This window comes from Drosophila busckii, chromosome 2R (genome assembly GCF_011750605.1).
Source record: "Drosophila busckii strain San Diego stock center, stock number 13000-0081.31 chromosome 2R, ASM1175060v1, whole genome shotgun sequence".
In the NCBI taxonomy this organism is placed as follows: domain Eukaryota; kingdom Metazoa; phylum Arthropoda; class Insecta; order Diptera; family Drosophilidae; genus Drosophila; species Drosophila busckii.
The window spans coordinates 21,853,378-21,923,045 of record NC_046605.1 but is presented as its reverse complement, the minus strand read 5'-3'; the positions used below and the strand labels follow the sequence as shown (position 1 = coordinate 21,923,045).

General features: G+C 35.0%; 11 protein-coding genes and 1 long non-coding RNA gene across 24 annotated transcripts; 5 read left to right on the top strand and 7 right to left on the bottom strand.

Moving 5' to 3' along the window:
- Positions 1-121: 121 nt before the first annotated feature.
- LOC108602469 (protein distal antenna-related) lies at positions 122-1,611 on the bottom strand. Its single transcript, XM_017990592.1, has one exon. The coding sequence runs from the start codon at positions 1,609-1,611 to the stop codon at positions 403-405; it is 1,209 nt and encodes a 402-aa protein (XP_017846081.1). The 3' UTR covers positions 122-402.
- Positions 1,612-3,121: 1,510 nt separating this feature from the next.
- Positions 3,122-7,761, bottom strand: LOC108601901 (FERM domain-containing protein 8). The gene is made up of 11 exons (XM_017989878.1): positions 7,534-7,761; positions 5,727-6,106; positions 5,003-5,667; positions 4,780-4,934; positions 4,361-4,707; positions 4,138-4,299; positions 3,884-4,072; positions 3,677-3,806; positions 3,522-3,620; positions 3,312-3,462; positions 3,122-3,249 (listed from the first exon to the last, which is right to left on the bottom strand). Exons 2-11 carry the CDS (start codon positions 6,089-6,091, stop codon positions 3,122-3,124), a joined length of 2,391 nt encoding a protein of 796 aa, XP_017845367.1. The 5' UTR covers positions 6,092-6,106; positions 7,534-7,761.
- Positions 7,762-8,046: 285 nt separating this feature from the next.
- On the bottom strand, positions 8,047-11,334 carry LOC108604382 (nuclear export mediator factor NEMF homolog). Its single transcript, XM_017993837.1, has 5 exons — positions 11,225-11,334; positions 10,427-11,168; positions 9,472-10,370; positions 8,307-9,416; positions 8,047-8,254 (listed from the first exon to the last, which is right to left on the bottom strand). The coding sequence occupies exons 1-5, from the start codon at positions 11,278-11,280 to the stop codon at positions 8,056-8,058; spliced, it is 3,006 nt and encodes a 1,001-aa protein (XP_017849326.1). The 5' UTR covers positions 11,281-11,334; the 3' UTR covers positions 8,047-8,055.
- A 7,441-nt stretch (positions 11,335-18,775) lies between these two features.
- Positions 18,776-20,063, bottom strand: LOC117134669. Its single transcript, XM_033293077.1, has 2 exons — positions 19,410-20,063; positions 18,776-19,358 (listed from the first exon to the last, which is right to left on the bottom strand). Exon 1 carries the CDS (start codon positions 19,947-19,949, stop codon positions 19,530-19,532), a length of 420 nt encoding a protein of 139 aa, XP_033148968.1. The 5' UTR covers positions 19,950-20,063; the 3' UTR covers positions 18,776-19,358; positions 19,410-19,529.
- Positions 20,064-25,321: 5,258 nt separating this feature from the next.
- Positions 25,322-26,084, bottom strand: LOC117134679. Its single transcript, XR_004458790.1, has 2 exons — positions 26,025-26,084; positions 25,322-25,973 (listed from the first exon to the last, which is right to left on the bottom strand). It is a non-coding gene; the product is annotated as an uncharacterized LOC117134679 (long non-coding RNA).
- Positions 26,085-28,119: 2,035 nt separating this feature from the next.
- On the top strand, positions 28,120-28,534 carry LOC108604339 (molybdopterin synthase sulfur carrier subunit). Its single transcript, XM_017993763.1, has one exon. The coding sequence runs from the start codon at positions 28,231-28,233 to the stop codon at positions 28,507-28,509; it is 279 nt and encodes a 92-aa protein (XP_017849252.1). The 5' UTR covers positions 28,120-28,230; the 3' UTR covers positions 28,510-28,534.
- Positions 28,505-30,157, top strand: LOC108604338 (molybdopterin synthase catalytic subunit). The gene is made up of 5 exons (XM_017993762.1): positions 28,505-28,654; positions 28,752-29,055; positions 29,203-29,490; positions 29,555-29,814; positions 29,886-30,157. The coding sequence occupies exons 1-5, from the start codon at positions 28,526-28,528 to the stop codon at positions 29,994-29,996; spliced, it is 1,092 nt and encodes a 363-aa protein (XP_017849251.1). The 5' UTR covers positions 28,505-28,525; the 3' UTR covers positions 29,997-30,157.
- A 2,849-nt stretch (positions 30,158-33,006) lies between these two features.
- On the bottom strand, positions 33,007-34,569 carry LOC108601934 (plasminogen activator inhibitor 1 RNA-binding protein). The gene is made up of 2 exons (XM_017989912.2): positions 34,046-34,569; positions 33,007-33,933 (listed from the first exon to the last, which is right to left on the bottom strand). Exons 1-2 carry the CDS (start codon positions 34,488-34,490, stop codon positions 33,353-33,355), a joined length of 1,026 nt encoding a protein of 341 aa, XP_017845401.1. The 5' UTR covers positions 34,491-34,569; the 3' UTR covers positions 33,007-33,352.
- A 2,389-nt stretch (positions 34,570-36,958) lies between these two features.
- LOC108603815 (tubulin polyglutamylase TTLL5) lies at positions 36,959-49,269 on the top strand. Of its 9 annotated transcripts, none has more exons than XM_017992942.1 (6): positions 36,964-37,118; positions 37,301-37,372; positions 45,378-45,426; positions 45,602-46,345; positions 47,192-47,405; positions 47,466-47,532. In XM_017992942.1, the coding sequence occupies exons 2-6, from the start codon at positions 37,342-37,344 to the stop codon at positions 47,493-47,495; spliced, it is 1,068 nt and encodes a 355-aa protein (XP_017848431.1). In that variant the 5' UTR covers positions 36,964-37,118; positions 37,301-37,341; the 3' UTR covers positions 47,496-47,532. The 9 variants fall into 9 exon arrangements, with proteins under 9 accessions (XP_017848432.1, XP_017848430.1, XP_017848431.1 ...); XM_017992937.1 differs by having other exon boundaries at positions 36,968-37,114; positions 47,462-49,269; XM_017992936.1 differs by having other exon boundaries at positions 36,968-37,118; positions 47,462-49,269.
- Positions 49,270-53,949: 4,680 nt separating this feature from the next.
- Positions 53,950-57,336, bottom strand: LOC108601858 (endothelin-converting enzyme 1). 4 transcript variants are annotated; one of them, XM_017989812.1, is made up of 11 exons: positions 57,307-57,322; positions 56,647-56,896; positions 56,189-56,585; positions 55,830-56,122; positions 55,602-55,769; positions 55,459-55,542; positions 55,119-55,394; positions 54,805-55,064; positions 54,683-54,738; positions 54,236-54,620; positions 53,950-54,179 (listed from the first exon to the last, which is right to left on the bottom strand). In XM_017989812.1, the coding sequence occupies exons 2-11, from the start codon at positions 56,881-56,883 to the stop codon at positions 54,080-54,082; spliced, it is 2,256 nt and encodes a 751-aa protein (XP_017845301.1). In that variant the 5' UTR covers positions 56,884-56,896; positions 57,307-57,322; the 3' UTR covers positions 53,950-54,079. The 4 variants fall into 4 exon arrangements, with proteins under 4 accessions (XP_017845301.1, XP_017845303.1, XP_017845300.1 ...); XM_017989814.1 differs by lacking the exon at positions 57,307-57,322 and adding an exon at positions 57,120-57,136; XM_017989811.1 differs by lacking the exon at positions 57,307-57,322 and adding an exon at positions 57,116-57,130.
- Positions 57,337-59,013: 1,677 nt separating this feature from the next.
- On the top strand, positions 59,014-63,089 carry LOC108602045. Of its 2 annotated transcripts, XM_017990053.1 has the most exons (8): positions 59,014-59,340; positions 59,410-59,924; positions 60,006-60,125; positions 60,186-60,538; positions 61,795-62,103; positions 62,191-62,562; positions 62,617-62,753; positions 62,817-63,089. In XM_017990053.1, exons 2-8 carry the CDS (start codon positions 59,512-59,514, stop codon positions 63,033-63,035), a joined length of 1,923 nt encoding a protein of 640 aa, XP_017845542.1. In that variant the 5' UTR covers positions 59,014-59,340; positions 59,410-59,511; the 3' UTR covers positions 63,036-63,089. The 2 variants fall into 2 exon arrangements, with proteins under 2 accessions (XP_017845542.1, XP_017845545.1); XM_017990056.1 differs by lacking the exon at positions 59,014-59,340 and having other exon boundaries at positions 59,852-59,924; positions 59,984-60,125.
- Positions 63,090-65,363: 2,274 nt separating this feature from the next.
- On the top strand, positions 65,364-67,597 carry LOC108601911. Its single transcript, XM_017989889.1, is given in 4 exon segments — positions 65,364-65,382; positions 66,617-66,801; positions 67,233-67,325; positions 67,328-67,597. Coding segments are annotated over 4 exon segments (378 nt in total). The 5' UTR covers positions 65,364-65,378; the 3' UTR covers positions 67,424-67,597.
- The last annotated feature ends 2,071 nt before the right edge of the window (positions 67,598-69,668 follow it).

Below are 69,668 nucleotides of genomic sequence, written 5' to 3'. Positions count from 1 at the left end.
TACAACAATAATAAAACAAGAAATCTAATGAATTCATTTACAGATATGTATTTTAAAAATGCGAGCTACTTATTAATTTGTATCGTAATAATATTATATAAATATGAATGTATGAGGGTAGTATGAGGGTATGTAGGAATATGTATGCTTATTTAATTGTATTGCATTTGGCTTTTCCCTCACAGTCATGAATGTTTGTTGCTTGGGACATAAAACTAGTTAGTAGTTTTTAATTGTTTTACCTACTTAAGATTCATAGGTCTCTATTGCTTGAAAACAATTTTAAGATACCTAAATGATATACACATGTACATCCTCATATAATGCCTGGCTTCAACCGATTGGAGTAATTAAAAAATAAATAAAAGTTGCATATGTACAGAGCTACTTCTTTCAAATTGACTATTGCTCTCCATCGCTGTTTGTAGACGCACTTGAAGTGCTGTTCTTATCGGGACTCTGGGATCTGCTGTTTGAAGGAGATGAAGACGGACACGGACTCGATGCTTTTGAAGCACACGATCGCACGGACAAGTCCTCTGGTTCGCTGTCATAGTAACTACCGTTCGATGAATCGCTGTTTACCAAGGGACTTAATTTGTTTAGGAGTATATTATTAAATCTTTGTGTCTCATCGGCTTTAACTGGAGTCGGCAGCGCTACATGCTCTGATGATGCGCTAGGATGCATTGAAGCTGCAGCGGCCGCAAACGCAAAAAAATTTAAGCTCGCGCTGAACATTTTGCACCAATCCAGCAAGGCGGTGCCTTGTGCTTTGTTATCCGGTGATGCGATAGTTGCTGCTCCGTTGCCCAAAGCAAATGAAGACTCCGGCATAGTAGACACTGGACCATTGTCTCCATTGGATGTGGCATGTTGTATGGCATCGATATCATTGTTATTTTTGTCGTTGCTAGTGGTGCATGTGTATACATCAATGGAGTCTTGTTTGGCTGGATCCTTGGCCCAGTTCTTAACACTCAGCAGAGGGCAATGTAATTTCTTTACAGGCGCTGACACTGAGATCTCGACCGTCGAGCTTGGCGTTAGATTGGCAACCGACACTTGCTCCAATTTGTGCGGCAGCTTTGTATTGAGCAGTGCCAACAGGTTTAGCTGATGCACCATGTTGTTAGCACCATAGCCCATAGACGGTGGGTCCGCATCACTACTGGTAGTATGCTGCTGCATAGCATCGGTTTGAAGCGCGTTTTTCTTCAAGAACTCAACTAAGGCGTAATTCTCCAATATGGACTCATTATGTGAAGCATAATCTATAGCCTGCATAGGTAGACTCCCAAAACTCAGTTCGTCAAAGTTGGAAATGCCTCCAAATTTCGCGCGCTTTTCTGGTGGCGTGTCCATGCCAGACAGGCCTAGGTGATCAGTGCCCAGTTGACGGCACATAAATCTAAGCTTCTGCTCGTTCTTGCACCATCCGCGCAGCGTTGACTCCGGCACTCCAATATCTCTGGAAACACTAGCCTTTGTTTCGCCATTATGAATGCGCTGAATGGCGCGTACTTTGTCATTTGGCGTAAGATTTCTTAACGGCCGTTTGCCTCGTGTGCTCATGCGGATGTTCATATGCTGATAGGCAGAGATATCCATATTTAAACTTTAATCAGTCACAAATGATTCTTAACTAATATATATATATATATATATATATAAATAAATATATATATATATATATATATTTGGCTGTATTGCTCACAATTGTGCGCGTTTGTTCTCTAGCACGTTTAATTCACGCTTTTAAACAATCTACAACTGCGATTAGTGTGACTGCGACTGATGTTGTTTACTTCTCGGATTAACAGAAGGATGTGATTTGGACGCTGCGAATGTTGTCCTAGCGAAGCTGTCAGAAAGTATGCCCAAAAGCATTTTGCGGCGAAGAGAGCACAACCATGGACAACCACTGTACACGCGCTCATAAGACGAACCTTAAGAAAGACGATTGTACTATCGTGCACGACGCATGGCCACGAGAGAGACTTTTCAACAATAAACATAGCACATATACACACATGCATATGGTTGAGGGCCTGAAACACCGCAACAACTTGTTACTCTTGCCACACATACTCCAAGGTAGTTCTGCGCAAGCTCAACATTTACTGTTGTTACACTCGTAGATATGCATATTTAAACTTTAATCAGTCATAACAGTATTACATTATTTTAACACAATCTGTATCAATTTAAAAGAAATATTAAATAATTTATTGTAGTTATATTTTTAAATAAAATTACTCTACATTTAATTTTAAGTTTCCAACATTAGATTCAAAAAGAAAACCATGGTTCATTAAACTAAACTATGGTTGATCTACAATTATTTCCTTTTAGTACATAGATTAATTTTTAAGCACTAAGTGAACTCTTTCTCTCTCTCTCTCTCTCTCTCTCTCTCTCTCTCTCTCTCTCTCTCTCTTCCTATCTCTGTAAACGCTCTGGATAAAAGAAAGTGTATTAAAAAATTGACCATTAATACACGATTAATATTTTAAGGGTTAAAATGTACATAAGAATTAAGCATTTATTTTGTCAATAAACAGTCTTCAACAATCATCTAAACACAATGTGGATACGTTTTACTTGAAGTCAATTTTCCTCACACTTTCGTAGTTTATGTGCTGTTATAACTAATTGGGAAAGAATATAAGTTTATGTATGTATGAATATTATAAGTACATATACGATTACCAAATTTTAAATTTGTTTATGACCTAAGAGATTCTATATCTCAGCTTTACTGTATATTAAATTGTTGTTATTGACAATTAGTGTACATATTCATGACTCTACAAAATACCGGTTGCCAAAATAAAAGTACATATACATTTTATGTTCAATCCAATTAAAAAATTTGTTACAACGCATGAAGAAAAAAATATATATAAGTCAATAAAAATAAAATGCATCAATAATCAAATTTAAAAAAATTTTCAAAATGATTATATGATTGTAAAATATTTAAACCATTTTGAACGCGGCCTGGTAATGCTGCAATTGATATTTGTATATACAAGTATTTATATACAAATAATTCTAAATAGACTAACTATGTTAATACTTATTTTAACAAATTCATTTATATTTATATCAACAAATGTTAATAGCTTATAGATAATGATCCCATTTGTCCAATACAGCGCCCTTCTTCGTCAAAGCTTGCTAAGGTTAAACGATATAACTTATTGCACAAAACTCCATTGCCATTGTTTTGTATAGGATTTGGTTCTTTAATAGAATATCAAGTTATTAGCAATTGGAATGTAAAAATAATAATTTAATAGAATTACCATCGTGTAGGTGCTCCGACGGATTCGCATCCTGTTTTCTTTTTCTCATTTGTTCTGTGAAATGGGAAATTAGTGCATCAATCATAGCAGCCTGCTTGGAAAAAACTTGCACAAGTTTTGATATCTGTACTCCATTCTCAACAGCGTCAAACTAAATGTAATGTTCAAAATTAAGATGCCTCCAATGAAAAGGTAATGTTATATACATACTTGCAAAAAAATGCACGTAAGGCATTCGGGATCATCACTAGAGCTTGGCTTTGCATAATCCCACGACATGTCCTCATACCGAAGACCCAATAATAATGTCTACCCAGAAAAATTTATAAATTGATAATTGCATAATTATAATTGTAGCATCTTACGTTTTCATAGCAATCTATAATAAAAACGCCTCTCTCGTTAACAGCGACCAATACTTCAATGTCCTTATGGTTAACTAATGACATAATGCCCCTAACTGGCTGTTCCATTTGTCCATGAAAGAAAGCCGCACTACGTTATGAAAGAATAATATACATAGAGAAAATAAGCTTCTGATTTTTAAATTCGTTGAGTATAAAGCAGCTCACCCATAAAATGGCAGTGCCCAGCAAAATTCCAAATATTTCCTCATCAATTTTCGAGTTGTAGCTGATTGTGGCACTCTCTTAAATTGTTCTAAAAGCCTAATTTCGGCAGAGTTCTTTTGACTGATTGGTAGCCACAACCAATTTGAACTCTTGGCAACATGTTTCGGTAAGAATCTCGATTGATTCTCTCTAAAACCATAAATATAAAAGTACAATAAATTAACTAGATTAATTCAATGCGCAAGAAAATATACCTGAAAAATCCCACAGTATGTGTATGGGAGTTGTAGGGACCCAATTCGATTCGTGCTTGAATGCCACCCAACATGAGGGAATGCACTGATTCCATAATATATCTACCCGTTAAGACATAATGCTTCGCCTCCTCATAGAGCAGCTCCACAATCCGATGGTCCCTAGAATAAACCATATTTTAATCATTTTTAACATAATAAATTTATGAGCTTATTGCTTTACTTGATTTTTTCCTCATCTCTCTTGGAGAAGAAAACATTTCTCTTCAAAATGATGATCGGTTCATCGAATTTACGATCAATTGGCGTGCTGTTGCTAAACTTTTCCAGAAGCCTGGTCCACGCCACTCGCACCACATACGGGCAGTGATGTGCTTTTAGTTGCATCTCCATTAAACTGCTTGTCATCCACAAGCCGAAAATACTCTGGGCTAACAGCTTATTCGAAATGCCTAACTCCTCACAACCAAGTGCGGCAGCCAACATAACCTGAGAAGGGCATTGGGCTGTACCTTCGATTTCCATGTGCACAGCAACACGAGACATTAAGTATACGCATGTTGGTATTACCTTAGAATAGCCAAACAAAATAGTTATTTAGTTATTAGTTTTGTAAACATTCAATCGTAATAAAAAGCATACATTCTGCAAAGCCCGCGATACTAACGCAGATGATTTTGCGCTAACTGGGTAGTTCGAGCTGGAGTTGTTGGTAGATCTCTTCGAATTCTGTTGGGTATCGTTGCTGTTGTTGTATTTTTGTTGAACTGGCAGAAAACTCGCATTTGTTAGAGCAGCTAAAATTTAACAAATAAAACACACATCAGTTATATTTATAATCATATGTATATAAACATATAATCACCTGATGGACTGTTTAATCCATTGATGTCTGTTAAGTTTTGACCACTGTTACAAGGATCGTTGCTAGACAAGTTCATCCCTGAAGGCACCTGAGCTGAAGCAGCCATGCAATCGGTTTCATTGCGACCTGTGCTAACAACACTAGATACGCTTGCCGAGGATGCAAAAGTACTACCCACGGCTGTTTGAATTTGGGCTGTGGTTACCACACGATGCACCGTGTACATGACAGGTGGGACAGGCACATTGACGGGCACCAGTGAAACTGGACTTTGGGGCATGAGTTGATCACACGCGGCCACATTCACATTGCCAAGATGCGTTTGTGTTGCAGCCACAACGCGACCATTTGGATTAACATTCGAATACATTGCGCCGCAATCTGTTGAATCCTCAACAGGATCCAATCCCGAACTATGACTGCACGCTGTTTTTTGCTGATTATGCTGCACATAATTATTGTGCGGGTTTTGGTGCATTTGACTCATATGCACCTGATGCTGCATGTGATGAATGTTTTGTGACTGGGACTGCGATTGTGATTGTTGATGCTGGTATTGAGGGTGAACGTTTGAGGAAGAGTCAGTACTTAAGCGTTTACCGTTGCCTGCTGAATAGTAGTCTTCACGAGACTTTGCATCCGTAGTATTATAGTAAATACGCGATCTACAATTATTTATGAATTTTTAGATACAGAAATTAATAGATACATTACATTTTCTTACTGATAATCTTGCGTTGTTAACTTCTTGCGGTTATATTGTAGCGTTCCCAATGGAACAGTCATTATATTTATATAATTCCCAGCATTATTCGAAGAATTCGTACTATTCGTACATTCAGCATTCATGTTGCAGTTGTTATACATATAGGCGCTCGGAATATTCCTGTTCCCTGCTACACTTTTAGTGCTTCCATTATTTCGTTGAGCCATTTCCCTAGAAACTTCTGTGAAACCCGACTCCAAATCACTTGAACTACATGTTAAATACTCAGCACACATTCCATAATTCATTTTAGTAGACGGCGTTTGTGATGATGTCGCGCTTTGCTGTATTCCACCGCGACAATAATACTGGTTCGCATCCATATTCTTAAAATTTATCTGAAATATGAATTTAAATGCATTGTTAAAGTCGAATAGCTAAATAGGAAAAAACTACCTAATTAGTAACACTGTTTTTAAATATTTATGTAAAACTAATTTTGTAAATCTATATAATGTAATATATTAAAACTACATTGACAAGCAAAGACGTATTGCGGGTTCAATATTCTGACTTTAACAGTCTGTATCTTTTTCTTTTATTTTATGCATTTTGAGATATATACAGTTTGGCAAACTTTTAATGCTAAAGCTTTTGTTTGTTTTTTTTTTGTTTCTACCTTTACTGTTTATTTGTTTGTATTTAATAATCACTAGGTTTTGATTATTAGAATCCACATTAGTAAATTATGTACATCCCGCTTTTTTATGAGAAAAGTAACAAAAGTTGAAAAACACGATTTTTTAGTTAATGACGCAAAAATATTTGTCATTTTCTCAGAAGACTGCCGACATTTGAAAACTTTAAATGCGTTTATCGCGATTTTCCATTTTATGAGATATGTGACTATACTAGTAAATGATCGATATTTATGTACTTTATATTATGTAATGTACTAATAATTAAATCTAAGCAATTTAAATCAACAAAAAAAACTTGCTCACAAATATTAGCATATTGCCGTACGGTGTTTGATTCCTATACTAGAAGACTATAGGCCCGTGAAACCATCCGGTGGAATCCAGAAACTATGCCAAATTTACCAACCTCTGCAAGACTGGTCAGGATTCCCAAAGAATCAGTTCCACCTTTTGCGGTTTAGTCGTTTGGGAAGTTTGACTCGCGGACCAAATTTTTTCAAATGATCATTGCCTATTTGTGATGACTTTTCTATGCAAAACATGTCAGAGATGCGTCCGAATGGGTTTATTGCAGAGCTTGAATTTGTTCTATGTGTTGACATAGAAACATCGTTATTTTTTTATTTTTTATTTCTTGCAATATATAGTTCGTTAGCTCGTCTGAAGAAGTCTGGTGGCAAAGACATGCGACTAGTATTATTCAACATTCGTTCGTTCACCCCAATAAGAAAAACAATAAATTAATAAAAAAAAAAAAAATGTATATGATTACAGAAAGGCATATGTATTTTTAACAAAAACGCGCCTTCACAACTTAACGACCGTTTAAACATATATGTATATGTATGTATGAATGTGTAAAATATGTAGGTATGTTTACATCCACATGTATAAGGGTAAACATGTATATACATTCGTATGTATGTACATATGTATGTCCAATATACAAATTTAAATATTGATTAAATCATGTAAACTTTATTTTTCAAATATTAATAACGCTTAACAATATTATCCATATTAATAAATTCCCATAGTACATACATACATACATATTTTCGGGGAAATGCATGATTTACTTTAATTCAGTATGTTTTAGTTCTAAGAAAAAATTTGATACTCACAGTCCACAATAAGCCTTTGCCATCCCTTTATATGCATACATACAGATTCTATGTACAATGAATGCACATTGTTTAATTGTACGCCTTCGAATTAACGGTAACACCTTTTATTATTGTAATTCAGTGCCATTCGTTTAATTGAGTTCTTGAGTGTTTTTACACTGGATTTTAATATTTTTATATGCAAATTAAAAATAAGTTTATAGAGGTAAAGGTTAACTTTCTAATGCACAAATTTTAGACCATAGGCCATAGCACAAAAACATACACACAGAATCCATTTTCATCTTGAATCACTGAAGTAAATAAATACATGTAAACTTACAATCCACAATTATTGCGCCTGCGCTAACTTTATCGGAATTCTCTATCGATACATATTTTAGATAATTCTGATTGGCTTAATACCCATAGGATTAAACCTAAGAAAAAATCCATGTTTATCTTACAATTCAGATCGATTTATTTAATTACATATAAATCAAAATATTTTATATATGTATTATAATATTATGTTAGTTTTTACTTCTTTAATTTTTGCAATTGAGGCGCTGAAACTTTAACCTTTCCTGGAATATTACGAGCAAGAGCTTCCTCTTTAATGCTTTTAAGCAAATCCTTTTCCCGATTGTTGCAGGTTTTGTCCTTAGAGAACATATTGATTGCCATCACTGCCGCTTTTCCACGTTTTCCAGTTCCCGGTGTTAGTTTTACTTTAAACCTGTAAGCATGCGTGAATAAAATATTGCAAAAATGTATTATTCGTTACCTACTTATAGTGTTGTAACGCTTGGTATGGAGCAATTACTGGAATAGCGAATAGTAACTCATCATCATCTATTGGTTGTCCAGTTAGTGTGTCAAGCAACTCGGTGTCGACACTAACGGGGGTATCATCACTTTCATCAATTTCAATTTGTGACCTTGGATTATATTCACTTTCCGTTTGCACTTTTTTGGTTTGTTTTGTCGCGATTGCTTTTTCTTCTTCTTTGATATCGGTAAAATGGCATTTTTCTTTTCCAGATGAATTCAAGATCATCATTCTTATCTTGCGTTCTTCCTCATCTTGATCTTTATATTTCTGTTTCATTTTCTTGAGCTTACCCTTTTGACCACGTTTTACTCTGGAGGGACTTGTAGGCTCATTTTCTAAATTTGAATTTAGTTGCGACTTTTGAATTTCAGCTTGGTTTGAGTTTTTCTTCCCCTCCTTACGCTTTTTAGAAACTTGAGTTTTTTTTCGTGTAGGTCCCGCTTCTATAATGGCCAGCTCCTCTTCTTCATCTTCAATAGGTATTTGTCTTTTGTGCTCTAGATCATCAGTTATTTGATAGTCAGACTTTAAATCGGATTTGACTGTGATTCTTCCAGTATCGTGCTCGACTTTAACCTCAGTATTAGGAAAACTATCTGAATCATTTTCACTTTTTTCTTGGCTAACCTCACTAAGTTCATCTAGTTGAGTCATCCTCGCTGTATACTGTGCTGTGTACACCTTCTCGTTATCTTCCTCTTCTTCGTTGCTGCGAACCTTGCGTTCACCGGCATGCCGCTGTACAAAGCTGTCTTCCAACTTAAACAGCAAACTTAGGCCCATTATAAGATGACAAGATGGTAGAAAGTTCTTTTTTCCACGAATAATAAAACTTCCCGTACCTAAATATTCGCCTGTAGGAGCAGTTTTACTGACTTGCTCACTAGTCACCCAATATGCATTTGTCACTACTTTCGCAGCCCACGCAACGCTATATGAAATAGCCATAGTTCCAGCTTCTAATAAAGTTTTGGGAGGAATATCCCCTCCCGTTGCATTACGAATAATAACACTTGAAGCACCTTGAATGTCTGCATGCACATAAATATCTTTTGGACGCATATATCTTTAAAAAAAAAAGGAAAATAAAAAATATATGTATTTATAAATGTTTGACTAACCGTTTAACAATAAGTTCATTCTGCTGTGCGTCTCTTCCGCCAATTACCAGATAATTTTCGGAGCTAACAAACCAGTAAAATTTCTCAAACCAAAACACTTTGCGAGCTTTAGCTATATTTGATATAGTACGCACTTCTTTTAGCGTCTGATGCGTCTTACGTTCAGCTGATTTCAATGCTTTTTGCGATGCATCAATTGTTTTCTGTTCCTTTTGTGCCGCAGATCGCTTCATATCATAATAACGGCGAGCATTGGCCCAAGCAGATAAAGCAAGATCAACATCAATTAGCATTGAATCTTGTTGTTTATCAGCCGGTTGCTCTCTATCGTTTTCAATCTCATTGCAGTTTGCATATGGATCTGAGAGCAATAGCGTTATATGGTTTATTTCCAATTTCAATTTCTTTATGGAACAGGCTACAATGTCGCCGTTAGTTTGAGCCTCCTTGACAAGTTCTTGTATATCTGACCATGCCAACTGACTTGCAATTGCCGACTGAACTGCCAAAATGGCTTTGTCCACTAATTCTTGATTGGATGTAATAAGTTCAGCTTGTTTTTTATCGGTATCTTGCACTTTGTTGAGCTCTTCCAATCGCTTTGTATGATCCCGCTTCACGTTGGACAGCTTCTTAAGTGCTTCGCGTTCTTGATGCAATGTTTTCAAATCAATTTTCTGCGACTCCTGTGTCGAATAAAATTCGTCAACAGCTTCCATGAATGTTTCGAACATGGTAAATGGTTGTTCAGCATTTTGTGCAAATAGGTAAGGGTGAAACTCTATATTTTTAAGAAAATATTCAGTTCCCTCACTATCTCTTGGTTTCTCCTCCTTAGCTTGAATTATGTAGCCCTTTGAGTTTCCACTGCGTCCTGCTGATAAAATATCAAAAGAGTCCTGAAAAACAAAAACTAAAATTTATTTCTTTTCTTTTTACGATATGAAACTTTTACCTTTATAGCCTTTTCCAATATTGCCAAATCGGAGATCATATCAAAAGGCCTAACCTGCACATTAGAGGTCTGATTGTTGCGCTGCTTGCGTTGTTTTTTCGAGTTTTGATATTTGTTTTTTTGATTTTCCTCCAGCGGTTTATCAGCTTTCTCCAAACTATTTAATACACGATCGTCCAAACCGTGTTCCATCAGTATGTGTTCAACCACAGCTGGGCCACCATCCAAGATTGGCATCAATGCTCTTTTTAAGCTCTCACCGGCTTTGGTTTTGCATATTAAATCACACAATTCAACGACTGATAATGCATCAGTTCCCACTTTAGCTCGATCAAGGGGATATTTTTCTCGTACGGCAAATCGTACAGTCTCGGCTTCAGTGTGTGGTCGTAGGATGTATAGTATCGTTAGCTCATAATCAGTTAATATAATATTGCCACGATCATATAGTTCTAAAATAATGTGATATGCTGCTTCTCCGATGCCAAACTGAAGATCAATTATACGATCCGCTCCCAGTTGACGAATATGCTCAAGTCGCTTATTTTTCAAATGTTTTCTCAATTTCATGCTAAACCCAGAGGGCGCCTGATTTTTGGGCCATTCGAATGCAGTTGTATGAAACCGAGTACCGGACTCAATAAGCAGTGTAACTTTTTCTGAGCCACCACTGGCATGAAGCCGTATTAAATATGTTTTGCTGTCAATATCATAGATTTGATTTACGCGTGAGCCCACCAACCTAGACAACATATGCTTTTATAAATAATGTGTCAAGTACATAATAGCACAAAATACCTCTGAAGTTCAGCAACCCCACAGATAATATCATACGTATTAAATCGAGTCTTCATGATTGTATCCTACGAAAGTCCTGTACTCTGATTTACCTATAACATAGAAACTTTTTAATTTATTAATATTATTATTATATTACGCAAATTTCTTAAGCAATTTTAGAAATATTTGCCCTAATAACACTGCGTAACAAATTTGTGATGAAAATCGTGAGAAAAAGAGTGATCAGAAATACATCAATATATCGATATTTTTCGGTAAGAATAGTGAGTTTTTCTTTGATATATCTTTTAATAGTTTGTTTTTACCTATTCAACCTTTAGTCTGAGAGACAAATGGAACTAAAATTATATTTAAGCTCGCCTCCCATATCATTCTGAGTATTTTAAAGACAATAATGGGTTGCCTAATTACTCCAAGTGGGTCTATGCCCTCAAAGAGGTTTGCTTCAGGTATCAAGTGAGTCATCTCTGACATTCAAAGACCATGCACCCAACGCGTTTTTTGAGTCGTTGAATACAATATTTTGGAATTATAATAATTTTATAATTACAAAATATCTGTATATAAAATGTTCAAAAGTGTTTTTAATTTCATAATTAAAGATGTACAATGTAAGAATTAGAAATATGAAGATTATACTATAATCAAGTGTTAGAATTAAAGAAGTATAATTTTGTATGTTTTATGAATTAAGTCAAAACAAAAGAAGTTGCTATAATTTTGTAATTATTTTTTTAATTTACAATATGGAATTTTGTACACAAAAAATATCGAAAATATCATATATATGTATATTTCTTAAGCGATATCATACACACTTATCAGAGATCGGCAAGAGCGCACTCATCCTAAAACTGACACACACATATAACCGAAATTGTTGCTGTGGCCAGCCGACGTGGGTAGCTGATAGCCAACCTACAATTTTTGTGTGGATCTCAAACATATACCCTTAATTTTGTGAGGGGGAAAAAAAGTCATACAATTTTTAGTGTGCTTCATGTGTGCTTCCTTTTCGCTGCTGTCGCGTCGGCGCCGCTGCCAGTGCAGCCAGAGCGAGACTGTAAGCGAGATTATTTCGCTTTTATGCCAGCCATTCGCATTTTGTGTGCGTACACATTCTTTTGCCTTTCTTGTCGGTACGCGTATTCGCCTTTACTCATGTCTTGGGAGTTATGCGTATGTACATTCACCCACGTCTTGTGCATGCCATCATAGTGCTTAAAAAGTGCCACCCTTCCCGTTCTCTGATATACACATTCAATAATATATATTGAGTCCAAAATATATGACTTAAATGAGTTCTGCCATGTCACACATACAAAATTAAATTAAAAATTAGATTGATTGAAGTTTTGGCCACATAATTATAGATTGCAAAATAAATTGGTACTTAGCCAATATTCACACTTCTTATTCTTTACGTCTTTTTATTTACTTATTTTATAACTTAAATTAGTGATGAAGGAAAACTAGATTATGACCTTATCGGTGTTCGAAGCTCGATTAATATCGAAACGAACTAAAAAAAAAAAAACATGCGGCATAGCATATTTCCATTATCAAATGCAATCTTTAACTATTGATTGCTTTCGATAGTTTTCTATAGCATGCGATTTCATCAGAATGTATACAAGGTAATTATCGCTTTGATCGATCGGTGTAGATAAAGTACTTTAAAAATCGTATACTATCACTATCGATGATTTGGGAACAAACTAACGCTGCCTACTAAATGTTTTCTACATACCCCGACAAAAAGGAATATACTCAAATATTATCTTATCGTGCCTCAATTATTAACAAGAATGTAAAAAACGATTTTAGTAGTGTTCAAAACCAGTAATCATATGTAAATCGTTTCAGTCAACCAAAATCATAAACATCATATTCACTATGTTAGTTTTATGAAAGTAAGCCCCAACGTCGATTTTTATACTTTTTAAAATAAACATCGATGTTAGGTTGAAACATTGGTTCGAATCCTTGATGTATCAACTTATATGTATGTATGTATATGTCCAATCCATCAAAACCTTAAAAAGGATTCATACTATGACATATTTAAAAAGCTTTTCAAGTATTTAATTGTATATGTATAAAATATTAAAAAATATTAAAAAAATATTAATTACTCGTGTTGGTAGATCTATTCATAGCTCCTGGTACTTCTTGATCAGAAAGCATATAGCAAAAAATTAAATTAAGTATGTTATACAAATTATATTATTATATATAAAGAGCTTGGTATTTTCTGCGACTGTTGACAAAAAGAAATTCACACTTAAAGCAACAAAAAATAAGTTTCCCCAAAATTGAAAATACATAGTTGTGCTCTTTATTTTAATTATATACACATTAAACATGTAGTTCCTAAAAGCTATGTTTACGTCAACTGAAACTACTAAAGCAAGCTATGAAGCAAAGCGTACATAACATAGCACAGTAAAGCGTCCAAATCAAAAAAAATGATATGAAAACTCCGGGCATCTGAATCGAAATGATTTTGAACTGTGACAGCGAATTGCAAAGTTTAGTAGACTTTTTGCTTAATAGCACTAAGCATACAACAACATGTGTTTTGTAATAATAGTTAATCATACATTAAAACATTTGTAATATTGCAATACAGACGTATTATAAACTTAATGACATTTCTAAAACTATATGTCTGAACATTAAGCCAAGTGATGGAGATTTTAAAATCATATCAAACTGTGTTTCACCTAAAATAATCTCATATGTAGTATATATTTTTTGAGGTTGGTTTGAAAATGTGTGTCACCCCCGATTGTGAATTTCAACAACTGATGTTCAACATCGCGAAATATCGCTAAGAAAAACATCGATGATCGATGCATCGGTGTATTCTTACCAGAGAGCCTTTTTGGCTTACCCACGCAAAAGGCTTGTAAAGGCTTATGAAATATTGTCGGGCAGCAACAGCCCGCAAATTCGGCTGCTTGGGTACTACCATGTAAGTAACATGGTGATTTTAGGGGTGGGTACACTCATGCCGTTCTCTGATTCTTACTTCACTACATCATCATCATAACCATATGTATATGAAAAATGATTGTACATTTGACGCACTAACTTTTCCGAAATAATGCGTGATTATTCGTTCAATTACTAGTGCGATGCCAACCTAATCCACATATTATATCCTAACGAAAATGTAAACCTGTTAGTTGTTATATCACGTGTGAAAAACTCATAAGATAATATTATATTTTAAAAATATTAGTTGACATTAAACATTTTTTCTAAGCACACGAATTAAGTATATTATTGGTATTTTCCGTTTCGCAGACTAGCGATATCATTGATAGGAAGCTATGTACATAAATACAATATTGGACAATTTCTTGCCAATATATAATATAATACATATATATAAAATGTACTACATTTAAAATATTTGAAACCAACTTCTTGACTGCTTGATGATCGTGTGATTACATATATCGTGCGTGTGTTTGAAATGTCTTACTAAAAAAAAAAATGCATATAAAAATTAGTTGCGCCCAACTTAAATGCAACCAATTGTTTATAAAAAAAATATTCTAACAATTAAAATTTTTTTATATATTTATTACCTGTTGCAGATAAATGAAAATTATAAATTTAAAATATATTCAAAAATATGTTTCGTTTGTCCATTATATTATTGAAAGCGGCTTACGTCATTCAATCCAATCAAATAAAATGTTATCTCTATAAAACCATTTTGTAGTAAAATCGTATATTTAATCGCAGATCCAAATCCTAAAATAAATATAAAAAATAATGTATCTAATCCTTTTTTTATATTTGTTTCAAATTTTCGTCGCAACTGTTCCTCGCAAGTAAGCAACAAAATTGAATCGTATCTTTGGTAAAAGATTTATCTTCTATTACTAAATTATTAGTATATGCATACATACATAGATTTAAAGCTGACTAAAAATGTATAATCCATTTCTCTTCTAAATTAAAATTAAGTATTAGTGAATAGTAAAATTAACACTTCATATTTGTTTAAATTTATTTAACTCAACGTTATAAATTTTTTTTCACTTAAAGGTTTTCTCCCGACTATCTCTATCTTTGCACTACTAATAAGTCCTTACATAAACCCTAATTGTCTCAAGTTTTTTGAACCATCTCTTGCTGCATATATGTACATTTATTCATCACTTAATTTCAGCACTGGACTTAAATCAGCAAAACAAGTTAAAACAATTCTCCACGTCCAATAAAAAGAAGTGGACAAACTAAAGTTGGGCGCCGCCAACTTTTAAATACGCCTGCGTCGGCAGCGTCGTTTGTATGGCGTGTCAGCACGTGCACCCCGCTGTCTATATTGAACATTGAAATGTAAATAATTCCTAAGTTATTTATCCGATCGTTCTGATCGTTCGGTCGAAAACTATGACTAGGAAATTTTGTGATATATTTCAGATTTTTAAAGATTTTTGTCCTGCCTTAAATATCGTTTTTTTCGAATTGCGGGGAGGAAATATAAAAAAATAAATAAAAGCGTAGTGTCCTGTATATAGGAGCACCTACATCAAATTTGGTTGCTCTAAGCTTATAGTTGCTGAGTAACACGCACTCATACGACGGACGGACAGACGGACATGGAGGAGTGAAATATAAAAATAAATAATAGGTAGTGTCCCATGTATATAGGAGACTATATACCAATTTGTTGCTCTACGCTTTAGTTGCTTGAGAACACGCACTCATACATGGACGGATGGATCGGAGCAGACGGACATGGCTATATCGACTCAGCTCGTCGAGCGATCAAGAATATATATACTTTATGGGGTCTGCCACGCCTCCTTCTCCCTGGTACATACATTTGAGCAACTTCATAATACCCTTTTTCCTTTTTTACAAAAATGTCAAAGTGTTTAAAAATACTAAGTTTCAAAAGGGTACGTAAATACATGTTTATATATAAATTGAGTTTTCTAGGTATTTAGATACGTAGGTTATTTACAACAAAAAATTGCTTGTACGATGCACAAGCAGCGCACAAAACACCCAGAGAGATCCGAGACAACGTCCCTTGTGTTTTTAGCCATAACGAAGCAAGCGCAAAGGAAATGTGCGCGAGGACGATCGCCTGGCATATAAGCATAAGCGAGAAACAACATCGCTTGCTGTCTCGCTCTGTCTGCATTGGCAGCGACGCCGACGCGACAGCAGGTAGCGAAACAGAAGCACACAGAAAACGAACAAAAAATATTTTGACCTTTTCTTGTGTTTTGCTTCGGGAAAGAATTGCCTGCGCACAAAATGCTGCTGAAATCATTTTTTATACGCACGAGTAATTGCATTGTGGTCTGATCCACAATTTCGCTTGTGTGTGGCAGTACCATGGTGTACGCGTTGTGTTTTTAGGGGTGTGTGCACTCTTGCCGTTCTCTGCTCCCAACATTATATACACTTTGGTCGAGCAGATACACTCAAAAGCGTGTGCTTTTGACGCGTCACAGCCCATATTCGCTGTAGCATCAGCACCGACGCTGCTGCTTCCATGGTGTATTAGCACCAGAGAACGGCAATTGTGGCACTTTTTAAGCACAATGGTGGCCACACAAAAATCAAGGTGGCGAGACATACGCGCACAATGGCAATCGGGAAAATACGCACACCGGACACAAAAAAAAAAATTGCTTGTGCGGCGCATAGCAGCCGCACAAAACAACGCCAGAGAGATCCGAGGTTTAAAGGTTCCGTTTGTGTTTTTACCCAAACGAAGCAAGCGAAAGGAAATGTGCGCGAGTCGATCGGCTGCAATTTACAAGCATAAAGCGAGAAACAATTCGCTTGCTGTCTCGGCTCTGTCTGCATTTGGCAGCGACCGCCGACGCGAACAGCAGTTAGGAAACAGAAGGACGCAGGAAATCATTTTTGACCCCTTTTCTTGTTGTTTTGGCTTCGGATACGAATTGCCTGCGGCACAAAATGCTGCTGAAATCATTTTTTATAAGCACAAGAAATTGCATTGTGGTCTGATCCAATTCGCTTCTGTGTGGGCAGTACTACTCATGGTGTACGCGTTGTGTTTTTAGTGGTGCGTGCACTCATGCCGTTCTCTGATTAGCACTAAGCAAGTATTGTATGCTTAGTGGTATAAGCAAGCGTACCCCGCTGCCTATATGGAAAATTAAAATGTGAATAATTCCTAAGTTATATATCCGTTGTGAAATGTTCGGTATCGGTCAAGAACATTAAAAATCTTATGTATGATTTAATTATTTTTTTTCCGATTTTGCTGTGGTTTTTTTTTAAATTGCGACGGAAGGCGGAATGATGATTTTTCAAAAATATAAGCTTGGGAAATAGGATAACTTACATACGAAATTTGGTTTCTCTGGCTCTTATAGACTCCGAGTTCTCGTTGCTCATACAGACGGGCGGACGGACAAGCGGACATGAGTACATCGACTACTTTATAGGGTCTACCACGCCTTCTTCTGCATACATATGTACATTTGCACAACTCAATGATATCCTTTTCAATTTTTATAAAAACCGTCAGTGTCGCTGCTATTTTTGAAAAAAACATATTTTTTTCTACTCTTCTCCCTACTCAGCTGTGTTGCAAGCTGTGACGCGTTATCCATTTTGTGTGTATGTGTTTCGAAGCGCATCATCCGTGTGTTTTATGCGATGCCCTAGTCAAAGTGTATGTAAAAGTTTGCTGCGACAACCTTTAATGCGCCTTTTTTTCTTTTATATTGGTTTTTCTAAAATAATTATTGTTACACAATTTTTTTTTGGTTAAGGAAGTATGTTACCTAAAATGTCTCTAGAAAAACAAAAAAAATTGCTTAGAAACAGAACATATTTTGTATGTACATCAGAGAACGGCATGAGTGTACCCACCCCTAAAATCGCCCATCGTTACTTAATGGTATTATTACCCACCAAGCAGCCAATTTGCGGGCTCTTGTTGCCCGACAATTTTTGTCCATGAGCCTTTACAAAGCCTTTGCTGGGTAAGTTCAATAAAGGCTTCGAAATGAATGTGAAGAAACACAAAAAAAGGTCATGCAATTTTTTGCTTGCCTAATATGCGCGACTCTTTCGCTAACTGCTGTTGCGTCGGCGCGGCTGCCAGAGCAGACAGAGCGAGACAACAAGCGAGATTTTTTCTCGCTTATTCTTATATTCCTGCCGATCGCATTTTGCGTGTGCGCACATTTTCTTTTGCCCTTATTTTTCGGCACTTGCGAACACCCAGGCTTGTCTTGTGTATATGAGTAAAGGCATATGCCTCAGTTTTGCTTGCGCGCGTATTTACCCACACCCATGCTTTGTGAATGTCACCATGGTTTCAAAAAAGTGCCACCCCAGCCGTTCTCTGATGTACATATAATTTCCTCGAGGTAGAAAATGTAATGAGACTAATAAGTTGGTCAAATATGAATTGTGAGTAAAAAGCTTAGTATTATTTATTTATTTATTTTATATAATGTCAACTATGAACAGTCAACAGTAAAAGAAAACGATTACAAAAAATATCTAACATTAAATTTAAATAAGGTGTTAAAAATTAAGTTTTTTATAAAGTTGTTTAAGCATTTACATATATTGGGAGAGTCAAACAGTATATCCCATAAAGTACATATATTCTTGATCCATTATGACGAGCTGATCTAATAGAGTCATCCACCATGGCTTGTACCACAGAACGGCATAAGTGCATCTGCCCTAAAAATTACCATGTACCATGTACGACAATTTTTTTCATGGTTAGCCTAAAATTATTGCATGGGTAACAAACAAACTCCCGAAGAAATACACAAAAAAATCAAAATTATTTTTGTGTGCTTTGCTACTTGCTGTCTCGTCAGCGCCGCTGCCAATGTAGAGAGAGAGAGAGAGAGAGCCGAGCGCATTTTGTGAGCGCGCACATTTTCCTTTGGCCGTATCTTTCGGGACTTTGCTGGTACCCATACCGTTCTCTGGTTTGTAGATCATGATGCTATCGAATTGATTTTTACTTGATCTGATAATACACACAATAACTTAACTATAAATGCTGTCGTCGATCGAATTTAGAGGTTGCGTTGGAACCCACGTTCATTGGCGTAGAACTCGATGTATGTAGTTATCGGTGGATTTTATTCTGTAGGAAATTCAATTACAATTCATATCTTTACATTTGCTTAACTCTTACCGCAGTGACTCCCTCTAAACTCTTTAAACTTAACAAGAACGATCCTATCGCTCACAGCTGTTTTTATACTAGACGGTGTGACCGTCACAATAATCGCAATAAACTATCGATACTTAAATACTAATTGGTCGTCCCGCGACATACCCTCCCCCGTGAAGGAACTGCTTCACTCACATCCAAAACGGCTAGTTTGGAGACGGGACGCACCATCAGGCGGCCATAGTTGCCGTCAGTCACTCTCACACTAGCCCGTCGCGCTACTCCATCTGCTCCAGCGTAGATTTCCTCAACGATTCCCATGCGCCATTCTCGGCGCGGCATATCTGGATCGCAGAGGAACACTATATCTCCTACGCGCGTCGGCTTGGTGCGCCTGCACCATTTCTCGCGTCGCATGAGCGTAGGCAGATACTCATGGACCCATCGCTTCCAGAAGCGGTCCCTCAACATGCGTGCTATTCGCCACTGCTTCCTTGTAGTTCTTCGCTCAAGCTTCTGCCCGTCGGTGACACGTGTATCTGGTGCGTTTGCAGCACCCATCAGTAGGTCGTTTGGCGTTAGAGGCGCTTCTTGATTCACAGATATTGGCAAGTGCGTAAGAGGGCGAGAGTTTACAATGTTCTCCGCCTCTATCAGCAAGCTCTGCAGTACGTGCTCCCTCGGCGTCATCTCTTGCAGAGTATGGCGTAGCACTCGCTTGACGCACTGCACCATTCGCTCCCATATTCCTCCTTCAGACGGGTTCGATGGGCAGTTGAATATCCACTCAATTCCTCTCTTAGCAAGCTCCTCCTGAATCCTAACTGGCTCAAAGACCTCAGTGAACTTTTTGGCCTCTCGATCGGCCCCGACGAAGTTCTTGCCGTTGTCACTCCGTAATCTCTTAACTGGGCCTCGTCGGCACATAAAATTGCGCATTGCAATTATGCAGGCATCCGTCGAGAGATCGTATGCCAATCTACCAGATGGATCGCTCCTTGTTGTCAAACAGGTAAACAAGGCGACCCATCGCATTTTCCCTTGCGGCGACCGGCTACCACTACTAGGGGCCCAAAGTAGTCGAGTCCTGTATATTTGAACGGCCATCCGTTGGCCTCCAGGCGATCCTCGGGCAATGGTGCCATCATTGGTTGCACTGGTTGTGCCGTTTGCACACGGCGCATGAGTGTACGACATTCTGCTGCAAGCGGCGCAGATTCGTCACCCAGTACTTCTTTCGTATCTCGCTAATGGTGGCATCCAGGTTCTGATGCCTCATCTTCACATGGTAGTGATTTGCAATCATCTTTGATAAGGGGTGCCGGTGAGAGAGTATCATCGGCCGTCTCGCGCTATACGGCATACATAGCGCTGCGTCTACTCTGCCATATGCTCTCAATACCCCGTGCTCGTCTAGATACGGTGCCAATCCTTCTATGTCGCTTCTCCCAGCAACCAAGTCCTGACTGTGCGCGGCTCGCACCTCGTCCGGAAATGACTCAAGTTGTGCACGTCGTATCAACAGACTCTCTGCATCCTCACATTCCTTAGCCGTAAGGCCGTAGCTCTCAAGCGGATCCCGCTGCCCGCGACATCGTCTTAGGTATCTCTGTATCCAAGCAGTGATCCTCAACAGACGAATGTAGCACGAAAATCTCTGAAACGATATAACAAAGGGTTGCGTAGTGATCAGGGCGAACTCACTAGGCATCTCCTCCTCATCCTCATTGACCATATCGTAATGGGCCGCTGCCTGCGGCCAACACTCGATTGGTTTCCTTAAGAACGTAGGCCCGTTCAACCAACGTGACTCCTGACCAAGGTCAACGTTGGACTGCGCTCTCGTTGCATCGTCAGCGGCATTGTCAGCTGTTGGTACCCAGCGCCATTGCGCTGCATCTGTTGATTCCAGAATCTCTGCCACTCGGTTTCCAACGAACTGTTTATAGCGGCGGTGTTTACTGCTAATCCAAAGTAGTGTTGTTTTGGAATCCATCCAGAGTATGGTGTCACTGATGGCGATGTTGTGCTCCTTCTTCACAGTGCTCATCAGCCTCGTTCCCAGAACCGCTGCCTGCAGCTCCAGCCGTGGTATTGACATAGTGCGCATTGGAGCGCATTTTGTTTTAGCACACACAAACATAACTCGCACCCTGTCCTCACTTGTGACTCGCCAGTATGCCACAGCGGCAAATGCAGACTGGCTGGCATCCACAAATATGTGAAGTTGCGTGTCCAAGACCTTTCCTAGTCCAAAGTAGAAACGTGTACATCGAAACCTCTCCACATCTGCAAGCTCTTGGCGCCACTTCTCAAAGGCGTCACTTATTCCACTCGGTAGAGATTCATCCCAGTGGATCTCTCTTCGCCAAATCTCTCTCAGTAACAATTTGGCGGTAATCATAAGGCAGCATAAGAATCCCAAGGGATCGAACGTTGACATGAGCATACTCAGAAATTCTCTTTTTGTAGGAGTCCTCTTGCCAGTCATCACGCTCTTGGGAACCTTGTTGAACTTAATGTTGAATTTAAACTCGTCCGTGGCTGGCTGCCAGTACATTCCCAGTATCTTCTCTTCTCCTTCATACCATTGTACGCCTTTAGCTGCTCCATGTCGGCCTAAGGCGTCAAGCACAGTTTGCGAACTGGATGCAAACTGACAAAGCTCAAACCCAGCTCCGGCATGTATCTCTCTCACTCGTGACGTGACGTCGATGGCTTCCTTCTCCGTTGTAAAGCTATCCACGTAGTCGTCCACGTAGTGGTATTCAGTTATGGCTTTGACCGCACGTAGATCCGTGTGTTGATGTTCGAGCGCATTAATGGTTTTCACGTAGTGCGCCGCACTTGGGTGAGCAGGCTGCGCCGAACGTCATCACGGTCATTTCGTAAATGTCTGGATCTCGTTGGTCGTCTCCATCACGCCATAGAAAGCGTTGCGCGCATCTATACCTCTGGCCGTATGACCAACTTGGTGAAACATCTCCCTTGATGTCACCGCAAACTCCAACAGCGCCCTTCTCTGAAGTGGAAGAGCACGGCTGGCAGTGCCTTGTAGTGCTGTGGACCCTTGTCCAGCACCGAGTTCAGCGATACGTTGCCAACTTTCGCCGCTGCGTCGAAGACCAGTCGCAGCTTTCCTGGCTTATTGGGATTCATCACTCCAAAGTGTGGCAAGTACCACAGCTTGTCGTCGTTGGCCAAGTGTACCTCATCTTGCTCCAAACGACGAGCGTATCCCTTCTTTACATAATCGTCCATGATTTGCCTGTAGGCTAGGCCAAATTGTGGGTCACGTTTCATTTTCCTTTCAATATTTAGTAATCTCCGGTGTGCCATATCGTAGCTCCGTGGCATTACGATGTCTTCACGCTTCCATAAGAGTCCTGTCTGGAACCTCTTTCCCAATCTTGCAGTCGTATCTTCAAGCGTTCGCTGTGCTCTGTTGTCCGCACTGGCCGTAACAGGCGGTGCAAGCTTCACGCCGAAGTTCTCAACGTCAAAGTAGTCATTGACCATTTGCACCGCATTGTCTTGCGCCTCAGTCAGATGGCATGATGTCGACGATGGCTCTCTACCATTATCCCTCGTCGGGCCAAAGATCAGCCATCCCAGCTTGGTTGCCGCTGCAAAGGGCCCATTTACTGAAAGCTGTCTGCTTTCGGTTGGCCATCCCAGGTGGGCATGATCCAGTCCAATCAGCAGCTTTGGCACTGCATTCTTATATGCCTTAATTGGCCGATCCTCCTGACCATTGTATTGCAAGTCACATCGTTGCAGGGTTTGCATCGGCAAACTCAAGTTTCTCACTGCGTGAACACTTCGTAAGTCGAAGCGTTGATCTTTGCCTGCTCCGCTTATTTGCAAGTTGATCGTCATAGCGGGCTCTCTGGCCGATTTGACGCCGAACCAATTTATCTCCAACTGCCGTCGCTCGCCAGTTAGGTTTAATGCACGTCTCAGTTTGTCGTCGATCATAGACACAGACGAGCGTTCGTCGAAGAGTGCATATGTATCCACGCGCCTGTTGCCGACTCCATATAGCGTAACTGGCAATATGCGGAATAATAGGCGGTGTGCCTTGTGTTCGACGCAGCTGAGATTTCTTTCAGTCGTTCTACACACATTCTCATTTGAGCACGCTGCCCGCGGCTCGTTGTTTCCATCCCTAGTGGTGTCCACTGCCCGTGGCGTCCTCTTAGAGGTATCCCAGTAAGAGCACGCTGCCCGCGGCTCCATGTAGTCATCCCTAGTGGTGTCCACTGCCCGTGGCATCCTCCTAGAGGCATTCCAATTGGGACGCGCTACTTGCGTCTCCCTATAGTCATCCCTAGTGGTGTCCACTGCCTGTGGCATCCTCCTAGAGGCATTCCATTTCTCGTGTAGCAATCCGTGATGTCGTCCATGACATCCGTCCACTTGACATCTGTTGTCTGCGCGGCAACTCCTTGTTGTATGGCCCACTCTCAAGCACGAGAAGCATAGTCGCTGTTCTCGTGCCACTCTTCATCTGTCTGACGTAGAGCGTTTCTTAAAGTCCTTGCAGTTGGTAACTCCGTGTTGTCCGTCGCAAAGGGGACACTGGTTACCTCGGGACTGCTCCTGTTCATGCGTGCTTACATGTAGTAAGCGGCGCCTCGTGTCCTTCACCTCGACCTCCGTTATTGTACACACGATGTTTGCAAATTCAGTTAGCCATTTACTGAAATGCTGGATGGTCGGATGAGTAAGCAGAGTGCTGGCATGTCTTGCCCATTCCATTCTTCGGCCTGGTGGTAACTTCGCTATTAGCTCTTCCATCAAGGTCGGATTGCTCAAGTGGTGCTCTCCATTTGGTAGCGACTGTAGAAATGCTACAAGGTTGCTCACGTGGCTAGCAAATGGCACGACTTTAGCCAAGTGCTGTTCGTGAATAACCTGCACATCTCGCACGCACTGCAGCTGGCTTAGTATAAGTTGCTCCGGGCATCCATATCTGAACCGCAGCTGCTCCATTACACCACTCACATTGCTGGGATGTATCAGCAGTGACTTCACTGTGTCACGTGCCTCACCGCTCAATGCCTTTATCAAACGTAAGTTGTTCTCCAGATCAGTGCAGCCGTATGCTGCAGTGGTTTCTCTGAACGCATGCATAAATATTGGCCAGTCTTCTGGCTTGCCTCCAAAGTCCGGTAAATCCGGCAAATTACGTAGGCCTGGCATCGAAGACATCTCACGTGGGCATGGGTATTGTGGTATAAACCCAGTGGCAGTTAGCGGTAGTCTATCAGCATGATGAATTGCATGACTGCCCGTTGTGTAGGCAAGTGGCGCTGAAGTCGATTGCCCGCTCAAAACTGCAGTTGACGCGCGCGAATTTGGCGCCAACATTTCACTCATATGCACCGTCTGAACTTCACTCAATATTTGCTGTACACTTGCGCTCAACAATGGCTGTTAATTTTCACTCAACAATGGCGCCACTGTTCCGTTGGTGCCAGCTGGCTTTTCACTCAAAGTCGGCGGTACATTTCCACTCAAACATGGCGTCATTGTTAACGGCACCTGCTGTTCAGTAGAGCTGCAAAACCATCGATAGTGGGAACATCGATGTTTTCAACTTCGATGTTTTAAAACCTCGATACATCGCTGAAACATCGAAAAAAATAGTAAACACTTTCAATCAGAAATTAAAGCTTTTTTTCAACAATAAAAAATATATAACAAAAAAGTTTACATTTTAGATCGATTCAAAATTTGTCCATTTTTCCAAACTTCCTGAATGCAAAGAGTGATTCAAAGTGATGGAGTAAAATTTAAAAAAAAATTCGCGCGCGCTATTTGGCCTAAAATTATGATGTTTTGTTTGTATGTAATTTATATGTTTGATGCGCTCTTCTTGCGTTTGCCAATAGGTTTGTAATCTGAATCGCATGATATATCATCATCAGCGGCAGCACGTACAGAAGCAGACGAGGACGCGGGAGCTAAAGATGTGGCAGCAGCAGATGTAGAAAATGATGCAGACACTTTCAGTCACACTGCACCGAAACATCGATGTTGAAAACAAAACATCGATGTATCGGAAAATTTTGAAAACATCGATAATATCGAAATCACCATCGATGTTTTTGCAGCTCTACTGTTCAGTAGCTTTGAGTCGTTCCTCCAGGTCAGCGATCCTCTTCATCAGATTCGTGACCAGGGCATCACTTATAGGCAGCCACAGGTCGCTCTGTAGGTGTCGGCGTTCGTCTTGCGGCTTCTGTAGAAGCCGCCTGATCCATATTATGTCTTCTTGTAATCCTTCTGGGTGATCGTTCGGTTGGCATCTCCAACGATCCCGTCCCAGGCAATCAATAATGCTGCAGCTCTCTAACTGGGTGGAAGGGTGCCTACCCGGCACTCGCACTGTAGTTCACACACTGCAGCCCACGCCAATTTCCCTCGCAAATCCTCTTACATCAGTTGTGATGTATGTGATGTATGCATGTAGTGTGCGAATAAAAGAATTGCTTGTCGTCGATCGAATTTAGAGGTTGCGTTGGAACCCACGTTCATTGGCGTAGAACTCGATGTATGTAGTTATCGGTGGATTTTATTCTGTAGGAAATTCAATTACAATTCATATCTTTACATTTGCTTAACTCTTACCGCAGTGACTCCCTCTAAACTCTTTAAACTTAACAAGAACGATCCTATCGCTCACAGCTGTTTTTATACTAGACAGTGTGACCGTCACAATAATCGCAATAAACTATCGATACTTAAATACTAATTGGTCGTCCCGCGACAAATGCAAAAACAGTTTTCGTTAAAACAAAATGATTTTCATATTTTTATTTTAGTGTGTTTAGTAATTACTTTTAATATTAATGTTACTATTATTATTTTTTATTGTTTCAGGCGGCACTACCAGGATGGGTGCATGACTTATTTAAAAATCACTTTGAAGAAATAGAACTAAGCAGCTCCGATAGTGAAAGCCAACCAACTGACAGTTTGACTAAAAGTCAGAGTAATTCTGAACGTGGGAGCTTGGCAAAACAAAATTGCAATTTCACGATGTGCTGTATTTCTTCTTTAGATCAAGTGAATCAAGTGAGGCTCTTTCTCGGATCTCTCTGGGTGTTTTGTGCGCTGCTTGTGCGCCGCCGCACAAGCAATTTTTTGTTGTGTCCGTGTGCGTATTTTTTCCGAGTTGTCATTGTGCGCATATGGTCTCGCACTTGATTTTTGTGTGTGCCACCATTGTGCTTAAAAAGTGCCACAATTGCCGTTCTCTGATACATACATACACTAAGCTTAGTGCTTGTAGCGACTTTTCACCATCGAACAGTCAAAACGTCGAGCAATGACGGTTTTGACCTACATGGCGGGTTCGAGTGGCTACGTTTTTCAAATGATGCCGATTTCAGGTGAAAAAAATGCAAGATTTGTTTTTTCAAATAAGATTACTTGTCCTTGGCAAGATAACTATCGATTACCCATTATCGCGTCCCAGCTAGTTTCGTGACAGTTTCAGTAAATACAGACTCTATAAAATCTATTAAATGGCAGTCTTTAGTGTGCCATTCTTGAATCTGCTGTTGTCAATGCTTGAAAATTGTTTAATTATTACGAATCTCGAGCAGCCAAATGTTTCACAGTTTCATTCGCATTCTGGGGATGAAGAGAAAAACAACCTTGTGGGAGAGCCTAAAAATGAGGCTCATCGATGCAAGGTTTACTACAAACCACTATGAGGAAGTGCGATAAATGACGAGTGCACCTGCACCAAAAATATTGTTTTGCCATTCATCACCAATCAAAATAATAGAATTTAACAAATGCAGTATATCTTGTTATACTAAAATTAATAACAAAAAAAAAGCCATCCGTATAGTTATTATGTATATCACAGGTAGAATTTTTTGACAACGGATTTGAGTTCCTTGAGTGCCAATTAGTATGAAATAGTAACTGCACCTTTGAATCGACGTAAGGGCCGTGCTAAGACCCCTACCCACAACTGAACCTGTCATATCAAAAAAAAAAAAAAAGACTAGCAACGACATAAGATACTCCCGTGGTTAACACTCATTCTATTAATTTCCCCACAAAGTACATAACATGTCAATTCATTATCATCAGAAATTCCTTTAATGGAATAACTAAGCTATTGGCCAGTAGCTTACAAATTAAAGATTATGCATAATAGTTAAATTTGACTTAAATTGTTTTTGTTCCCATAACTAATAATTGGGTAACCTTAATCCCCAATATAAAATAATCAAAAATAAACCATTGAAGAAAATCCTAAAAATCAAAAAGAGCTATTAGCATTGCCGGTTTGATTGTGTTTTTTTTTTTTTTTTTTTTTTTTTTTTTTTTTTTTTATTATAATTAGATTTCTGTTGTTTTTTCACACATAAGGTTGAGTACAAAGAGTCAGTCTATAGCTCCTTAGAAAAAAATAAAGAGCGCTAGTATCAATTGCTCATACAGTTAGAGGGGAACCTTTATACAGTTTGAGAGCAACCGTTCTAGAATTTAAATCTGTTTAAATTCGATTCTCAGTTTAATACGTGCTGGATAATATCTGCGAAATTTTAATGTGAAGTTAAAGGGGAACCTTTATACAGTTTGAGAGCAACCGCTCTAGAATTTAAATCTGTTTAAATTCGATTCTCAGTTTAATACGTGCTGGATAATACCTGCGAAATTCTAATTTTATATGGTACATCTTATGGTTAGATTCATTAATTTATCATTTTGTTAATAGAAAAGTATTGAACCATTAAATAGCTGTTTTGCTGAACCAGGTGCTTTGTGAGTGCGAAGATGTTAAGATAGTACAAGTTACTAGTTGTACTTCAAAATGAGTGTTGAGGAGTCACCGCCGCTTATTAAAGTAAACATTTTATTTTTTGCAAGAAGTCGTGAGTTAGCAGGAACGGCTTGTGTTGTATTAGAAATTGAGCCGCTGATCATTGCAAAGGACTTAGTTAACCAACTAGTTGATCGATTTGACTTGGGCAGCATAAGCCAGAACCTTATTATTGCTCACAACGAAACTTACATAGAGAATCTTGACGTAGAGATACATTTACATCAAGGAGACGAAATTGCAGTAATACCACCTATTAGTGGAGGATAAAGCACCTAAAATAATCATGGATCATCTACAGCTATTAAACGACAAAATCGATGTTCAACAAATTTATAGCTTAGTAAACGACGCAAGTTGCGGGGCATGTTCTCTCTTTGTGGGAACAACACGTGACAGTTTCGAGGGCAAAAAGGCAAGTGACAAGCTATGATATATGTACATACATACATATGTAGTAAATTTGGATGTGTATAAAAATCTTTAACTTTAAGAATGTACATATATCTTAGGTGATTTCTTTGGAGTACGAGGCATATGAGAACATGGCTTTGAAAGAAATGAGAATTATTTGCACAGACCTGAGAGTTCGTTGGCCTTATCTGAAGCATATTGCAATATTTCATAGACTTGGTGTAGTTTCAATAGGCGAAGAAAGCGTAGTGATCGCTGCTTCTGCCCCACATCGAGCTGACGCGTTAGACTCGGTTGCATTTGCCATAGATCAGCTGAAAGCTCGCGTTCCCATATGGAAGAAGGAAGTGTACGAGAGTGCATCTAGCGAGTGGAAGGCGAACAAAGAGTGCTTGTGGTCCAGTAAGAAAACATAAAACCAAATGACAAACTTTCTATTGTTGTTTACAATATATATATTATTTATATAATCTTTAACAATTTCTTTTACTATTTTTGATAATGTATATAAATATATGTAATTTTTTTTTTATTGAATTACACTAACAGAAGGGACTAAATCGAATCCGAAGAGTTTTGATTTTTTATCTTGTAAAATTGATCAAGCCGTTGAAAATGTTCCGGGAAAATTTGTGCAGGTTCGGGTCAACGATGGCGAACTTGATCGACGCGTCAATTGTTTCTTAAAGCGAAAACGATATGAAATAAATTTACATAATATAATTGACTTCAAGCAACATGTAAAATGTGCAAACATACCAGACACAATGAATGATTCATGTGCTCGCACCCAAAGCATCCTTTTTAAACAGGAGCAGTCAAGAGGTCATTTAAAAGGTATTTCTGATAAATCATTTTTTTTTATTAATTTATTAAACTTCTTTTTTTCTTTATGAGTCAGTTCGAAGGACTTTTAATGAGCAAGGCCCTCAAACAAAACCCAACTATTCCTTTGAATTGAACAAATTAATGGTATTACATAAGAATACCAAAAGTGCTTCTAAAGACTCACTCAATTTAATTGGAAATGCACGTTTAAGAGACATTGAGCATTTTTTAAACGTTCATACTAACGAATGCAATAGCATTTTTAATAGAATTAAACATATGGAAGATAAGATTTTGTTCTTAGAATCCATTTGCCCGGAGTACAAATATTACGTAAGTACAACTATTGTGGGTCTACTGTCCTTACTTTTGTTTCAATTCATTTTATATTTATCGGCTTATAGATTCAGGCCGAGATTGACCTGGAAAAACCTTTAATTAAACGCCCAAAAAGAAAAGTCCACAGTGCTGTTGCATTAGATTCCATAATATCTAAAATTAATAAAGAAATTTAAATAACGAAAGAAATAAAATGTTGTATTCATCATAGAGCTGTAAAAACTTCGATAGGGTCCTATTCGATGTTTTCGATAGTCATAGTCCAAACTACCGATGTTTTCGATAGTATCAATGGGATTTGCATCTTGTTCTTTTTTTTGTATTTTAAGCTTATTTTCTTTGAGCTTTGAGCAGTAGCAGGGCTTTAGCTATTGGAAACGCAAAAAAAAAAACAATTAGTCTGAAATGAAGTTGTACCAATATGTAAGCTTAGTGGTTGTACTTAAGGTTTTATTTTTGTTAAAAATATAATTTAAAATAATTAAAACCAATATTAAACAACCCATTTAACATTAATTTTTAGTTTACCAAGTTGTCAAATTCACGTAATATACAAAATGTAAATATTATGATTATTTTTTATTTATAAGTTAGCTTTATAAGAAACTAAAAATTTCTGATATTTTTTAAAAATATTTTATAAAACATTATATTATAACATGGAATGTTGCCTTCTGCTGCAATTTGTATACGATATTCTGTAATTAATAGCAATAGAACTATTATTAAAAAAAAACAAGTTTTTGTAATTTTTTTCGTCTCTTTGGTAACACGCTTTTGCGAAGGTGATAGAACTCGCAAAAGATATATCGTGGAAAAAACAATCGACGTACCACGCAGCACAGCTACCATCGATACTATCGATATTACTCTCGATGCTTTTACAGCACCGTATATGAAAAATATCCATGCAGTCCTTTTATATGGTTTCAAACACAAAATTATTTTTTTTTGGTTAGTAGATTTAGACCTAATATAATATTTTTTTTTTAAAAAAGTTTTAAGCAGATATGGCATATTGCGTCATATATCATCTGATTGCTAGGAAAATATGTATTAGGTCGTGTTGAGCCAATAAGATTTTTTATTAGCTATTTGGTTTATTTTTACGAAATTAAAAACACTACAAGATTTTGAGTTTATAGTAAATTACAAGTTTATTTTATTAAGTATTTGTCGCGACGAGGCAAATACTTAAGCGATATTTGAATGTACGTATGTATATGTATTGCAAGACTCAAGTAGTCTTGAGACACTTTCGATTATGCTGACGAATATAATTAAACTTACAGCCCCGAATTGGGCTGTGTTAAATTATTAACTATTGTCGATTCGAATAGTCTTTTCGATACGACGAACTTGTTACGAACTAATAGCACTAAGACTCGATTAGCCTTTGCTCTACGAAGAATTAGTTACGACTGATCAAAATGCCCTTAGCAACAGGCATTAAATAAAATATAATTGATATTGCGAGAATGATAAAATAACATAGAAAGAAAGCGAGAGTGCAGCTGTGTAGAAAGCAAGTGCTTAAACAAAAGAAGTTAGTGAGCACGCACCAAGAGAGCGCGAGCTTTTATTAGTGCAGTGCCGAATGCACAAAGAACAGCTTATTAAAGTGCAAGCGCAAAGAAGAGAGCGCGCAAGCTTTCTTCACCGCTGTGCAAAGCTAAAAATGCAATACTAAACCTAGATCAGCTGTTCATAGCTGAGGAGCTCCAATTATTGTTCTTGCAAGACCAAACAGGTCGTTTTCGAGCTCAAATATTTATATATAATAAATGAATGCATACCAAATATATCCAAATTACTTTAATTGAAAAATATATTTATATTATATTTTTTGTATTATATACTATATTTTTTTAGCCAAAATGTGTTTAATAAAGCTTGATTAGTAAGATATTTCAAAATAAGATATCAATATTAAATAATATAAAATGCTAAGGTTCATGGGTATTTAATATCTATCGATGTGAGCATCGATACTTCGATATTTTTGCATCGATGTATAGACAAAACGTTTGAGGAAGCACTGTTTGTCAAAAAATATCGATGTTTGGTATATATGAAGAAATTTGGGTGAATACTCATTTGTTGAGCTATTAAAAAATACCACTGAAACTATTTACATATGCAACTAATTAAAAAAAAACCAGATCAGTGGCTTTATGTCATATACCAATGGCGATCCTACATGATTTTCTATATAAATATATATCAATATTATAATATCTAAAACATCGATAGTCCAAAAAAAGCAATGTTTTCCAAAATTTAAAATACTTTGATGCAGCGATGATTCTGAATCTCTTTTATTAATCAACCAACTCCTAAAAAATTTAATATTGGTTTTCCAAAATAAATTTGAAGCCAAAGTTCATTCAAGAATATTTCTATTAATAAAATTTTTATTCACGCGGAGTATGAAGAAATGTTGGCGCTTGAAATAATTGTTATGCGCATCTTGCATATAGCAGCTGTCCATTTCACATCATTACCCCCCGAATTCAAACATTGTGGATAAGCTGATAAAGTTGAGAACAAGAATGTATAAATATATATAAAGCTGAAATAAATAAAAAAAAAAAAAACACATCAGTTTCCAGTCTAATGTCAGGCAGAGAACAGAGTGCGGAATGTAAAACTAGGGAATAAGAAATGTTCTTACAAACAAATATCGAAAGTACCGATATTTGCAACACGTACACTCCCAAAATACTGTAGATTTATTTGTTCATGTCGCACTAGTCCTGCCAACTTTTTTCCAGAAAATAAAAGACGAAATAAGCATATATATTTACGTGTGCTACTTAATGGGTCAAGCTGAACAACGGAAAAAGCCGTTGTACTTCTTTTGGTTTTGAATGACGATCAAGGGTTGTGTGTTCGGTCACACGAGAGCGACGCAAAAAACAAATTCACTGAACACTCAAATAAATAATTGAATGTTCCGCGCATACAGAAAGTAAGGATTGCGTATTGGGGATATGCAAACTTAAGTCATAGTTTGGTGTATGAAGAAGCTCAGATACGACGTGTCCTTTATTTTATTGAGAACATTATTTTTTAAAAACTTTTCAAGGTGCACATTGTTAGTACATATATTTACTTCAAGTTATGGAAGTATTTTTATTCTTCAGTTTTCAATTCAAATTCAAAATAGGTTTATTTTTATCATTATTTTAGTTTATTTCATTCCAGTTATCTGAGCTAATCAATCTCCAACTTATATTATACACTTGTGTTTCTTGTGTATTTTTATATTTATCCATCTAAATTATGTAAAGGATTGTGAGAGTCCACTTGACATTAAATAACTCGTCTCTTTGTTGAATGTGTGTATAAGGAGCTATTTAAAATAGCATATTTTTGTGATCAAATGCATTGAGAGTTTCAAAAGAACTTTGAGTTGCGTAATCATTTGAATTGAGTGAACATTTGAATGTCAAGAAGTTTGGCGACCCTAATTGTAAACCACTTAAGAATAGTTTATTATATGGTAAAAACGTAGCTGGGATTTGTCTTTTTAAGAAAGTGTGGGAAATTGAGCTTCATCATCAACTTTCAAGGACTTGGAGCCCACACGACGCTTCTCGTCAAATTTCGGTGGTCCAGATTTTTGATAACCATTGTCAGAGACCGGCTCCTGACGAAGGCCGCTACGAGGTGGCGGACGAAATCCCTTCCGAAAACCAGATTTGCGTCCATCATTAAAATTGAACTGAATATCGACAATACGCTGCAGACGCCCAACACGCTGTGGATACAATGATGGGTCGTATTCCAGTTCATCTTCATTCTCCATGTTCTTCTTTTTGCTTAGTACGACCATTTTTTTCCATTCAGAATTATCCACGCCCTCGCCAGCCTTTCTTAAGTTGTAATTGGGCTTAGCGCGTTGCTCCTGCATTGCCTTCCACTCATCCAGCGTCATCTGCTTGGACTCATCTTCCTCTGCTTGTGCTCCATCTCCAGGTTGTTCATTTCCTGACTCTTCCTTTTCAGTGATCTGCGCTGGTTCACCAGATTTTATGTCCTCAATGTCTTGCTTCGCAGAGCCCCAGTTGTGAGCACCGCCACCTTCACGTTTATCAACTGATTTAATACCTATGAAATAATATATCCAAGAATTTAAATATATTTATTGAAAATAAATTTGTTTTTAATCTATTATATCTATAATAAGTTATGAATTGCTGCTCATATAATAAATTTTTACCTGTTTTGTCCGACCCAGATTGACGGTCAAATTCCCGTTTCCCAAATTTTTCAGTGCCACGAAAACGTGATGATTGTAGCCCTTTATTGTCACGATCCTTAAATTGGCGTTGTGGGAGTTCACTATTGTATTCAGTTTGACCGGAATAGTGTTTGACCGTTCCCTCAAAGCGTGAGGGATTAACTCTTGTTCGTGTTTCTTTTGTAGCCAAAGTGTGTGCATTTTTAGTTTTGACAGTCATTCCATTCGAAACTTGTACGTTATTCTTATTCAACAAGATTGGTTTATTCTCTTTTTCTACTTTATTCGCATTGACATTTTGTTGAGTAGCAGGTTTCTTTTTGCCGGTACCTGCAGCCAATACTGATTTGAGAGGTGCTACAGTGGGGTTACCGTCATCATCCATGAACAAGAGCTCATAGCGGTTGTTGTTTGAATTCTCCATTTTAATAAATCAGAAAAAATTAAAGCTTACACCAAAAGATGACAATGTTTTTAAAAGATTTAATATAATGCAGACTTCATACGTTTTTAAAACTTCTAAGCACCGCGGTGAACCAGCTCAATAGAACTGTCTAAAATCGAGAATCTAGGGGAATAAAAAGCATGTCCTCTTGTAATCAAATTGCGGATGTCGACCCAGAAACGATGGAAATAGAACACAATAAATATTTTTTGTATTTAACAATGATGCCAAAGAAATTACTTCAGCTTCAACTTGACTTTAATTCCATTCAGCTATGCGACCAAACAAGTTTATTAAATTTGTGTCTAACAAATCATCGATTAGTCCGCTGGCGACAATTATTTATAAAGTACAACATAAATTATTACACAAACAAAATCAAATTAAATAAAATAAAATTTAATCACTCGAAGCTCTATGGCACCCACGAAATTTCCGCGCTGAGATGCTGAATTCTGGAGACACCCCTGTATATAAATTATCTGTTAGTATTTCACGAATCCTCCAGAGGTCTTTAAGTTTCAGAAGGTATAATCATTAACAATATTTCTCAAAAATTTAAACAAAAGTTGTAGACGTCGTTAAAAAAAAACTATGAATATGGACGGAATTAGAGCGCGATCTATTGCGTGAGTTTTTGTCGTTTCGCAACTGGCGTGTAGTGCCTAGCATGGTGATGGTTTTGTTAACCTGTCAGGAGAAAATATGTGAAAAAATATGTCATGATTCTTTGGGGCCTAAGCCAATTAAATTATTATTCAAAATAGTAAAATTGCAGTTGGTAATATATTACATGCCTTTAAAGATAAAAATACTAAGTAATCCAGAACAATATTATTTTTTTTACTGAATGAAACAAATCGAACTTTGCCGCGCATAATCAAAATGAATTGCATGTGCAATTAAAATCAAAACTACCGTTAAGCCTTTAATTAGCTTTTAGAGCATTTATAGAGCGAAATGATAGTTAAGCGTGAAAAAACTTTAATTTAATTATTATTTAAAGTTTATTATTTAATAAAGTTAGATTTATGCGATTTTTACGAAAAAATTTAATAAAAATGTATTTAAAAATGCTTTAAAAAATAAGAGCGGATATATGTTTGGTTGCTCTAGCCTTTATTCTCTCTGAATTCTTATGGCATGAGTGTGAATATTAGTTTACTTATATTTTCTCAATTGAAGTCTTTATTGTTTACAAGTTGAAAATTAATTTGGCGGCATTTCTGACATCTCCCATTCACACTTTTAGCGCGGACTAGTAGTATGGCACCTGCCTTAGGACTTGTACCTAACGCGAACATGTAAAGTACATAGGTTCCCATGTACCTACAAATGTATATACCTATACTTGGGGTAGTGATACGGATACAGTAAATTAAATTCAGTTATTTACTATAATACGATTTAACATTTTTTTTATATACCGTGGTTTTTTCACAGAGACGACGACATTGTGATTGTGATATTTCACTTACAAGATGGCGTGGTAAATGTACGGGTAGGACAGATTTTCTAACCAATATTAAAACAGATGAGACGGTAACACAGGGCCCTGTTCGAAATAATATTAATCTCTCCAGAGATTTGTCAACTATATTACACTTGTATTACATATTACACTAACACAACTGAACGACTATTTTTATTGTAAAGCGTCACTATTTCTGACCGTTCTTTCGGAGTGAAGCGATTTATGATTAAAATTTTGCTGAATTGAGATTTTCAACACTGTTCTACTCAAGTTAATCGGCTCACTAATGACAAAGTTATTCAATATTTACATACCGACATTAAAAAAGGCGCACCCTGTATATGTAAAAAAAAAAAAAAAATTGGAAACACAATTTACTCATGTTGGTAGATATATAGCTCTGCCTTTCTTGATCAGAAGACAGCTGGCAGACAATTATATTAGGTAAATTTTACTTAAAGGGCATATTTTATATTGACAAAAACAAGCGTTGAAGCTTAAAGCGAACACATAAAAAGTTGTCACCAAGTAAAAAAAGGTGTGCATATAATTATTTTTATCTATTAATTAATTTTTTGAACTTGTGATACAACAGAATTCACAAATTTTTCTTGTTTATATGACAAAAGCACATTTAAAGCAAAGTTTATAATCCGATGCAATAAAAATTGTGAAAACTGGGTGGCATCACTCTTAATCGAGATGATAGGAAATGGCAAAGTGTGGTAGATATAACTAAAAATCAGAATTAAAACTAATATTGGAATGTATACAGACGTGATATAAATTGAATAATCTGTCTTTATATGGCTTAACCATAACCCCAAGTGATTGAAAATTTTAAATCATATCTAAAATCATCTCGTATTAATTTGGTTGGTTTCAAGTTAAGTACAACCCTGAATTTGATTGAAAATATCGACATATTTAAGTTGTATTTTCTCTAATAGCTACAAATAAGCTAAAATTGCAGCATTGATTGTTATTGACGTTGTGTAAAATGTTATTTGTCATTCGTTGCCATCGAAATTTTCAGTCCGTCGGCCTATATTGCATATAACAAATTTAAGTTAATGCAAATTCCTGTGGTAAATTTATAATTGATTAAATTGCAAAGCTCATCAAAAAAGTATGTACGTATTTTACATGTACATTGTTATATACGCATACGCACGTTTTTTAGTACATACAATTGTTTGCTTGTGTCTATGTATGTACGTATTCATTGTGTATGCTCATATGTAGATTGTAATGTTCATAGATTTGCGAAAATGATACTGATCATGTTTTAACTACACATGTTTTTCATTTTAAGATCCCTGAAACCGGATAACGGTTGCAAACTAGCCGGATTATATGGTCGATGCACATTTCGCAAAAAACACCGGTGAGTAAACTAGGGCGTATCGTTCAATGTGAATGTTTTAAAGTACATACATACATATTTGTTACAACACTGGATAGTGTTTTTATATGCTTAAGTGTGAACTGGGTGCATGTGTGCTTAACTAAGCATGCATATAAAGAACCAAAAAATTAATGGATATTTTCACATCCATGACATGACCTCATGTTTTATTCGTTTCTAACCGCTCTGTTGACAATTACCCCAAGTAAATGAATGAAGCGTAGCAACATTGTTATTAGTTAATAAATACAACCATACCACCTTATGGTTCTTAGTGTCTATGTGCGTGTATACACCATATGTACATATGATCTAATGTATACAAAAAAAAAATATGTATACTTATTTCATGAACACCGATATTGATTGTCCAAAAAGAAATGATAATGTACTTAATACATTTTAAACTTTTTTTTATTACACTTTTGTTGTATTAGGATATTACAATAAAAGGATCTATACATTCTTAAACTCATTATTATGAGTTGTTATTTGTTAACAGTAATATATGTCATGTTAAGATTCATATGCGTGCATTCGCATAGAGCCTTTCAGCTCTAATTTGTAAATAATATACATAACTAGTGGGGTTTTCTTCTCGCTGTGATCGCTTCGCTAACTTAGGTCGTTTCATATAAATAACATTGCCTTCCGTCTAATATAATTTTTTTTAAAATTAAATACTTTAAGTTGCGCGCCACCAAATCTCATATATAGTTTAAGTAAGGCATCGCAGCAATTACACGCACGTACTCACAAGCATGTACACACAAAACAGCTAACACGTCACTGTTGTTTTCGCTGTAGTTTCAGCAACGTCGTTTGTATGACGTATTAGCAAAATTGAGATGTAAATAATTCCTAAGTTATGTATCCGATTGTTCTGAAAATTTCAGCATTGCAATGGTCGACAAAATGACAAAGTGCTGTGAGATTTTTTTTTTATATTTTTTAATAGAATAATGTTGTTGGCGAAAATCTTCTTATGCACCTACATACCAAAATAACTCTAGCTCTCATAGTGTCTGAGTTCTCGTTGCTCAAACAGACAGACAGGGTTATATCGACTTAGTTTGATTTGCTGATCAAGAATATATATACTTTATGGAATTTGCCACGCCTCCTGCTCCCTGTTACATACAAGTGGATAAATTAAAGTTGAGCGCCAACCAACTTTTGAAATACACTTTGCCAGTAGTTGAGTTGAAATTCAATAGATAAAAAAAATAATTGAATTGATGCTTTCAAAATTCAATTCCAAAATAGCAAAATATATGCTAGCTTGGCTTTTATTAATATAAAATGGATAAACTGAAAGACGGACATGGCTATATCGACTCATGGCTATATCGACTTCACAATAACCATTTCCAATTTTTACAAAAATGTCAAAGTGTTTAAAAAGAACTGAAACCTGACTGCTACAATTTCAAATTTTTGAAATCTGACCCCAGACTCGTAATCAGCGACTATTAAAACTCCTAGATACCAATTTTTTTTTATTAAAATATACGAAACTTAAAATGTTCATATTCATATTCATATACACCCCTGTTTCAACGATGCTGTTGGCTAGGCAAGCACTAGGCTCATCTTAAAGATTACGTATCTGCCTTGATATATAATATAATATAATATAACTCCTAATCCCGGAGCAGTACGGTTTTATATTTTTATGGCCTTCCTCCGCCGTAAACGAAAAAACAGGTGTGAAAATGGCGATTTACGTCCACAATATTAGTGCAGCGTTTCTGCGATCCTCTTATCAAAATGTTATATAAAGTTGGCAACCCCCATTTTTCATACGATTTTGTTTTATATGGAAATATTCATTTGGCATTATATACATATATTATTGATTGTTTTAAAATAGGGTTTCTGTCAAATTTAACAAAATTAAGAAAAACTGCAATCTAGATTAAATAATTTGTTTTTTTTTCTTTTATTTGATATACAAATTTTTTCCTTCAATTTTATAGCAACGAAATGTCTGAATTATAAAAACCGAAAACAAAGCTTAGTGTCAATAATTTTAACTGAATCAAATCTCAGAAATATTTAGGAGAGGAGAAATTTGCAGAAATATTATTCATATTCATAATGTCTAACAAAGATTTAAAAAATGAGGCAGTTTTTAATAAAAAAGAATTTTTGGGTATATTATCAACCATATCTATGATCGAAGTTTTGAAGCTTAAGTATCGTGGTGGAAACAAACAGCAATGGGAACAAATGGTTACAATGGATGATGTGTGGAAAAACAAATTCGTATGCAATATTTGTAAAGCTTGTCAATATGGAGAAAAGAATTTATTTAGCCATCTTGCTGGTAAAAAGCATGTTAATCAAATGGATAAAGTGAAGCAAGTATTTTTTCCATCCATTAACAAAGGACACACTGTTCCAACCCCGAAAATGACTGAACCAGTCGGAGCTAAAGATTCCTTGGTTAATCCTAAGACAAGCGTTGTGAAACCCGTCATAACTAATAATGAGCTACCAACCATAACCAAAATCACTATTGTTGAAGATAAGCGTCTTAAAAACAACTTATTGAAGATTAAAGAAGGGTGCAAAGTAAGTAGCGAATGTAGCGCTTTATCAGAACCATTATTGCCAACAACTTTGGATATTCAGCGGCTTATTATGTCAGATAAGTATGATTCAAGTAAAAAAATTACTTTTGAAAATATAACTCATCACAAGAGATGTAGCGAAAAAATTCAAAGCGAATCTAATCTAAACCTTAGTTCCTCTGAAAACAAAACAGGATCTAATCTGAGTTATAAAAATAGGCAACAATCAAAGATGGCAAACTTAAAAACTCAACCAAACATCGTTAGAAATCCCCTTAATATCAATAATATAAAAATAGCTTGTGTTCCTCTATCAAAATTGTTGACCCAAACAGTTCCAGAGGAAAAGACACCAGAGAAGTCGAAGTTGTTCAGCACAATGGTACCAGACCTTTCAAAAAAAAAGATGCCAGATCAAAAACATGATGATGTCATAGTTATTGAAGAAGAAAATCTCCTCGAAGACATGTCTTTAAACTCAAAGGAAATAATCAGCCACAGTACTTCTAGAAGTGAAGAATCTCAAAAAATGTCCTTTGTAAGCCCAAAACATTTTCCTAACAGTTTTCATGTGTCAGGCGCGACCTTTGAATCAATTTCAAATAAAAATGATATTATGGGTCTTTTAGGAGTTGAATATGTTATCAAAATTGTAAAAGGGATTAAGGATTCGTGTCCAAAATTCTTATGCAGCTTCTGTAATATTACGTCCGATGAGATATCAATGCATAACCACTTGCTAAGCTATAATCACCGCCTTAACTATTGTGAGAAGCATTTTCCAACAGCTCTCCGCCATTTTAAGCAGTATATAACTAATGTACCAGAGCACCAAACTTATAGAGTAATGGCTCCAATTTTGGAAAAACTGGCAAGAGCCATTGAAAAGCACCACGGTCGTGAAACTGCCTATCTGTGTTATGATTATTCATTCAATAAACGTCGACAACATATAGTTTCAAAGGTTTTCCAGCGCAGACATGCTTCTGAGAGACATGGTCCTAATTTCACGCATGTTATAGATTTAAGCGATATAAATTTAATGATTAAAACTGCAAGTCGATCGACCCCTAACATAGTAACAAGAAATAATGCTATCTTCAACCCTACATTTAATACATTTAACAACTGTAATAATATGTATATTGAAAACGAATTCTTGGCCAACTATCCAGCTTATTCACACGCTATTACTGAGGAAAATATAGCTCTTGATGATGAGACACATAAACGATTGGTGGATAATTTTCTAAGAGTTACTAGAAAAAGTCAACCAATTCGCTACAAACGGGAGTCTACAGCGGTGAGCCGCAACAGATCGATATCATTGTCTCCTGCGAGAAAGCGTAGGCGATCAAGTACTTTATTTAGTTCTCAATGGGATATGGAACGTAGATCTATATCGCCTTTACGAGATGGAGACATTTGGCAAGCATATCGGCATATGGTTGATCATAGGGTTCGAGAGTTAAACAACATTTTTAACTTGTACAAATCAGATCCGGAAGAGCATCCTCTCTATAAAGAAAACTGGGAAAAGTTTTGGAAGCGTCGTAAGGATGAACTGATTACTGCAGGTATAAATCATCGTACTTATAATTATCAAAACGAATGGATTTTGTTTTTTAACATACGCTTGGAAGAACTTTATAATCAAGAGGTTGAAAATATAAAACAAAAATGTCGTGAAAATTTGTGCCTGTCAATGACTAACAATAATTTGGGTGATCCGAAGTATCACGTTAAAATTTCTGAAAGTGATTCAGATGACATAGAGCCAGCCGACGAGCAAGTGAAAAATGTTGAAATGCAGGAAAAAACAAAAAAAGATTTCAAGAAAATTAAGGTAATTCACGTCCTGCGTCTTTTAACTGCCTTGGAGGACCACTTGGGAAGCTTAGGAGCAGGCGTCACAGAACTACTTTCCAAAGCATTGCAAACATATAAGTTAGGTTCTGATAATGCTGATTCCATTCTTCTCAATCCTCAAAGCTGTGCTATTTTGGAAACAGCAAAGGAAAAATTTACAGGCCTCATACTTTCCAAGATTTTGGATGCTGCCCAAGAGCGTGCTGTTAAACAAGCTATTAATGAGACTAGACAGTTACTAAAATATGCTGAGCAGCTTAATAAAGACATCCAAGTAAATGATGAATCCTTCGAATCAATGTGTAAATATGATGCAAGTACCACTCAGAAAAATGAAGCTTTTATAGAAAAGACAGAGCTTGCAACCAAACTAGCTTCCTCTCTAATCTCCCAGGGCAAATCTAAAATTAATCAGGATCAACTGCACCAAATTGTACAAGTCTACTCGTTGTTTAAGCAAAAAAAGCGCTTAGAAACGCCATCAGCCCGTAAATCACTAAGCAACTTACCGCCATATCAAGCGTTCCAAAATTTTAACAAAAGCGACCAATGTCGCCAGAGCCCATATTTCCAATATGATCTCTCTAATAATAAACGCATGAGTTCCACAATTACAAATGGTAGTAGCATGAATACTATCGTGAATGACATTTCTGCAAATACATCTCTATCGCCTATTGATTCAAGTAATCCTAGCCGTCATGATAAAGAATACCTGCGAAACGGATATAATTCTAGCAAGCAGTATGGATACCAGCCGCCGGCTTATGGAGAATCACCAATGAATATAACCGGCCCTAACAACTATAGGGACATTGACTATTCTGGAATGAACACTAATCGGACTGATAGGAATCCAACCTGGATGTAATACTACCGAAATAATTATTGTAAATTTAATTCGCTATATAATTATAGTATTGAATTAAATTTTAATTGTACAGTACATAATAAGAACATTGTAGCTAATATTTATAGTAAATATAAAATTTTTGTAATATAGTCTTAAGAAATTTACTACATACAGAAATTCTGTAAGAATATTTTTAAATGTTTTATAAAAAGCATATAAATACAATCAAACGTAATACTGCCAAAGAGTACTTTCTGAACCAAATATAATGTCAATGCCACTAGGAATAATAAATAATAAATTTAGAAACTTAAATTTATATATGTATCTTATTCGGAGCGGGCTAAGGTAAGTATTTTTATACACTTTGACATTTTTGTAAAAAAAATGGAAAAAGGGTATCATAAAGTTGTGCAAATGTAAGTAACAGGGAGAAGGAGGCGTTTCAGACCCCATAAAGTATATATATTCTTGATCAGCAAGACAGCCATGTCCGTCTGTATGAGTGCGTGTTCACAGCAACTATAAGAGCTAGAGCAACTAAATTTGGTATGTAGGTGCTCCTATATCGAGGTCCCTACACTTTTATTTATTTTTCTTAATTTCCTCACCCTTCCCCCGCAAATCGAAAAAAAAAGCTTTTAAGCTATTAAAAAATATTTACAATTTGAAATAAATCACAAAAACGCGTGGTCATGTTTTCGACTGATGCATTGCGGAAATTTCAGAACATTCGGATAATTCAGGACAAATGGAATTATTCACATTTTAAGTTTCAATATTGACAGCGGGGTGCGCTTGCTGCCGCGCCATACGAACGTCGCTAAAGACGCAGGCGGCGGCGTCGCTGCTGACGCTACAGCTAAACGAGCTGTGACGCGTTGGCTGTTTGTATGTATGTGTTTGTGAGTGCGTGTGTGTGTTTGCTCCCATGCTCTAGGCAAAGTGCATATAAAAGTTGGTTGCGCCCAACTTTAATGCGTCCACTTGTTTTACAGTTGCAAAACAAACAATTTGTAATGATTTTGTATTTGTGGTACATCTGTGCCACAGAAATCACTAGTGAAATTGAGTTCGCGGAAAGCATCTCAGAGCTGAAATTTTCTAGGCTCCATAGAGCTTCAATATAGCCATGTTCGTCTGTCCGTCCGTCCGTCTGTATGAGTGCGTGTTTCTCAGCAACTATAAGAGCTAGAGCAACCAAATTTGGTATGTAGGTGCTCCTATATCCAGGACGAAAAAAAAACGATATAAGGCATCTTTAAAAACCTGAAATAAATCACAAAATTGCCTAAACATGCTTTCGACCGATTGTGCAAATTTCGGAATGATCAGATATATAACTTGGGAATTATTTAAATTTCAATTTTAAATATAGACAGCGGGGTACACGTGCTGACGCAGCGGCAGCGTCGTTGCTGACACTGCTGCGACCAGCTGTGACGCGTCCGCTGTTTTGTGTGTATGTGTTCATGACTGCATGCGTGTGTTTGCTGCCATAGTCAAAGTGTATCTAAAAGTTGGTGAGCCTAACTTTAATTTATCCACTTGTTTTTTAGTTTAATTTGATTAACTTATGTATATATTGATTTTGTAAAGCTAATATTACAAATTTATAAATTACTAATTTAATGCATTTAATTTTTATGGCGTCAAATAAAAATATTACTTGGCCACATAAAAAGTGTGGCACCCCAAGCCTAACTGCGAAAATTGAGATCAGACTAGGTGACAGCACCGCACACCAGCTGACTCACTCAGCGCAAACTTCGTAAGTTGCTATGGCTGTGGAATTTAATTAATAAAAATATCCAATATTGCGGATTTTATTTAATTTAAATGTTATCTTATCACATATACAATTTTTGTATAAGAACAAAATGTATGCAAATTTCATTTAATAAAATAATATTTTGAAAAATTAAATACGCAATTAATGCATATCGCTATAAGGAAAACTTATTTCGGATGTAAAAATTTTCCTTTTACAATTATAAATGGCTGTTATTAAAGACTAGAATTGCTTGTCATCACTATTTAAGAAGTGGATAAGCTGACGATTCGAGAAACCTTAAGGCGAAGCATAATGCTGTCGGTATTCTCATTAGATTCAAATTGGGAAAAGGCTAAAACGGCCACACTGATTGGCAACAATATTTTTACATAATAAAAAAGAGTACATTTGGAAAAATTAATATACAAGTAAAAAAAATATATTTTTCATGACTTTGCTGTTGCTCGGACACTTTAGATCAACCAAATTTGATATGTAGGTTCTCCTATTTTTAGGAAATGTCACTAATATTTTTGAAGGTTTGTTTTCATCTTCCTCTTCCTAGGAAATTGATTAATCGGTTTGCGATATATAATAGATATATTAAAAACACGCATGTTTGAATTAATTCGCCTAAATAAAATAAATGTTATTTTTTTTATAAAATAAATAATATGATATACAATAACAAAATATACGCACATATGTATGTTCATACAAATTCATTCACATTAAATTACATGCGGAAGCACTGCGGTAAGCCAACTACAAACAAGTACGCCGATATGCTCATAAACACCAAGTCAATGGCCAATAATAAATAATAACATAAGTTTACAAACAACTTACAATTTTGTATATATATTACTTAATATTGATTTCAAGAAACTTAAAATATTTTACTTATTCTAGAATTTGCAATGCCAGCCTCCTCATTGTATAAATCGCACGAAAACTCTGCGTAAGTAATTTCTATAAAATAATTGGAATTTTACTATTTAACTAGTAAATTTGCTATTTAATTTGAAGCATTCATGAGTAAAATATAAATTCATATACTATAATATTTATCATAATATATAATTCATATACTATAGTATTTATACATATAATATTTATCATAATCGTTTTTTCAGCACAAATCAACATGAATACCAAGACAGTTGGATTGCAAGTGGAAAACTTGGATCACGTGATGCTGTATTAGTTTTTCGTACTAATATCTTAAATCCAAAAACAAGAAAATCTATTTTAGAATCGGCGTTAGCACACGAACCGACGAATAACTGGACAAAAAATGAAGAAGTCCAAGCAAAAGCTCCTAACACTGTGATATCGAGTTCATCATCACCAGCAAATGGTAAAGCACCATCAATATATTCAACACAAGATCGAATTTATATGTCAGTTGCAAAATCGCTAACTTGTAGTCAAGCAAAAAAGGCAAACAATTCATTTTCATCCAGCGATGTTTCGATTACGAGTGATGGAGACGACATAACGTTATATAACGAAAAGAAACCTAGATTGCAACCTAAGAACAGAGCCTCGTCCATAGTTAAAATTCAAGTTGAGGTAAACAAGGAAAGTGGATATGATTCCGTAGTAGTTTCGCAATCCAATAATACTAGCGAAGAGGATCAAGAAATTTCCAGTGAGGAAGATAATGAATGCGGAGTTAATATGCCAGCACATCGTCTGGGAATAACGTATAAATTTATTCAAACCGAAACAAAATTATTACGAAAAATTTTTAACGTCCACGGTCTAACGGAAATTCAAGACGAGTGTAATTTTAACTTGTTGTGGACCGGTGTGCATTTAAAGTTGGACACTTTAAGAAATTTAGCAGTGTATCAGCGTGTGAATCATTTTCCAAGGTATAATTTATGCTCTTAATCCGTGTACTCTGCATTTTGCAAAATAATCTAATTTCGTCCTATAAACGACAGGGTATTTCAACAATATGTTTCATTTTAAATTATTAAAAATTTTTTATTTGTTTTAGTCGAAAATATTTTTGTATATGTAAGTATAAATTTTCTTATTGTCTACTTCGATACTTCTTACAGGCATTATGCCTTTAATAGATTTTTTGCATAATTGATTTATTAAGCGCTCGATTAAATCATTGCTAGATGTTTGATATTTATGTTATTTTTAACACACCAAAGAAACAATCATGTAGTTAGTAAAGTTGGACACTTAGCAGTCATAATACGTTGTCGCTGAGGAGTACGTTAATGCAAGGACAAATGGACGGACGGATATGGTTTAATCGACTGAGTTTTTATAAAACAATATATATATTTAAGCTTTATGGGGTCGAATATCTCTCCCGGGCAACGATGAGATAAATAACATTTGAAATATTAACATTTTAATTTTCTCTTTTGCAATAGACAGAGAAGTGGGCTTCAACAGTTGGGTAAATCGATTTTGGGGAGTTTGGGTTGGTTGAGTTTGATGAGGAAAACTAATTTTAACATGAAAGGCGTACCTTAAGCTCTTATAGTGTCTTAGTTTTTGTTGCTCATACAAATACACGGGCAGTGCCATATAGACTCAGTTTGTCTTGTTGGTCAAGACAAGACATGAGGATTGCCTCCATGTTGTATATATGTAAGATTCAAAATTAAATCTACTGTTGAAGAATCCGTTATTATTAAAAGCAGGAGATTCTGAGTTTTATACAACAAAATCAAGTTAAAACCACTTTGTTTTAGATCGTATGAGCTAACGAGGAAGGACAGACTCTACAAAAACATTGAACGGATGCAGCATTTGCGTGGAATGAAATATTTCGACATTGTGCCACAATCGTTTATACTTCCACTTGAGTCTCGAGATCTTTTATTTGCCCATAATAAACATCGCGGTCCATGGATTGTGAAGCCAGCAGCGTCGAGCAGAGGCCGCGGCATTTTTATAGTTAATTCGGTATGAAGGAAAACAATATTTTTTTGCATTTTTTAATTAAAAAGGTTTGTTTTTAGCCAGACCAAATACCACAAGACGAACAAGTCTTAGTATCTAAGTACATTGTGGATCCACTGTGCATTGATGGCCATAAGTGTGACTTAAGAGTTTATGTCTTAGTTACATCCTTCGATCCACTTATTATATATTTATATGAAGAAGGAATTGTAAGATTGGCAACGGTTAGATATGATAGAAACGCCGATAACCTTTGGAATCCGTGTATGCATCTCTGCAACTATAGTATCAATAAATACCACTCTGATTATATCAGATCGTCAGATGCGCAAGATGAGGATGTTGGGCATAAGTGGACATTGTCAGCTCTCTTGAGGCATCTTAAGCTTCAGGGGTGCGATACTAACTTACTAATGCTTAATATTGAAGATCTAATTATAAAGGCAGTGCTCGCGTGTGCTCAAACTGTTATTTCTGCGTGCAGAATGTTCGTTCCTAATGTTAGCAACTGTTTTGAGCTTTATGGATTCGATATTCTGATCGACAATACTCTTAAGCCTTGGCTGTTGGAAGTCAATTTATCACCCTCTATGGGCGTGGACAGTCCACTGGATACAAAGGTTAAAGCGTGCCTTATTACTGATCTGCTGACTTGCGTTGGTATTCCTGCTTACGGCCCGGAAATAAGATCTTATTATGATTGTAAAAATGCACGGCATAGAAGCCCAAGCTGTCAAAGACGCGTGGAGACTAATGAATCTAGCTCCACACTCCGGTGCTCGAAGTCAAAGAAAAAGCCTGCGGCTATGATTCCCTTAACCCAAGAAGAGCAGCGAATTCTACGTAGTGCTCGTCAGCAATATTCACGGCGTGGAGGATTTGTGCGTATATTTCCAACAGATGATACAATGCAACGGTACGGCAATTTTTTGGACCCTGCAAGTGGTATCCCAATATCTACACCAAATGTCCAAAGTCAATCATTTCAAACTCTAGTCACACAGCATAATTATAACCAAATGTTGCACTCTAATTTGTTTGGTGCGAATTCTCGAAGCATTGTCGATGACAATAGAGAAGAGAATCGTATTAACCAATATGAAAGAGCTCTTGAAACAAATTCAGAAATACCATTTTTAAAAAAGCAAATGGTTGAAAAGTGCGAGGAAGAGGGTAGAAGGCTTCGAAAACAAATGTTAAAAAAAATTGGAAGTGGTTCTGCATTGACACATTTCCAGGCAAGGCAAACGTTCAGTATGTACCTAGACGCAGTGCTGCGGCGATTGACACAAGAACCAAAAGACAGCCACGAAAAAATTATTCTCAAGTTCTTAAATAAGTTTGGAGGGGCCGTAAAGCCGCCTGTTTTGTTCAGGAATAATCAAAACATAAAGGTTGTAAGCAAGGCACGGTCAGCAATGGTTGCCAAATTGTTGGGAGATTTCCTAGAGCTGTATAAAAGGGATACCGAAGCATACATAGATTCATTTGATCATTTTGGAATGATACCAACTAGTGCATACAGTTTATTTTTAATGCACGCTCAAGAGTCCGACTTAGAAGCGGTGCTTACTCTTCATACGAACATAACTGGATTAATGCCATTTTTATATAACCGCTGTGGACTGTCGGTGCCAGCTGCACCGCCGATTCCGTCCGGCTTGCATGGTTTTTTGAGAGCTCTCCCAGCTATGCTGTCGTCTTCAGGGGTGGCCAGAGATGTAAGCAAATATGACGGTTATTTAAAGAGTACCGAAAAGAATTCAGAGAGTGTTACCGATACTACGGCTAGGATAAAAGTCCATAGGGATTCAAAAAAAACCAGCTAATTTTCATAAATCAAATATTTGGTTTTATACTTTTGTACTGAAATTTATTATAAATATTTATTAGATTTTGAAATCTAAATTAATTGCTTTCAGGCTGGACATTTTAATAAATATATTAATATAACTCGGCTAATTATTCGATATAAGTAATAAAAAAGGCATTTCTAAATAACTTACGTAAAGCTCCGCTTATTGTCCTTAGCTTAAGGAATACGAATTTTTAGCTGATTGAAATCCATCATACATATAAAATTAGTTATTACTTTTTGACTATTTATATTTAGATTATAATTACATTTAATAATAATATTTATGTAAGTCAATTTTATTTAATGGCAAATACCAAACATGTTATATGCTGTTTGCGTCATTTGCGTCATTTGGCGGTAGGTGGACCTACTGTCTAGAAGCTGCTCTATAAAAAACAGGGCCCATACAAATTGTATTGTATTACACCATTTCGATATTGACTAGTTTAAATCGATTTTGAAAAACTATAATCAAGACTTTTTAATTTAATTGGCTAGTGACGCCTTTTGTTGGGTTCAGTCATTATAATGTTTATTCATTTGAGAATGGTTACTTCGCTAGTCTCCAACTACATTATATCTCTAGAATGTAAAAGGATTGGCCAAATTTGTAGTTTTGCATATGGCACCCCGTATGCAGGTTTTAACTGAAACTTCAAATAATTAAATGTCTATTTCGTGTCGGTTTTCAGTTTGAAATGATTAAATACCTATTACAGTAAAGTCTACTACCCTCCAAAATTCAAGTTTTTTCATTTAATACATCCCTTAATTATGCGAGGAACATCCAAAATTCGTTTTTTAGTAAACACAGAAATTTATGTTTTAGTGCAAAAATATATGAAAAATGTCTATGAATTTTTAGTTTTTCATTATCTCTATATTCTATTTTGCGAAAATAATGTTCACATAACTTAATGAAATACACTAAATAACTTGTTCCCCCAATTGTATATGTGAATGATTGGAATCAAATTTTATTATGGACAGTTAACGTGCCTTGAAGTAACCTTTGTAAATTCTTTAATTGTAGTTGATTTCAAAAATTACGAGGTTCTTAAATTATTTAATTGGGAAGTTGGTTTATTTGGATACTATTTGTATCAAATTATATATTATTTTTAGGCTAATTAACTTAAAATGCAGAAGATCAGGGTAAAAACTCAGGAGATATTAGGAAAATAATTCTTGTAGTCTTGATGCGGAAAGAAACTTAGTTTAGTCGTATATTGGAGCTAAAAAGAAAAAAAGTTTTTGATTAGTTAGATTTTATAACTGGTTGTTAACTTTCTTTTTTACTTTTCATAGAAAACTCCAGTTAGTCATAAGACAATTTATTAAACTGTTTTACATTTCTTGTATTATATCGTGTACTGCTCCTGTCGTCTTTATGATGTTTTTAGGGCATGTTTTTTTTCGATAACAAGCATTATTCTTTGACCTTTACTTTCTAAAATCTCTTAGAGAATACAAATAGTCTAAAGAGAACACAAGCGATAACCAATATTAGTAAAATGTTGATTTGCATTATCGCTTAGTGCAATGTCTCGTGCGCGACCGTAAAACAACATTTCTTATCAGTACATCTAAATTACTTGCTTAAATTGCAGCAAATTTCTTTTGCAAACATAGTCAATATATAACAAAAATTTTGGAGATATAAAATGTGTTTTTTGTGATTATTTAAAGTTTGTCCTGCTGTAAGACTTTTCCGTACCCTCATAAAGTTATTAACGAGTACGTTTTCTACCTTTCATTCACCAGGTGGCCAGAATAGTTCCATGCAAAACTGTATTTAAGAAATTATAAATATTTAATCAGGAATATATCCATTTCATGTTGTTTTATTATATAAATTGAATTTTGCCATTATCTTAAAAATTTCTCAAAGTCAACATTTACACAAATAAAAAAGCTAATTAAATGATATATGTTACGCGTTTTATCAGAAATATAGCTTACTCTTTTTAAAACTTGAATGCCCCGTGTACGATTTTGGAAATGCCCATATACAGTAATATTTATAAGTAACCTAATTCAGCTTACAATTAGTTTTAAGCGTCACCTTTGTATTTTGTTATTTATTTATTTTTTTAAGTTCCAATGTATGAAAAATTTTTTGACAATTTATGTAACATAAAATGGCAAATCCCATAAAGTATATATCGAGCCATATTTGCGACAATAACGTAACGTATGCGGCCTTTTCCGAAATTTGTTTTTTTTTGCAAATAAACACACATAAACACCATCAGCAACTGAACCCAAATTTGTAGATTTTAATTTATATATTTATGGAATTTAACTATAACTTAAGCGACAATACTACTAATAATATCCGTTTTCGGTATCATGTACATCGTTATTATATTAATTTGATTTATGAAAAAATAAACAATCAGATCTAAAACACGAAAAAAAAACAATGACACTTTAAACGACAACAACGAAGATGATATTACTTAAATTTCTACATTCTTCAGTCTGGAAACGCAAAATTATAATTACTTTCAAGCCATATTATAAATAATTGATAAAAATATCTACAAGTGGACAACATATGACAAGTCAGCAAGCGCACCCCGCTCTCCATCACTTTGTCTGGTCTGCCACGCCTCCATCTCTCTGTAACATACATTTGCACAAAAAAATACCAAAAACCTAAGCTTTTGTATGAGCAGTATGAGTAGTATTTTCGTTTATATTTAAATTTGCAAGTTTATTTGCCTTCTTGGCAGCAATTAATTTTAGCTTTCACGATTTATTTTATTGCCAGCAGCCCCTACTTGGGCTTTAACTATTTTATTTATTTATCTCGAGTAGACAAAAACATAAAGCGATATGTTTAAGCTAACGCTAATATTGTTACACCGGCCACAGGTGACAGCACTGGTCCAGGTGTTCAACATATCCGGCAGCGTGGGAAACGAAAGCTAAACAGAGATGCTAAGCAGCCGATATAATAAAATTGTATCTTTAGCTCTTTAAGAATTCAGTTGTAAAATAAACGTCAACTGCGGCAACCGGCTCAGTATAACAAACATAACTCAAATAACATTTATTAATTTGTTTATGTATGCTGTGAGACTAGACGTAGTCTATGGGATCGAATTGCCGTACTTAGCACAACGATTTTATGCACTTGTCAACAGGGCAAGGGCAAGCATTTAATGCGTACGAATATGATGAAAAGGTGAAAAAACAAACAGTTATGGATTACGTTGATTGCAGAGCATATCTATACTTAACAGAATACTTTAAAACGTAAGCCTTTTGATTAAGCCGGCTGCGAATCCAAACACGCACAATAAAATTTATAACCCAATAAAAACACTATTTTTGTCTAAATAAATATGTCATTATCACCTGTCGATAATGACGTGTTGTACATGTCGAACCGATAAGAGCTTTTTACCAAAACTCTATAAAAAATATCGAACAAGGAGACACCTCGACGTTGGGGTCACCGATTTGGCTGAAATTTGGATTTGCTATATCCCTAGGTCAATTTAGTATGCATGTGCAATATTCTGACGCGACGGATTCGTCCTTAAAACGTCCTTAAAATTTTGCACTAGGAGTTAAATAATCACAAAGCTGGCATAGTGAGTAGAGGACCAGGATCTATTTATTTAATTTTTTGTACAATTTAATTTCTTATTTTTATAAGTACATAGTTTTTAAATCTTATTCACAGAAATAATATTTGTCACAAACAAGACACAGATTTTCTGTGCACCTGGCACATGTTATAAATTCAGAATTTTTGCAAAGCTTTTCTGTTGAGAAACAAGCTTCATTACCATTTTTGAAAATATTTCTTTCGGTCGTAAATTTGCTATACCATATTGAAGCATGTTTCTAAAAACCGGTGCTGACAATTGGCTGTGTATAATTGCATGTATTTTTTCTAGTCTTCTCTTGCGCATATTTTTCTATTATTTTCAATTAACAAATAGAAAGAAAATAATTTTGGGCTCGAAAAAGTACAACGCCTTAACTTAACTTAACTGCTGAATTTATAACATGCGCTTGGTACAAAGAAAATATTTGTTTTTATGTCATATATGATTTTTGTGAATAAGAGTATAAAATATATACTAAAGAAATTATTAAATTGCAAATAAAATTAAAAAAAAAAAAAAAAAAAACTAGCATGCAGCAGCAACCGGGAATCGAACCGGATCTCCTACTTTAGATCTACTACTCTACCCACGGGGCCACTTCGACAATTGAAGTTCGTACGACGTGGTGATTTGTAAAATAATGTAAAACTTTAAGGATGTTTTAAGGACGAATCCTTGGCCGTCGCGTCATAATATATTACATTCTCACTAAATAGGCCTAGGGCTATAGCATATCCAAATTTCAGCCAAATCGGTGACCCCAACGTCGTGGTGTCTCCTTGTAAGTTGCTTCAGAAAAGAACTTTTACGAACGGCGATAAAAAACTGAAATTTCAACTAAATCATTACCTAGGAAAGATTCCAATTGTAAGAGTTACAATTTACCATTCAACTTTGCATCTAAAACAAAGTCTTACAAGAAGGTTAAAGATTTCCATAGAATTTATATATGTATTATTTGCCGAGCAACTGATATTTTGTCGCTTCACCCTAATGATAAGCCAGTTTTGCAAGCTCAAAACAAAAACAACGAATAATTATTTATTGTAAACAGTCTATTTACATTTTTATATCTGAAATAGATATTTGGATCTTTAAAGTATTAATGTGTTGTCAGTCCTAAATAAGATTATTTGGATCTAAATTATTCTAGTTTGGTAAATTACTAGAGTTGTGTTTTAAACTTTGTGTATTTAGAGAACATTGCAAGTTTTTTGTATATTTATCATAGATCCCGATGGACATTTAAAAACTTCGGTTGCGCTACCCCCTTGGGCAATTAGCCAACCCAATCTGTAATTAAAAATGTTAGTCCTACTAAATTAATCTCACCGCAGTTAAAGACTTACATATTATCGAACTCAGAAGCACTTGTGTCAATTCCCATGTATTTTGATTCAGCACATAGTTCCTGAGCAGAAACTAGGAAAAATATTTGCGTTGGCGTCAAGTTGAGTCCAGGCAGGCGTGCCATGCCTTTAATTGGGCCCGTCAAAGATAGCATTGAATGATATGAAATCTGCATTCCACCAGAGTGTATTAAAATATCCATGCGACTATAGTTTGAAAATATATTCACAGAGTGCGGGACGCAACGCATCGCCTTATCGTCAAAGGTTTTGGTAATTGAGCGTAAAATTTCCTTTGCTATAGAAACACCAATTGAAGCATAATGCAGATATGGAGGTAACTTGGCGTTAAAGTATGGGATTAACATCACAGACAAGGGAACAACTATATAAAATTAAAAAAACATGTACGCATAAAATGATTATCATTGCATGCAATTTACCCACCAATCGAATGACTTAAAGTATCGTAAAATATAGTTGACACAATAGGATATGCCCATCTGTAAAACCGGGAAAAAATATTATTTAAATCAAATTGCGAATTATATTAATAAAAGGAAACTTACGCATTATGCAAACTAGATTCAGAGTTTACCAATGTGCTCGGAACAAGCTTGTTCTTTTTATATATCTCTAGAATGTTTTCTAGCCAACTATCGGAGTTTATTTGCAGAGAATCTAGTGTTTTTAAAATTTTTGTTATGTTAGTAAATCCTTCCCATGTCTGCGATTGTATTTTGAGTGCTGAAAGTTTCACTAGGGCGGCACCCTTTAAGGAAGGAGCCCTCTTAAGGTGAGCCTTAAGCGACTTGAAGATAATGTCGGCCTAAAAATAGTTTGCGTTGAGAAAATATTTTCTTCTTAAAATCTTATTACTTACACGTTTTATAATATCTTTAGAATCATCAGAATAATGTTGTGCAATATATAAAGCTGATGCAAGATCTGGCAATGCCCATATTGTAGATCGTGTGCACACCTCCACATTTGGATAATCTCTTGGTAAAATTTCGAGTGTACTTAATAAGAGCATGGAGTTGTGTGCCACTCGAGATGGATATTTGGTCAAGAAAGCTTGCAGTGCCCTCAGATAATCAGCATTCCGTACAACTATAGGTCCACTCCAGTTTTTGGGAATAAGTAGAGTCCAGTTAAGCTAAAGGACAATTAAAAATATTTTTAAACTATCAGATTAAATTTACTTTAATAAACAAACTTACAACTGGGTACATAGTTTGTAAACTGGTAATATTGTACAAAACGGAACTATCCCAAAATCCACGGCGAGATTGTTCTACTTGCAGCTATTGCAAATATTGAAGCAATTTTAATAATTGATCTTTTCATTATGAATAATTCTTACTTTATTAAGTTCCTTAATAAATTCAAAAATCGTCTCTTTCTCTGATACTTTTTGAGCATAAGATAAGCCTTTTGGTAAAAATTGATCTATTAAGTCTAGTAAAAGGTTTGGGACGCCTTGTCGAAGGCGACTAGGTGGAGCTTTTGGATTCATCCAACGTATTTTATTCTGTTTTCAGAGGGTAAAATTTTATCTAAATAGGGAGTACAAGATTAATCATTCCCAAACCTCTAAAATTATCGATGATGTACTAGGTCCACTTATTATTAGAAGTATATGCGGTCGTCTGCCATAACTGAGATCATAATATATATCAACAAGTGGACTTGGTCCAAGCTCATATATTTTCGATACGAGAGGTGCAATGGACGAGGGGCCCAGGGTGCCAATAGTTAGGTACCCTCCTAGTCTATAAAATATGCGTTGAATAGCTGTTGAGTTTAGTGACAGTTTAAGACAGCTCTGAAATAAATCTCCAAGTTTTCTAAAATTCGTGTTCATACTTGAATTCTGTAATAGAGCTAAAACGATTACGAGATTATAAGGAAACAATAATTTTAATATTGTTGTAGTAACCTATAACTTACCCTGCATTTGAATATCAACAGACTTTTGGGAACTGCCCATGTCAATCAGGTTTGTATTGCTTTGGTTTGTAGTGCTTTGCCAACAGCTAAATTTCTTGAACTCGGAGCATGGGTCCTTATTCCAATTAAGCCTTGCCTGAATGTTTGCAGATACAGTTTCACAGATTGCTTCAGTGCATTCCGGAGGTGCAGAGCTTGTGGGTAAGCATGTATCACCCTCCATGAAACAATCTCTTGGTAAAGGTGACGGTGCTGTACTAATTAAAAATAAAATCGGTGAAGCCACAAGCAAGGTGGTGACTAATAAAGTTGCGGACGTTATTGCCATTTTGTGAACTGCAGCAGAGGTACGGAGCCATATACAGGGCGCGCAACATATCCAGCCAATAATATTGTTCTGCAAATCATAAAAAAAATCTTGGAACTTTTGGTCACTCTTGCTATATAAATCGTAAAACCTTGTTATAGCGACCTGCCAAGTTCTCGGAGTTTGAGCAATCAATCATTTCAATTTCATCAGGCTTGACAAACTGACTTGAGCCAATTGGTGTTTTAAATGACAGCTGCTTCTGTAGCAACGCTGCGCTGCTTCCGCCGGAGGGGTTGGCCGATGTAATAACATTGCGAGAGTTGTTGCTCAGACCGGTAATACCATTTTTGCGAAAAGTGTTACGCGAGCTAAACTCGGTCGTCATGGTTCAGGATGTGCTGAAAAAACATGATGTAATAATTACATTGTTTCGAAAATACATATACTTTGTATTCTATTCGAGTCTTGGACTGACTCTACATATACACATGAATGTAAAAATATTCTTATGGCCTTATGTACTCATATGGATACGTACATATTTCTAGCGCATTGCTAAAATGATAGGCATTAAATCAATAATTTGTTTCACTATGATGACATAAATAGATGTGTACCTACACATGCAAGTACATACGTATAATTTCAATTATACTTGCATAAGATTTTCATGGATACACACAATCTTTTGGTACGCTAATATCTTATTATTATCTTATTAATACATTTAGAATGCAATTGTTGTAAAATATTATTACAATATACACGGCCGAATTAAGAATTGTTGTTTTCAGTTCCTTCCACATACTTTTGTGTTAGGCTACAGTCAAAATATTTGCTACAGGCTAAAAAAGCTTACGATAAGAGTACTAACTTAACAAAAAGCTTACGAAATTAACAGTAAGGAAAACTTTCGAAAACAAGAATGCAGCGACTACCTTTTTTTAAATAAAAAAGCCGTTAACTTAAAGCTTTCCGTATGTTCTCTTATATTACATAGCTGTTAAATAACAATTACTATCATTAAATTATTTTTTAAAAATAATAGTGTTGATTATACACTATTAGTCTTAGGTTAGACGCACTCTTACTTACGTTCAAAATTCCTTAATAACTATTACATTAATGATAATTGAAAAAAAGTTGATATGCAAAAACCTTGGGCATTTAATGGTTCTTCAAGTATTATATTCGAATGTTTATTAAAATTTAACAAATTTGTGTTTATTAAACATTTTATAAAAGCGACTCCAAATAAGCAACTTTTTTCTTGGTTAATAGAATAGACGCACTTAGGCTTATTCATGTTTGAATTTATGAATAAACAAAAAATAATTTTAGTAATGTTAACTGCCTTCGTTGTTAGTAACAGCTTCATATGTCCGGTCCTTTACATAATGATACATGGAATATATGTACGTATTTATGTAGATGATGGAAATCTCGCTCCAGGCACGTCCGATATCGGCTGTTAATTTTTCCTTATCTTCGTATTGCTTTCCCCCTTCGTATACTTTACGTGTGAGTCAGTTCCAAAAATAACTTTAGGATCTGGAGAGTATGGTGACTAGTTCATGATATTAATGTTTTGACGCGAAATAAACGGCTTTAACCCGAGTCCTTCAAGTGTTCGACGGACAATTAGATATGCAGTACATCCGAGGAGTCTAAAAATCAAGAAACAAACCCCTATTAATACTTAATACAAAGAAGAACGGCTCTAATTTGCGAAAATATTCATGACGTAAACTATTTAATCTGACACTCGACTTAATAATTGGTGTACGGTTGTTCTTACCCCTTTAAAAAAGCTAATATTACGCAAATCGTGATAAGAGTATTTATTGTTATTTTATTTTAGGATAAACGCAGGCTTTTCTATAAAGAGTTTGTTCAGAGACTAACTATATTAATTGGATAGCTGTACGCGGACAGCTTGCTGTTCTTTTCAAAAGCTTGTATGAGTTGCTTTAACCATATCGAACTTGTATTGCTTACATATACGTTGTAATTTTACATAATACCAACAGTATTAAAAACTGATGGCTTATGGACCGTCTAAATTTAAACGTTTTACATCCGTAAAAACAACCGAACGTCAATTATTCATTACAATTATTTGCCAAAGTCAAATTTAAACATTTATAATATTGAAATATATTGATTTATTTATTTAATTAATTTTTTTTATGAATGTAAAGCTTGTAACATTGAGAAATCTCTGACCCGAATTGTAAAATCATGTCGAACAGGGATCTGTGTAACCTAAAATCATCTCGTGCATATGAACATATATGATTTGAGGTTAGTTTGAAAGTCTGTGACTCCCGCGAATAAGGATAATGTATGTTATGGTTTCGGCAATTCGCTACTGTTTTGAGGTAACTTGAGCGATGTATAATTATATGATAAGATTCGTAAACGTTTTTGCTTACATAGCTGTGCTGTGCATTTTGTATCACTTTTTATTTACATTTTTATTTTCATATCCTTATTTTCATAAAAATAATGAAAAATGGTTCGAGAATTTATTTTGCCGCAATTGCTTCTATTAATAAGCTTGCTTACTTTTTCACTGGCAAAAAGTGTTGGTGATTGTACAATTAATGCTATTCTTTTAAGGTGTCCTAGTAGCACTATGAAAAAATTGCCATTTGAGTCTGAATTAATATTAAACATAAATTTTGCTCCTAATCTAATCATGAATAATGAGGAAACGTTTTTAATTCTGGATGAAGCGTATGATCCATTAAGCCGACGAAATTTAAGGATATTGTCGCCGTACGTTGTATTAGTTAATAACATTAAGCCTATGACAATGTACCCCATACATATATATAATGTGAGTAAAACGTTCCCTATATATTTTTCAAGCTATAAAACAATATGTATTTTATGTATACAATTTAAGTGGACCAATTATAATGTCAATAAGACCAAACATTTTAATGGATGCTATAATAGTAGTAAGTTAAAATATGAGCTTATATAAGCAGTCTATTTTCTAACTCATATGACAAAAGAACTTCATAGATTAATGGAAATACATAATGAACTGCAAAAACAAACATTCTTTTTTAACAAACAATGCATAAATCCACATAAAGCTCAAATCTGTGATTTTGAAATACCATGGAGAGAAAACCATACTAAAGAAGACAATCACAGGTGGTTGACAAAAAATAATGATAAGCCAAATGCCTGTATTAACATGTTTTTAAAAAGTGACCCAGATGTCTATAAAGCTATGACACGTACAAATCCTTTTATCATTGGTACTTCAACGACTCAACATGCAAACGGAAAGAATCTGCAAAGTCGCAAGAAAATTAATAATTTCTACAATAATTATTATAAGAGCAAGAGAAAGTCTCCTAAGCTCCAACAGCATGCCCCGCATCCATTACAGAAAGCTTTTGCAAAATGGTAAGATTATTAAATATATTTATTATTTCAGGAAACTAATGTTGATTATCAATTAATAGTCACTATTTTATAATATTCTAGCGAACAAAGTATATTTTATTCAATTTTTAACATAAGTACTCCGCACTCCTATATGTCAGCTAGATTGCGTATATTTCGAAAGAGAAAAAACACATGGTGGAGGATTGCTTCAACAATAACGTATATATTCCAAGTACCCAATTAACCAACGGTTGACTTATCCTGAATTTTCCATTATAGATTGAATAGTTTGTTAGGCACAATTTTCAGCGAAAATCTGACAGCACTGTTGACAGCGTATGAAGATATACTTCACTCGCCAAATACTAATTTAACTAATAAATTAAAAGTCATTGATCCATCGAAGAATCTTAATGATTTGCAAGCATATAAGAATACAATTTTGCAATTCCTAAATCATAAGTCAAAAAATGTTCTTAACCCTAAACCAAATGTTGATACTGGAAAGCTAAGACAGCCAAGAAAAGAAGCGATGACCAATATTCAACAAAAGCATACAGCAAGCAACTTTTTGGCGAAATGTCCCAATAGTAACAGATTGTGTTTCAATGTTCTTGGCGATCGACTGCCTGGTAAGAGCTATGAAATTATAACAAAAGAAAATTGTATTGTCTTTGGCATTAACATTACCTTTACGGATAGACTAAGGGATCGGGTTAACATCGCGTTGTTAACATCGGCCTCTCACTATGTACATATATATATACATATATAAAAATCTCCGATGATAAAAAAAACTACATTTTATATTTTACAGAATTTTGATGAATTTTTTTTTGGGGAAGTTTTGCTTGAATCTAGTAAAATATATGACTCTTCCAAATGGAACAGAATATATTTATCAATTCATTCATTTAAAACAGGTTGGGTGCCGCTTTCTCCCGATTATTTGCCCAAAAAATTGTTTAAATGCCAATTACATCCTATAATTTTACCTTAATCTTCTTTTTCTTAATCTCTTTGAAATTTTGAAATATAAATTTTTTTTATTTTCAAGCCTATTTCCTCACGAAAAAACCGATGTATGGTATTGCATTATAGCGCTAAGCATATGTTGTATGCTTAGTGATTATAGCAACTTAGAAAATTTATATATTTATATATAAAACTAAAATTATGCATCCTCCACATTCTTCAATTATATTCGTGAGTAAATAGCCTCGGTAAAATGCATAACTTTTTGAGATAGTGTTAAAAAAAAATTATTAACAAAGTAAATTATGAACAAACAACAACAGATACACACAAAACAACTAAACACAGTTTGTTTTTGCTGTAGCGTCAGCAGCGACGCTGACAGCTGTGTCGGCAGCGACGTGCTTATGGCGCGTCAGCAAGCGTCGTCTATATTGAAAAATAAAATGTGAATATGTTATTTATATGATCGTTCTTAAATTTTCGGCATCAGTAAAGAACATGACAAAACGATTTTGTGATATTTTTTTTATTTTACAATTAAATATAGTGGTTGAGTTTTCGAGGGACGGGGGCTGATTCGAAATACAAATACCTTTTGGAGTCTGACACGCCACCTTCTCCCTGTTACATACATTTGCACAACTCCATAATAGCCTTTTCCATTATTCATAGAAAATGTCAGTGTAAAAAAATAACAAAAGCTTTTGTGTGAAGTATAAAGAATAAATATTTCCAAATTTTAACCGGATTCTTTAACTTTGCAGATTTTTGTCGCTTTTGTGAAAATGTCCACCCAATAATAAGAAATCGTATTTGTATGGATATAGCATTCAAATATAACCTACAAATAACACTATATAAATAATAATATCAGTTATTAAATAATTAATCAATATAATGTCTTTAACAGCCTTTAATATTAAAATAAAAGTGCCTTTCAGAGAGAATGCCGCTCATCAGACTACCTCAAACGTCTTATTATCCAGGATTATAACTGACGCTTCCACTAAAGATGCACTTCAAATTTTTGCCGAAATTATCAATAAAGGTCACAAAGCACGTAGTTTCTCCATAAACATATCCAATTGCCCCCTTACAGGATCGCCCTCTTTAATAACGACTGTTCGGAAAGTCTTATATCCTAATATTGGCGAAACTATAACATTCCTATTGCCTTTTATTATGGGAACGAAAAGAAATATAAAATTTAGTTGCGAAGGTACGTACGTGGAAAATTTTTGAAATTTTCTTGAAATAGTATATTGTATCCATAACATATTCTATTATAATTGTCTATTACTTTTAGTGGTTGTGAAGGCCAATATTGAAACAAACATACAGGAAATGAAATCGAATAAAGCAAAACGGTTGAAATCAAGCCTTCTTGTAGTTTCGAAGCGCTCAATAGATATAGAAACTCATTCAAGATGCTTTTGCATATGGAGATGTCATTGTCAATGTATTGGAAAAATAGAAACTCATATAAGTTCCAAGGTCTGCAAAAAAATGAGTTTTTCCTCAATAAAACGCGCTGGCCTACTTATGCACTGCCCAGCTAATGAAGAATCAAATGAGCTGTGTTTATTAGACACTTGCAGTGAGTCAAAGAATTATCAAGTTGACTTCATTTGGGAAATAATTGAAGTTGCGCTTATAATAACATGCTTATTTATTTTACGTAAGCGTAACAATTAGATGGCTGTCAATCCTATTCGAATCTTTATATTTTTAGTGCTTTGTTGCTGCAAATGCTTTACACCCAGAAACGAAGATCTTTTAGTAGCAAGTACAGAATGGAAATGTCTACCTAAAGTCAGAAAGTGCTTGAATAAATATAATACAGAAATAATACCAAAATATAATCCAAAGGTAACTTTCATACGTTCAGATATAATAATATGATTATGATTAATTTTAAAATATATATTACAGAAAAACACACCAAACGAGTCAAGTCAGTCCCTGTATGTATTTACAGATATGAATTCCAAGCAATATCCCAAAAATGTGGGTAATCTTGACAGTCCATCAGGTCCATCATGTTACCCAATTTGTAGTTCAAGTGTTAATCAAATTGATTTGTTGGAACTGGCTCTTGTTTCGCTTAGAAAACAGAAGCAAAAGTTAAGAAATCAAGCATTTAAAAAATAAAGTTTAAAATGGTTTATCTATTACATTTAACCTTACCACGAAGGATTGAAATTGTTAAGCATATATGTACATAATATGTTGTATTACATAATTATTTTATGTTATTAAATTTAACATTCTTAATTACTTTCGTTAAGGCTCTAAATAAATTTAGTTAAGTGGTACATTATATGCAGAATGTTCGTGTTCAGATGTAGAGGAATTCGCCAATTTATCACTTGCTTCCATCCTTGGGTTTTGGGTTGTCAGCGCGGAATCATCCTGATATACGACGTTCGGATTAGATGACGTAGACTTAACACTAACTAAATTAATTAATGGTTTAGTGGTATTAGTCACTTTTTCAGAAGCTAAGATGATTGGGGACTTCCCCAATATTTCAAGTTTATCAATACGAACTTGACTCTTAACTGTAGGAAATCTTAATAAATAATTGTTTTGGATTTTACCAGAACTGGATAGACTTTGATCTCTACTATGTGTGAAATTACTGACAACTTGTTTGCCCGAAACTATTGGCTGTTGTAAATAATTTATATTTGTGTCTCCAGGCTGTCTAAATCGCGTGCCTACAGGTTTTTCTGTCATGTAAGTTACTTTATAATGATGATGATGAATATGGACAGATGAAGTTGGATATTTTGAAGTTTTATGATCACTGCTCATATAATATTGATTATTTACAATTCTTCCAGAAGATTGCGCTTGTATGATTTTTGAGACTTCGAAAAAGTTAAAACAAATGGAATTAACATCTTTACATATTGTTTCCATGTTTCCAGAAATGGTAATAATAAATCTTAGGAAAAGTAATGTCGGTAAATATAACATTTGTAATTATGTAATAAAATTTATTTTTTATATTGAACTCTTAAATTTCTGAAGAACTTTAATTATAAAAATTAAAATAATCTATTATCTGTTTTAATAGACTATCTATGTACTATGTATGAATATGTGACACTTATTTGTTAGTTTAAATGTTATAAATTATTAGGAATTCAGTTATTAATTAATAAGTTTAATAAATTTTTGATACATTTTTTAAGTGACTCATAATTATAAATAAATAAGGTAAAAATATTTATAAATAAATAATTAGTAATATACAATACGATTCATATACATATTCATAACAATTTAAGCCCCATATAATGCCTTCAAACGATCGCTTAAAAGCGAAGCTTTTCTGAGAAAAGCTATTCACACTATTCTCATCGCGCTCACATCAGAATACCATAGAATTTTGTGCACACGACAGCGAAAAGGACTTGTGCGCCTTGGTACAACAGCGTCTTCCATCTAAAGCAGGCAAGTATCCCAAAAAGCCGAATGCGCCTCTATTGAAGTGGCGGAACTCAATTTCACTAGTGATTTCTGTGGCAGCCCTAATTGTATCGAAGAATAATTATTTTAAAAAATTTAATAAATATATCGCTTAGAAAATATCGATATTTTATGTATTTTATTTCAAAATAAAACCTATTATTTTATATAAAAGCGATCAGGTGACGACACCGTAAGTCTTTTTTCAAGGTTATAAACGATTGAATTAAAATAGGAAAAAAATGCGCATAGTCACGGCCCAATCGACTAAGTTTGTCATCCTTCTTCAAGTTTTATATACTTTATGGGGTGGGAGATTCCTTTTTCTCCTCAACATTTGCACAACTGAATGACAACTTAAGCAAAACATCAGAAATAACTCAAATTTAAATTCTGCTGCAATTCCATTTATATAGCTGTACCTCAGCCAAATCAGCTTAATAAGTTTGCGTTGAAGAAATCAAGTCCGATCTTGATTTTCGCAGTCAGGATAGGCAATTTCACTTAATTTGGTTGCCGGTTATATTATATATAATATATGTTATGTTATATATAATATATTTATATATTATAAAAAATCCATTATTATATAAGAAATTCAATTAAAAAAGCACACTCTCCAGTGCATTGCACTGCAGTGGTAAACAAACCTTTGAGTAATTTACATCTGTGACAGCCCTTAAAAGCCAAGTTCAAAAAGATTGGTAAACCAATGAAATTTCCGCGCTGAAATGATTTATCAGTAAATATCGATATTTTACGTTTTCTTTTTGAGTTTTCTTTCTGCTCATGATCAGTGAGTTTCAATTGTGTGAAAATCATTGTTCAAAGGGAGCTGGTATTTTCAAGTATTTTTATCCTAATATATTCTAAAAGTATTCTTGCTTTTCACATACAATCGAGAGTAAATGTAAAAAAATACGTAAGAAACTAAAATAATATTATTTAGTTGGGATGTTGGATTGATTCATTTCGATATTTATTATCAGAAACAAATATATACGTGTGTTAGCGTTAATGGGTAAATTTATTTTAAATTAATGATCTGCATATTTGCTGCTAAGTTTATAGATTTTGAGGTATGCACATACATACATACTTTTAAATTAAGAACTAAACAATGCAAAACAATTTTTAAATAATTAATCAACATTTAATTTTTATAATTTCTATTTATGTTTACGGAAATATTCATTACACCTACCATGTAAGCTATATTGCGTATTCAAGATCTATTTGAAGGCTAGAGTTCCCGCTGGGTCGCTGTTTTTTCTTAGCAAGAGAGAGAGAGAGAGGAACCAGTTGGCTGACGAACAGTATTATTGAATATATGTATGTACATATATTATACAGCTTATTCAGACACACACTACGGTGACTTAAGTGAGGTCCAATATTTCGTATCGCAGTTTAAAAGTGAACTACAAATAGTGCAATTTTATTTATACACACGCATACAGTGTTCATGTGTATATAAACTAATAAAGGAAATGATATTCTTACGTATTTGCTTGACAATCGCACAGGCGAAAAAATGAAAGTTACTGTGTTCTCTCTAAACAAATATAAACTACATACATATTTATCTACAGTTTCTTAGTTAAATAAATATGTACCTCGCAATAAAAATAAAAGCACAATCCATATAATAACATTATTAAACCAAATGTACTATCTTGTGGCGTACAGTTAGCAATTGATACAGTCGAAAGGCTGTACAAAATATTAGCAATCTAAAAGATATGTATGTATATTCATACATATATACAAATAAACGCTGTACAGCATACATACATATACAAATGTACTTATGTATGTATGTATTTATAAACATATCACAAGCCTAAGTTCTGTGATGTACATTCATATGTATATACATATGTATACATGTGTAAAATACCATATTAACCAATAAAAAAAATATTATACAGACCAAGCGAGTCGAAATATAGACTAACACATTATGAGCCACCCAAAAATAACAGCCCACATTTAGAAAATCGATACTAATTCTAGTCGAACCGCATTGTGTATGGTGTCTTATTTTGCGAATCGTTTAACCGCTCGGCTATCAAACGCTTGTTGTTTTTCTGTTTTTGAAAAGCAAACGATTGACGGGACAAATCACATATTTAGTTTTGAAATGGTCAATAGTAGCACTGGAACATTAACAATGCGTCTTGTACGAAGTAAATTGCGTAAGCGTGAGGAGTCGGAGACCGTTATACGCACTCCAATCAACGTTTCCGTTGCAGAGCAGGAAGACAACACCAACGCTCAAGACATTGAGACAATCAGTACCAATAGCAAAGACAAACAACATGTAACTTTTGTTCGGACTAGCGGAGCTGTTCCAATCGCTACTGTTGGACACACAGCTGTGGCTGAGTGGACGTTTCCACCAAAAGCGCCAGTTCCTCACATCTATCATATTAACCAGGTAACTACAGAATATTCATAACTACAGAACAATATAGCGCATAAGTCAAGGAGTATGAGTACATACATACATGTATGTATACATGTAGGTTATCCAAATGTTGTTTTTGACAACCAAGAACCGCTCAATTATGTTTTAAATCAACAAATCAATCATATATGTAAATCAGTTTTAAGTCAAACCGATGTAAACTTAGTTTTGTTTTTGTTTTTAAATATAGATATATAGATCCCGTGACAATTATAACAGTGATCAACCATAATTATTGGCAGTTTAATTTGCAATTGTAAATCTTTTGAATTTTTTTAAACCAATATATTATTAATTGTCAATATCATTAATATAAGTAATATTAAAACTCGTTGCTCAAAAGTAGTTATCTATTTCTTTTAGATTCAATTACTGTATGTGTGCCTTATTTTTATTTTTAGGATATGCTGATGGCTAACGACAAAATTACGTTTAAAGGATTTCGTAAGCAGTTTAGTGGACGATTCAAGCGCTTAGTAGCTCGAAAGCCTGAACCAGCACCAGTGATACCTCCAGAACTCAAACCACAATTGAAAACAATTTATGTCTACTGAATATTGTATTTACGTATATTGGAAAAAAATACCTTTAATTATTTCTGATGTCACTTAACTTGTAATTACAATTGTATGAAAATAACTATTATATGTCAAGTCTAAATTGTATTTCAGTAGAAAGAAACCAAGAGAAAAGTAAATAAAAAGAAATGAACCCGATTGAACTATGTTCAATAATTTTCAAAATAAGTCAAAAATTAAAATATAAATGTTCACATTAATTATATGTTTATTAAATAGTCCTTGCGAGGATAAAACAGTGTAGTAAACAATTTTGCAAATAAAAAGATTTTAATGCTTAAAACTTTTTTATTTTATTTTTTTGAATAAGTAATAGTTCACAACAGTATAAAATAGATTATCTAAATTTCAGAAAAAATAAAGTAATGAAAAATTTATATCTAGCTTGGTAAAATTACTTTGAAAAGTCAGACAAGCTCAATTCAGTAAAGATACCTAAGAACATTAGTAGGTGTTTTATGATTAAAAAAAATTCGACGAAAATAGTTTTTGCAGTATATTGTCTGCCACCATGATAAACTATGTTTTGCTTAAAAAATACACTAGTCGGCATATATATTTTGTCATACTTTAAAATTAAATTTACTCATAATTTGAGCTAACTTTATGGACATATGGAATCAATGGAAAGGTGTTCAAAATCCCTTTTAATGATACAAAATTTATCTTAACCCATTAAGTACCCATTAAAAAATTGTATCTTTTGTAAAATGCAGGTTCTTGAAATTTTTTTCTACACATTAATAAAAAATTATTGGGATGCAAAAAGTTGCCTATCTATATTAATAGTGACTACAGAAAAGTTTTTTCAAAATTCTTAGCTTATATTTTATATGATTTTTTGAAAATTTTATTTTCATTGAAGTGACTAATTTTTCCTTCTCATACAAAATAATAATTTTCAAAAAATCACAAAAAATATAAGCAATAAGAATTTTTAAAAAAAACTTTTCTGTAGTCACTATTAATATAGATAGGGGCAACTTTTTGCATCCCAATAATTTTTTATTAATGTGTAGAAAAAAATTTCAAGAACCTGCATTTTACAAAAGATACAATTTTTTAATGGGTACTTAATGGGTTAAGATAAATTTTGTATCATTAAAAAGGGATTTTGAACACCTTTCCACCTTGATACCAATATGCCCATAAAGTTAGCTCAAATTATGAGTAAATTTAATTTTAAATTATGACAAAATATATATGCCGACTAGTGTATATAAAATTTGTAAATATTTTAATAATATACACCTCTCTCGGAGAATGTATATCTTTATTTTTGCCCAATGCCCAAGAAATTTAACCTAACCAAAATTAGTCAAAAAATTTTCAATAGAGAAACAATATAAGTTTATGTGCATACGATACACCGTTTTAAGAGTTCAACTTCTAACTCAATTTCCCTAGTTCAAAAGTGACATATTAAATAAATTTAAAAAACATATTGTTGTAATAAATGGATTTAAAATTCAACCCAAAGTTAAAAAAATAGATTTTGAAACGAATTGCATAATAAGTTCTTAATTTAAAAATATAAACTTTTTTGTGCAACCAAATAACTTGAAATGTTATTTTTGCGGCAAACGAGCTACAAAGCGGCGTATGATTATTTACAGTATTGCTTGAATATGTTATTTTATTGAAACAACGCCACCTTCAGGCTACACATATCTGAAATATGTATATGCAGCTTTGGGTATAACCAGTAGATGGCGTTGTATCAATAAAATTTATAACCATTTACAATTTTGAATTAAAAGTTCTAGATTTTGTCTTTATAAACACCTTAACTTTTAATTAAAAATGGGAGAGTATGTTCACACATGAAGTTCTGCACACCTTTTTGTTCAACCGAATAACTTAACAGGTTATTTTTGCAGACACGGAAGGAGACGTGGCAGACCTCGTAAAGATTATATGTATATTCTTGATGAACAAAACAGGCTAAGTCGATATATCTAATACATACATAGGCTTTATTATGTTTTCGTCCCAAAAACGACAAATAACATAACAGTTATTGACAAACACGGTTGTGTTACATTTGTACCAAAATTGGACCATTTTTTTGCTTTGGTACATTGGTCCAATTTTTTTTCAAAACGGTAAATTTTTAAGGTACTAAGTCAAGTTTTTTTTTTATACACTTTGACATTTTTGTAAAAAATGGAAAAAGGGTATTATGAATGCTAAAATGTATGTAACAGGGAGAAGGGCGAGACAGCCCCATAAAGTATATTTATTCTTGATCAGCTCGAC

Excerpts from the sequence above, each read along its gene's own strand:
- LOC108602469 (XM_017990592.1), bottom strand. The coding sequence starts at position 1,611 with ATGGATATCTCTGCCTATCAGCATATGAACATCCGCATGAGCACACGA.
- LOC108601901 (XM_017989878.1), bottom strand. The coding sequence starts at position 6,091 with ATGGATGCGAACCAGTATTATTGTCGCGGTGGAATACAGCAAAGCGCG. Across the intron at positions 4,300-4,360 it reads AGAGATGAGGAAAAAATCAA|GGACCATCGGATTGTGGAGC; the intron begins GTAAAGCAATAA and ends GGTTTATTCTAG. Across the intron at positions 3,463-3,521 it reads TTACGTGCATTTTTTTGCAA|TTTGACGCTGTTGAGAATGG; the intron begins GTATGTATATAA and ends CATTACATTTAG.
- LOC108604382 (XM_017993837.1), bottom strand. The coding sequence starts at position 11,280 with ATGAAGACTCGATTTAATACGTATGATATTATCTGTGGGGTTGCTGAA. Across the intron at positions 10,371-10,426 it reads TATTGGAAAAGGCTATAAAG|GACTCTTTTGATATTTTATC; the intron begins GTAAAAGTTTCA and ends TTTGTTTTTCAG. Across the intron at positions 8,255-8,306 it reads CAAGCGTTACAACACTATAA|GTTTAAAGTAAAACTAACAC; the intron begins GTAGGTAACGAA and ends GCATGCTTACAG.
- LOC117134669 (XM_033293077.1), bottom strand. The coding sequence starts at position 19,949 with ATGGGTGCTGCAAACGCACCAGATACACGTGTCACCGACGGGCAGAAG.
- LOC108604339 (XM_017993763.1), top strand. The coding sequence starts at position 28,231 with ATGAGTGTTGAGGAGTCACCGCCGCTTATTAAAGTAAACATTTTATTT.
- LOC108604338 (XM_017993762.1), top strand. The coding sequence starts at position 28,526 with ATGGATCATCTACAGCTATTAAACGACAAAATCGATGTTCAACAAATT. Across the intron at positions 28,655-28,751 it reads ACAGTTTCGAGGGCAAAAAG|GTGATTTCTTTGGAGTACGA; the intron begins GCAAGTGACAAG and ends CATATATCTTAG. Across the intron at positions 29,491-29,554 it reads GTCAAGAGGTCATTTAAAAG|TTCGAAGGACTTTTAATGAG; the intron begins GTATTTCTGATA and ends TTTATGAGTCAG.
- LOC108601934 (XM_017989912.2), bottom strand. The coding sequence starts at position 34,490 with ATGGAGAATTCAAACAACAACCGCTATGAGCTCTTGTTCATGGATGAT. Across the intron at positions 33,934-34,045 it reads ATCTGGGTCGGACAAAACAG|GTATTAAATCAGTTGATAAA; the intron begins GTAAAAATTTAT and ends ATTATTTCATAG.
- LOC108603815 (XM_017992935.1), top strand. The coding sequence starts at position 39,494 with ATGTCTAACAAAGATTTAAAAAATGAGGCAGTTTTTAATAAAAAAGAA.
- LOC108601858 (XM_017989810.2), bottom strand. The coding sequence starts at position 56,883 with ATGACGACCGAGTTTAGCTCGCGTAACACTTTTCGCAAAAATGGTATT. Across the intron at positions 56,586-56,646 it reads TGGCAGGTCGCTATAACAAG|AACAATATTATTGGCTGGAT; the intron begins GTTTTACGATTT and ends TATGATTTGCAG. Across the intron at positions 54,621-54,682 it reads TACTTTAAGTCATTCGATTG|TTGTTCCCTTGTCTGTGATG; the intron begins GTGGGTAAATTG and ends AATTTTATATAG.
- LOC108602045 (XM_017990053.1), top strand. The coding sequence starts at position 59,512 with ATGACAAAAGAACTTCATAGATTAATGGAAATACATAATGAACTGCAA. Across the intron at positions 62,563-62,616 it reads AACATGCTTATTTATTTTAC|TGCTTTGTTGCTGCAAATGC; the intron begins GTAAGCGTAACA and ends TTATATTTTTAG. Across the intron at positions 62,754-62,816 it reads TACCAAAATATAATCCAAAG|AAAAACACACCAAACGAGTC; the intron begins GTAACTTTCATA and ends TATATATTACAG.